General features: G+C 31.4%; 2 protein-coding genes across 2 annotated transcripts; both read left to right on the forward strand.

Annotated features, from left to right (window-relative positions):
• The first annotated feature begins 11,920 nt into the window (after positions 1-11,920).
• LOC139851719 (phosphoglycerate mutase-like protein 1) lies at positions 11,921-14,423 on the forward strand. Its single transcript, XM_071840869.1, has 10 exons — positions 11,921-12,070; positions 12,303-12,370; positions 12,491-12,598; positions 12,684-12,763; positions 12,874-13,036; positions 13,119-13,193; positions 13,281-13,369; positions 13,569-13,688; positions 13,836-13,880; positions 13,975-14,423. Exons 2-10 carry the CDS (start codon positions 12,311-12,313, stop codon positions 14,096-14,098), a joined length of 864 nt encoding a protein of 287 aa, XP_071696970.1. The 5' UTR covers positions 11,921-12,070; positions 12,303-12,310; the 3' UTR covers positions 14,099-14,423.
• A 1,430-nt stretch (positions 14,424-15,853) lies between these two features.
• LOC139855895 (squalene monooxygenase SE1-like) lies at positions 15,854-25,767 on the forward strand. Its single transcript, XM_071845137.1, has 8 exons — positions 15,854-16,089; positions 22,757-22,868; positions 23,040-23,214; positions 23,317-23,485; positions 23,629-23,847; positions 23,964-24,239; positions 24,368-24,646; positions 24,787-25,767. Exons 1-8 carry the CDS (start codon positions 15,856-15,858, stop codon positions 24,889-24,891), a joined length of 1,569 nt encoding a protein of 522 aa, XP_071701238.1. The 5' UTR covers positions 15,854-15,855; the 3' UTR covers positions 24,892-25,767.
• The last annotated feature ends 46,322 nt before the right edge of the window (positions 25,768-72,089 follow it).

A 72,089-nucleotide genomic window follows, 5' to 3' on the forward strand; every position in this document is an offset into this window, starting at 1 on the left:
ATTATATTGTCTCGGGATTAACCAAGACTAGTATATTATGACAGTATTTAAATGTCGATATTTAAAGTGCGTAAAATAAATAACATTATTTAAATGATGATAAATAAAGTGCGTAAAATAAATAACTGTATTTAAATGACGATATTTAAAGTGCGTAAAATAAATAACAGTATTTAAATGACGATAAATAAAATTGCGAGTATTAAAATTGCGATAATTAAAATGACAATAAATAAAATGTAATAAGAAAATAGTCATAACGGGTATAGGAACAGTTAGCTAGGATTTGGTTAGTATAGATTTAAAATTTTACGTAGTTAATTAATTTGTTACTAACCAATTTTATTTTGTCCATTATTTTCTTCATTATGCCATTTGTCAAATCTTGACTTGGATTATGATTTGCCAAAATCAGAATATGTAATTGAATGAAAATGATTGTTCTTCGGTGAACGGATACACATATTTGCGGATGCAAATAGGATAGTTAATGACTGTTGAATCAGAATTGAAGAATGTACAGTGTAACATATTAATGTGAAATCTAAATTTTTCTCGGGTATTTCCTACCCGTTAAAATATTTTTACCATTAACAGTTTGTACAAAAGAATTTTTAATTACAATATTTATGAAAATATACTTACATATATATTTTCTTCAGATGTAATCATGGATTTAATGAGTCAATATGATATTAATCCCATTTGATTTATCATTAGAACAAGAATATATATAATCTCTAAAACATTAGAGATTACATAATCGCCATGTAGAACGAAGATAAATGATGTAGAACGATATGTAGAACGATGATTATGCTCGAGGTATAGATTGTGATGTTGAGGCGTGTGATGCGGATGTTGTTGTTGGTGGTACAGCTGCTGATGCTAGTGGTATTGTTGATGCTTGTAATGCATGCAAGTTGTGCATCATATTCTCCAAAGCCATTACTCGAGCGCGAAGCTCGTTGACTTTTTCTATTACACCAGGATGATTGGCGGTCGGGACGAGCGGATGAATAAGATTTAGAATAGTAGATATTACGTAATCATTACGAGATATCCGGGAAATAATGTTGAAAATGGTGTTTCGGACTGGTTCGCCGATAAGTGCTTCAGGTTCTTCACCAATAGGGCAAGTTGGTTGGTGGAAGGGATCACATTCTTCTCATCTCCATTGATTTAGTTGACTACAAACCCACTCCCAATTTATCCAGAATAGATGATAACTGATTGGTTGGTTCATTCCGGTTACGCTGCCTTTGGAGCTCGAGGAACTCGAGGAATCAAGTGAGAAATCCATATCAGAATAGATGTCAGAATTCGAGGAACTCGAACTGGTTGCAGGATCCATCTTGTACGGTCGGATAAAAGATTTTTGATATGAAATGATTTTCGGATATCGGATGATATTATAATTATATAGAATACCTATATATAATACAGAAGATCCCGTAGATTATGGAGGAACTTTCGGAAGATGTCAGGTAAAGTTTACAGTAACAGATATGATAAGATATGAATTTATCTATACACTATCTATGCTATAAGTGCAGGAAGGCGTGTCTAGACTTAAGAATGATAAGCAGGTAACTTCCAACAAGAAATGATAAGCAAAACTTGTTAACATGCAGACAGAGTCGAAGTCCAGACTCACTAATGCATCCTAATAGTATCCGGTTAGACACACTAATGCAAGACCTGGTTCACTAAGACCACCACTCTGATACCACATGTAATGACCCGTCCAAATCCATATAGACGAATACATCAACATTTGGTCCCATTGTGAGATACTGACCTCTATATGATACGTTATTGCATTCTTTTAAAAGACACATTGTCTATAAATCCAAGGCTTTTGACAACGGATGACTTCTACGTATGGACAGTCATCATAAATAACATTTTACAACCTATTAACTGTAATGATTTCCAAATATGATACTCGATGATTTAGAATGCAACGTCTTTTGAAATATGTCATGAACGAATCCAAGTAATATCTTTAAAATGAGCAAATGCACAGCGGAAGATTTCTTTAATACCTGAGAATAAACATGCTTAAAAGTGTCAACCAAAAGGTTGGTGAGTTCATAGGTATATCATAAACAATAAAAATTCAGTAATTTTGATAGACCACAAGATTTAAATATGCTTGGCACAAATGGGTCCATATCCTATACCCACCTGTAATGTCCATGCGATTTCTTATAAATACAGTACACTTATCTCGTGTACAAAACCATTTTTCAAAATTCTTAATAACCGTACACATATCTCGTGTACAAAAACATATGCAGGAACACTCATCTGCAAAATCATTCTCTCTATATATAACCTTGCTTGGTAACCGACCTTAACATATAATGCGCATAAAGAATATCCCCAAAACATACAGGCATAAAGCAATCAGTATGATAAATACAGAATCATTCCGTCTGTTTAATATATAAACCTCTTAGTACTAAAACATCCGTAACCCGGATGGGGGGTGTCAGTGCCCGTATATCTACCTTTAGGATTCGCGTCAATTAGGGGATATTTCCCTAATTCTTAGGTTACAAAGCTATGATAATCAGGGGAAATATTCAGTATAATAACCTACAGAACTTCTCGTCTGTATAATAATTCATTTGAGAAATGTTTGCTTGTGTCTATGTCGTCAAATATTTATAAAAGCATTTCATGTATTCTCAGTCCCAAAAATATATATTGCAAAAGCATTTAATAAAAATGGATCAAATGAACTCACGATACGTAGTAAAATATGCATACGACTGAACTGAACAATGCAGGGTTGGCCTTGGATTCATGAACCTATATCATATATATATATATATATATATATATATATATATATATATATATATATATATATATATATATATATATATATATATATATATATATATATATATATATATATATATATATATATATATTAACACATAATATTAATCAACTAAGTTTATGAATTTTATAATGTATTATGATTAATATCCTTATATATAATTATATTAATACTTATAATAGGTTATATTATATTATATATATGATATATAATTTAATTAATGTTATAATAATAATATATTAGTTAATATATTAAAACATGGTAATTTGTAATATTAGTTATATTTATGTTACATGTAATAATTATATTTTATATAAAGAATATTTGTTGTAATAATAATAATAATAATAATAATAATAATAATAATAATAATAATAATAATAATAATAATAATAATAATAATAATAATACTAGTAGTAATATTAGTAACACAAATAACGATAATAATAATAATAATGTTAAAAATAATAATTTTAATGTTAAAAATAATAATGAAGATTATAATAATAATAATGATATTCATAAAATTAATAATAATAGTAATTTTCATAAAAATAATAATGATAATAATAATAATAATAATAATAATAATAATAATAATAATAATAATAATAATAATAATAATAATGACAATTCTAATAATAATATTGATAATTTTAATGATAATAAAATGATAGTTTTAATAATACTAATAATAATAATAGTAATATCAATTTTTAATAAAAATGATAATTTTAATAATAATGATAAAAATAGTTATTAGTAATGATAATATTAATAATGATAGTTTTTAATAATAATAATAATAATACTTACACTAATGACTATAATGATAATAATAATAATAATAATAATAATAATAATAATAATAATAATAATAATAATAATAATAATAATAAAAATGATAAAATTAATAATAATAATAATAATAATAATAATAATAATAATAATATAATAATAATAATAATAATAATAATAATAATAATAATAATAATAATAATAATAATAATAATAATAATAATAATAATAATAATAATAACATTACTAATATTACTACCTGAAGAAACAAGCTTTCCAAAAATAAACTGCCACTGCCCGGGCTCGAACCCGCGACCTCTTGCTAACCCGAAAACACTCAACACCACTCCACTAAATTCTGCTTATCTGTTTTATTTCTTTCTTTAAACCTTATATCTCGTATTATTCTATTTCCATTTTCCTCATAATCAAACATCTCGGTCCAGCAATATTTACCATCCCGGCCCAACAAGTAAACATGTAAACGGCCAAATCTAAAAATAGTCGTTTGATCCAAATCCATTTACAATTCTGCACAGGTTCGGTTGGTATTGCTTTCATCTAATAGCAACAGTAAACGATAGCAACATGTTCATAAGTGGCTTCGGTTTGTTGGTTGCCAAACAAAAGAAAAGAAAGAAAAAAAATATAGAAACAGTAGGTTACGATGGGTTTCTGTTGGGGATTCACAACGACAATAGTAGCAATCGAAATAGGTTTCGAAGGTGGGTTTTGGGTCACGAAGGAAAACAGAAGAAAGAAAAAGAGAAGAGGGAGAGGAAAAGAGAGGTGGAAGTGGGTGTTAGTGAAGATGGTGTTATGGTGGTTATGGACGGTGGATAGTGGTGATAGGTGTTTTACGGCAACAACAGTAGCATCCCTAATATACTCGAATGAAACAGAACCATAACATCATCATCTTCATTGTATTCATCTGTCACCATCACATACCGTCCCTCATCTTCATAATTATCTTTCGAATCATCTTATATTATCATCTTATCACTGTGAAACCATCACCTTGTTCGTTGGGTTTGGGTTTAGCCAGAAACAAACTGCATCGAGTATAGCAGCACGAGATGATGTAATAGTGGTAATTGCAGGTTTATGATAATCAAGGTGGGTGATGGTTTAGTTGGGGTTTGGATCGAACTATATACAAGAACAATAGCAGGTGCAGTGATGGTTCGTTGGAGGTCTTAATCGAGCCAAAACAGATAATAGAATAAATTGAAAGAAAGATGGAAAGGAGGTGGTTGAGTGGCGGTTATGGAGTTCACTAGGGTGTAGTGGTGGTGGTCTTCGAATGGTGACAACATCGAACAAGTGGGTTATGGTTTTGTTGTAAGTCGAACAAGAAAGAGTAGTAGAAGTTGCAGTCGACGGTTGTTCATAAATGGGTTTCGATGGTGGTGGATGTCGATGGCGGTTTGTGATTGTGGTTGCACGAAGGTGGTTTCTCATGATGGTGGTAAGGTGGTGGTGTAAGGTGGTGCCGGTGATGCTCAAATGAATTGAGGGTGGTGTATGGTGGTTTAGTAAGAAAGATAAAGGTGTGGTGTTTTTACTCATGAGTTTGTATATGTATATGTATATATATATATATATATATATATATATATATATATATATATATATATATATATATATATATATATATATATATGAGAGTGGTTTTGAATATAGAATTAAAACAGTAATCAATTTCATGTATATACATATATTACTCCGTAATCATTTGCGATGGTGGGGAGACAAAAGACAAAACCCAACAGTAATTTAATTTAATCATTCAATCATAACATTAATCATAAATAGTGAAGCCATCGAACATTTAGATTCTAATTACCGACAGTTTTAATTACGAATATTATATCGTTGACCGTTGTTAATCAGTGGCGGATAAAAATATTCAAAAAAATACCAAATTTTTAAATTAAGTATATATAATTATTTCGGTCTTTTAGGGTGTAAAATTAGTCATAAAAAGTTAATTAATTATTAGCGCTCAATCCCAAGTAAAATACACGGAGTATTAACAAATAGATCCTAAATATATTTTTAATAAGTCTATAACTTATATAACTCATTTTCAGATCACCGTTTATTTTAAAATCACCTAAGTTTGAACTTAACTTGTTTAAATAACCATCGAATGATAAACGAGTGCTTCTATCGTTTACCAAATCAATTCGAAACTATATTATATATATATATATATATATATATATATATATATATATATATATATATATATATATATATATATATATATATATGTTTTAAATAATAATTATTATATATTTTTTTATTTTACATAGTTAATTCTAATATAATATATTTCAAATTATTATTTATATATATCTAAATATATACGTATCTATTTACAAGTAATTGTTCGTGAATCGTCGGGAATGGTCGAAGGTCAATTGAATATATGAAACAGTTCAAAATTTTTGAGACTCAACCTAACAGACTTTTCTTATCGTGTTAAAAATATTAAATCGTATAGAGAATTTGAGTTAAAATTAGTCAAAATTTTTCGGGTCGTCACAATAAGTGATGACCGACATCTTAACATAAAATACGCAAGGTCACTAATCCATACTTTATCTTGCAAATGACCAAGTCAAACATAGCTTAAGAATAGAATTAAAAGTTCAGCAACATACACGGTCAAAGGCACGGTCGACCGTATATCCAGCCGTGAAACCCCAAACTGAATTGCAACGCAGTTTTATGAAAACAAGTTGTACGGTCGCCACCACGGTCAACCGCAGTGCGACTGCAATTTTCTCTATTACCAATTTTGACCAAATAAAGTTTGACTAGTTCCCGACATCTATAATTCATGAAACCTTTCTCAACATGCTTAGAATAGATGTCATCTCCATACTCAATATAGTTTTGGTCATAAAAACACTAATTGTGGTTAATTACGCCTAATGACACCTTAATGACAAATTAACCAAGATTAGGCTTAACACATAAGTGTTAAATAATAACTTGTGATCTTAAATCTTACCTAGACATCCTTAGTATGATCATCAAGTACCAACACACTTAAGCCAATATCACTTGAACAATAATTGTTATCAAAAATGACTTAGTGATTAATTAAGGCTAAATGAGGAACAATGCTCTCAAGCGTAACTAATAAAGACTTGTAATCCTAAAATACACTTAGATACATTTAGGATGGTCACCAAGTCCCAAATAGAGATTGCACTTACCTTGTGCATGTGTTGGACATTAGTGTGTGTTTACACATTAATCAAGCAATAGTTATATTGCAATGAAACTTGTTAAAAGCTTGAATTATAAGTTGTGCAAATATCTATATGATTGAATAACTATCTCTTGCTATGTGTTAGTATTACTTGCTACTTGCCAATATGCTTGATACTCATAAATTTGTCAACTTGATTAATATGTTTGCTATAAGCTTACTAGTTAGGATTCAAGTAACTAACATACTCTAATAGATTAAGTGTAAAATGGTTCACAATGAAATTATAGTCAATTGTCTATTTGGTCTAGTCTAAGTAACTAAGTGTGATTGCTTATTTAAGTATGACTTAACTTTGATGTCGCTACATACTTAATGATTATCTTAGAAAGACATCATTCAGTTAATCACTACCTAAACTCAAATGGAACATGACTCGTGATTAATTGAAACTAGGAAGTTAATGACACAGTGACTAGTCTTTAGAATTGAACCAAAGGCATTAATGTGACTAACTAAGTCTTGACCAAAATGAGATTTCCCAAAATATCAATCAAGACACTTCTCCAAGAATGTTAGGTTTACCACTTGTGGAATGTTAAGTCACTTTCACACAATAAGACCAAATCTCACACACTTAATGCATATAGTACTTGCATAGGATGTTTGGTTTCTTTTGCAGGTGCTAGAAGGAGTAAAGGTGCCAAAATGTGGTATTCAAATTTGAGTCAAACGGCTATACAACAGATACTAAATTTGGACTGGAGCACGCACGGTGCTGGCAACCATGTGTCAACGGCTACTTTTTGAATCCCACTATAAAAGGCAAACTTTAATGCGCATTTGAAGCTGACCCTCTTGCATATTTCAAAGGCTTATTTCCAGAGATCACAAGGGCTCTAATTACTACTCAAATGTGATCAAGCAAGAGAAGATTCTATAATCTTATAGATATAGAATTTGGTTGTAAACTTACTAATCAAAATCATTAATCTTGTGAGTTTACTTAGTGTAATGTATGTCATAGTATTGTCTTAGGATCATCATTACAAAGTGTATAAGTCTTGTAACTTCAATTAGTAGAAGCATAGGCTAGATTAGTGATCTACTTCCTTAAAGGGACTTAGGAAGTTGATTAATCTTATTTGAAGATTAATACTTGTCCAAGGTGAAGACAAGTTGATCTAGGTTGGAGTTGATCTTTCAAAGGGATAGAAAGATTAGGTTTGTTTTCTGCCAAAGAAGTTGAAGACTTGTAAATTGGATCTCCACCGGGTTTGGAGAAAAGTGCTTAGTGAAGCAACAAATCCCGATTAGTGTAATCGGGGAGTGGATTAAGGTGGATTAGTTAACATTCATCCGAACTACTATAAATCCTTGTGTCTATGTTCTTTACATTACTTCATTTATCATTTTGAACAAATACACCACACATATCAAGTTTGAGTCGAATTGGTTGATCAAAGTTAATCGAATTTGGTGATCAATCGAAAAAGTGTTAAAAACGTATTAAGTAACTATTCACCCCCCTCTAGTTATTTACACAACATATATGGTATACCTAAAGTGTACAACAAAATTTCTATTACAATAACCTACAAACAATAGCATTAGTATGAAACTTTTATACTGTGCATTATAATTGATACAAATATAACTACAATATAATTTCATGTATATTCAAATAACCTCAAATTTAAACTATACCCACATCAACTGAAGGCTTCCAGAGTATAGCATACTTTTCGATTAATTGGAGAGACACTAAAGGATGCACAAATAGAACTTATTGAATGAAGATCAAGCTGTTAAAGATGAACACGTTTGAAGATTAAAAGGCAACTTCCACCTGCGGTAAAAACCTGAAGTAACGCGGACATGAAATGAAAAAAAAAAAAAAACTCTAAACGTAAAACTACAATCCATCACACCAAAATCGAAATAAAAATGAAAGTTTCGTGTACCTACCTTGGTTAATTGAAGTTTCAGGAAATGGCGGCGCAACGAAAAATTTCAGGCTGGTTGCCACGATGGAGCTGCCGATAACAGTCGGCGACCACATCACTACCTTTGAGCCTATTTCCACAACCGGTAACAACTAAAAACCACATACACCGGAGATTAAATTTTAAATAGAAATAACGATCCAATATTGTAGCAGATTCAAGCTACAAACCCCGCTCATCAATGCGTCAACCGTAAAAGATCAATTTTATACGTATTTAGGGCAGGGATGAGCAAAATTACCGAAAAACCGAAACCGTACCGGTACTGGTACCGAAATACCGTACCGATGGTATTCGGTATCGGTTTTTGGTTTTGTGGAATTCGGTTTCGGTGTATTCGGTATCGGTACCGGTTCAGTACTGGAAAACCGATTTTAAAATTCTGAACTATGAAATTAAACATATTCAAATTCTTATCTTCTTCTTTCTTATCAAAATACTACTCGTATAATCACATAATTAAACTAAAACTTCAATAGCTAAAACATGCATCATAAGAACATACGAATAGATTAATTAAACAAAGTTGGAACTTGGTTTTAATAAAATATAAACTACTACTGTATTATATTTATATGTAATGTAATGTATTTATATCCTACAGTAATTTATTAACCTCTATATATAAAAATATATGAATACAACTATCGTTATCTCTATCGTTTTCTAAAAATACATCTACATAGCTACTGAACTATTATTACGTAATAAACATTTCAGACTCCATGAACATTGTTTTTTTTTTTTTTAACGGCATCTCCATGAGACCATGAACATTGTACCTTGCTATTAAATATTATGAACCATTAACCATTAATTTTTAACATAGTTCAACACTACAACCTCTCACACTGTATGTGCAGTTTAACAAAAGCAATCCATTATGAATGTATGATCTAGCAACTCTAATATTATGTAAATTCGGTACCATTCGGTAGTATACCGAAAATACCAGTACCGAGTGTCCTTTATGAGATCAGGCACATATCAGTGTGAGAACAATTACGTATTTCAATGACAACATGTTGGTCAGTTTCTGATTCGAATTCAAGTGGAGGGGACTAATAAGAAACACACGATTGTAAAACGTTAAATCTGCAATCATAAATAAGTTTCTTGAAAAATTTCAAATAACAAATTTCATGAATAAGTTTCTTTAACAATTTTATCAATCAACACATTAAAACTTCGATTAATTAGGTAGAGACGACACGCCACAAATCCTTCAAAAATCGAGCGTTCTCTAATTTGCTATTCTTCCAAAATGATACAGTCATTATAAAATTAACCTGCAACAAAACAGAGAGACGAAAACAGTGAAAAATGAAATCAACAATAAAACAAACCTGGGATTATAATTTCAGTGTTCTTCTAGGGAAGGAAGAAAAGAACACAGGTTTACATGCGATAAATTAAATTAGATGAATCAACCGACAAAACCAACATATCACAGTAAAAAATCAAACAAAGATGAAGTTACCTGATGGCGACGGTTGGAGGTTTAGGGCTCAAACCCTAATCTTTACCCCAAATCAACAATCTATTTATAAAACGTAATCCTTCATCAGGATTAAAACCCTAATAATGAGTTTTGATAACAATTTGGTTTTGGAGTAACATCGATCAATAATTAGATTTAGGGTTTTTTTTATGACTTGCTATTGAGTCGACTAACAATATAAAGATGTTATTCTAACCTGATTTACGCGATTTGGGATATAAATTTATTTAGGGTTTCTCTGATTGATGATGAGAGGATTTTGGCAGGTTGAAGAATTGTGCGTGTACTGAATTGAGATGAATACAACCTCTAATTTCTTCTTTCCTACCCGTGTGATTTTGATTAAGGAGGGATAATTTAGTCATCAAATAATTAATCAAGGTGATTATGAGGTCATAATCTTGATTTGAAAATTTGGATGGTCTAGATTATGAATGTTAGTGATAATGAAAGGCTAGGATTATTGATTTGAATTTTAGATGATTTATTTTTAGCATTATTATTATAATATAAAGAGATATTTAATAATGTTAATATTAATTATTTTATATGTTTATTTAAACAAACTCATAATTTTATATTTTACGGGTCATTCAAATTCAAGTAAGTATATATATTTTATATACTCACTAACTTTTTTAGAAATGTTTATAAGACTATTCATAACTGACGGGTATGTCAGAGTCAAATTGTGCATTTTTTTTTATGAAAAAATAGGTTTTTGACTGTGACTGTATTTAACCTCCGAGAACTCAAAATATCAAATTTTTGTGTCAAATATTAGTCGGTTGTTGTGTTAAAATCTTATTGAAAATTGAGTGAAAAAAGTAAATTAAATAATAAATATAAATTGTGAAAACATGTTATTGGTTGGTATATATAATCTCACGTTCAAACCTGGTAAATACGGCTCTATTAAGCGAGTCAACAGTAAGCGTCGATTTATTGGCGACTTGACTGTCTTTTATTGCCTAAATTGAACTCCATGCATGCTTTCAAACCCATAAAAATTTGATACTACCATTTTAATGGAGTCTCTTTTGATTTAATTGCTTATTTTTCTTTTACTCACTTTTTTAGTTTTTTTTTTGTTTTTGTTTTTTTTTTATCTTTTTTTTCTTTCTATTTTTCCTTGTTTTATTTTTTCTTCTTTTGGCCGGAGGTCCCCTTGGAAGCAATCTCTTTATCCGTCGAATAGAGAGAGGGGGGACTTTCTCGATTCTTGGAGTGTTTCATTCGGGGTGGAGAAATGACCTCTTTTTATCCAAAGATAGAGGTAGGATTGTCTACGTCTCACCTCCCCCATATCACACGCATGTGGGATTGGGTATGTTGTTGTTGTTGTTCAAACCTGGTAATGTCAAACTTCAACTAACGCTTGTTGGGTCAAAAATTAACGTGGATTAACGGCGTCAAGTTCCGTCAAATTTCGTGACATGTGATGACTAACGCCGAAGACTTTACTGGGTAGCAAATTTGGTCAATTAAAAGTGAAAGGAGAGAGAAAGAAGGTAGTAAACGTATCGACCACAAATCAGCACGTTGATGACCTTCCATCACCATCAGTTGTTGTTCTTACTATAGTATTTGATTTGATACCAATCAGGCTATATTTATTTCAAAAAAATTCTTATCAATTCATATTCTTCTTGAACCGAATCGATCATCCACTTTCACCTTTGGTAATTTCATTTTTACTTTCAGGATTTGGGTTTCTTTCAAGTTTCCCTCTATTACTCCACCAATCTGTGACTTTATATGTCTCTCGAAAATATTAAATTCAATTAAGAATTGCCTTGCCTCTGCTGGGATTTATATATTTGATTTGTTTTAATCCTGCATATCGACATATTATTTTTCCAATTTCATCAGATAAAATATAGTCATTTGGTTAAAGAACATTATTTGGTGCAGATGCAATAATGGATATCGGTTCGACTTCAAGTTTGTATCCGTTGCATCGATCCAAAACGATACACTTGGTTGGTACTCTGACTATAATTAAATTAATTTTATCTTTCAGCCTTTTAGATCATGTATGCATATTATTTACTACAGTACTATAATTTATCACGATGATGATGATGATGATGATTCTTCAGGTGAGGCATGCTCAAGGAATTCATAATGTAATAGGAGACAAGGATTATAAAGCTTACATGTCCCCTGAGTATTTTGATGCCGAGCTTACTCGTTTAGGCTGGCAGCAGGTGAAATCAGTCTCGCTAATTATGATGCTTATATATTTATTCAATTAAATTAATTAATTCTAACCTATTTAAGTTATTGCATCAGGTTGACAATTTGCATAATCATGTCTATGCATGTGGCCTCACCAAAAAGATTGATCTAGTTATTACATCTCCGTTGTTAAGGTAATGCTTTCAAACTGATTATTAATTAATGCATATTTCTAGAATAAGTGACTACTGTAATTAAATGTCAACAATTTATTTATACTTGATATTGATGATCTACTTTTCAGGACTATGCAAACAGCAGTTGGAGTATTTGGTGGGGAAGGCTATACAGATACAGTAGATTCACTACCGCTGATGTTAGCAAATGTTGGAAATAGCCGTCGATCTGCAATTTCTAGCCTGAATTGCCCTCCTATTGTTGCAGTAGAACTGTGTCGGGAACATTTGGTAGTCATTTAGCTACTTGATAATTTGAATAAACATACTTTTTGAATGTGATTTTTAACTAACATTATTGTTTGAGTTACAGGGTGTTCATCCTTGTGATCGCAGGAGAAGTGTCAGTGAATACCAATGCATGTTTCCTGCAATTGATTTTTCATTGGCAAGTGTTGTAACTTTCTTAAAACAGGAATAATTTGCAACCGTCTTATTTAGTTTAGAATAGCGTATCTTTTTATTATTATTATAGATAGAAAGCAATGAGGATGTTTTGTGGAAGGCGAATGTGAGGGAGACAAAAGAAGAGCTTGCATCTAGGGGAAAAAAGTTTCTAGATTGGTGAGTTCTTTTTTTTTTCGCTTTTATATACTACAACATTTACCTGGAGTGGCAGTTTTAACCCATTTACTTATGAATGGGTCGCTTTTATATACTACAACATCTTCTGTCCCAACCAAAATACAAAAACTTCCATTCTTGATTTTAATTCAGATCGCGTGTATCCAAGTCACATATATACTATGGTTTATTTATACAGGCTATGGACACGTGAAGAAAAGGAGATAGCGATTGTAACTCACAGTGGATTCTTGTTTCATACCCTGGCCACATTTGGCAATGACTGCCACCCGTTGGTGAAAAAAGAAATTACCAAACAGTAAGTCATAATGATCACTGCTTTGTAAAGTTTAAGCAAAAAAAAAAAAAAAAAAAAAAAAAAAAACACTAATTTTTATGTAATAGGATGTAATTTAAGCAGAGTCGCTATCTAATATAATTTGAAATTGGTGATATTTATGTGCAGTTTCGCTAACTGTGAGCTTCGATCCATGATTATTGTTGACAAACGGTGATTTTCCTTTTTCATTTTTCGTTGCAATTGTTTTTTTTTTTTTTTTTCTATATTTAGAAGTTGATAATTGCATGTTTTTGCATTCTCCCAGCATGTTAGGATCAGATTCTTCAACAACTGATTATCCAGGAAAGATTCCTCCTGGACCAGATATTCCAAGTGATTTTGTTGATGAAAAGCTTGCAAACAATGAGCCGGTTTCTGAGTCCACCTAATCAGTGATATTCTACTAGTATATGAGTGGTTATTAAGTGGTGTTTCACATACTCTGTATATTATGATATGGATGAGGAGCTAATCAGGTTAATGCTACAGTTGACGATGCTTTGTTGCTACACTATGATGTTTTGATTTAGACAGTTATGCTATTATCTAGTCTGTTTGATTCCACCCCTTGAAAGTTGCAATCGGGTTGACTTATGTTTTCGAGAACTCCCAAAAGAGGGGAACATTGTGGGTGTTTGATTGTTCAACTTTTCCAATGGGAGTTGTGGAAAACAAACTTTTAATATTTATATTCAAATTTTCCTATGCTGATAATGGTCAATTTTCTTATTAGTAGCTGACTACCAACTAAATACAGGACAAACATTAGCACATAAAGTGTAGCATGACTCAGATAGCAAGTTTGGGATGTCTAGATACAAAGAGTAGTATATGACAGGCTATGTATAAAATGTTGAAATATGATACAGGCTTCTTAGTCTCATTAAGTAGTTCCTGAAAGTACATTCACATAATAGAATAAGTACTATGGTTAGATATGCTTTGGTCGTACGGGTTGGGTTAAGGGTCAAAACAGGTTATAGTCAAAATGGGTCAATCTTGTACAGGCTGATCCAGGCTGGGTTGACCCGACTTTTGTTTCTAGTTAATGGTCTATAATTTAAATTCGTCTAAATCTTAAATGTTTTTTCAACTGTTGTTGATAAAATAATTTAGCAGGTTAATGCAATCAAAATTCGCTTGTGACTCATTGGCTTCTTAAGTTTATTTGGACTTTTTATAGTGTAGCTAGAAGTGGCTCATCTAATTGTAGCCGGGTAAAATATACGTAGGCAACGGCTAGTTGGGAATAAGGAGTAAATATGAGAATGATAGATGTATTTGATTTATACATATAGACCCCATTGTGTTCAACTTTATGTGTTGTTTCGGTCTTAAATTCCCAACAAATGTTATTAGAGCTTCAAACATTGAAAACCTGGATCAGTGGCGAAAGAAAGTAAGTTTAGAAGTTAGCGATTTCACACTAAGGACTTCAACTTTTGGGAGATGTAAATAACGGACTATTTTTAACATAAAAAGTTTCATCACTCTTGTTAGAGACGAGACCTTGGAGCGTGAATAATTTTATGACAATTAAACATAAGTTTTAGTGACAAATACATATCAGAATACTCATAGGTTATAATATGCTGGAAAGTCACATTTGATACAAATGTCACCAAAGGGTCTTTGGCATAGTGTTATTGAGATAACTCATTAACCTTGAGGTTGTGAATTCGAGTCCTGAGACTATTTGTTGTATTAATTGAGTGTGTTTGTTTGCCGTTCTAAAAGATAAAATAAAAAATAGTAACAAATGTCACATAATGTATTAAGGTATATCACATAAACTAGCAACCCAATGTCAATTGACATGTTCAACACTTGTAGCACACTTAAAAGTTATAACCATGTTATTCCTGATTTTTATCATAGTGTATATCATATCTGACAACAAATCTTCAACTTAAAATAGTGGGCTAAATCCTATTATTTGTTTCAAGTAATGAAGACAGTTGGTTCTTGATATTGTCAATGTAGTTTAACATTTAGAATAATGAAGTTCTTGATCTTGAAAATACTTTTTGTCATTATGTGCTACGGATCTTGCTGGTCTGTATATAATAAGTTAAAATTCATTCTGATTCACAATATCAGTTTCAAAAAAAAAAAAATATATATATATATATATATATATATATATATGGAGTTGAAAATATTAGAACAGTACATATTAGGAGGAATTGTTGCAACCTGGCTAGGTTTTGCTTTGATCTATTTCTTAGGTTTGAGGAGGAGTGAAACGGATGATGTTGTAGAATTGAATAAACAATCGAATGAGTTGGTGCGGTCTAGGCCACAAATTGATGGAACCACTGATGTTATTATCGTAGGTGCTGGGGTTGCAGGTGCCGCTCTTGCCTATAGCCTTGGCAAAGTATGATATTTGATTCTTATCTTTATCTCAAGGATTAATCTATTTATCTATATATTTGTTTTAATTATTATTAATTATACTTGTGTTTTCAAATTTTAAATAAAAAGAAAAGATGGAACCAGAATAGTACGTTACGTACTTAGATTAACAATTATTATTAATTATACTTGAGGAAACAAAGGTAATATTGTTATAATTCAGTAGGCTTATAACTATCTTTAATGGTTATAAGAACAAAGAGAGAAAAAGAGAGAAGAAGGAGAGAAGAAATATTGATATTGATATTTCAAGAGAAATGGTGCACCTTAAATGGTTACCATACATGTCTATTTATAGTATAAAATATTACTATGCAAGAAATATAATAATAATAAAATTAACATCCAATCTAGATATTTTATAACACAATCTAGATATTTTATAACACTCCCCCTTGGGTGACAATTTTATTAGAGAATAACTAGTACTGCCTCGTTAAAAACCTTGCTAAAGAAAACTCATTGGGATAAAACTTTAGCTAAGGGAAAAAGAGTGCAGCATAAAGTTGACTCCCCCTCAAGTAGGCAACGCCTGAGTTGTTACATCTTCTGAACATGCCTCATGCCAATATTATGAACGTGTGTTCTGAAAATAGCAGTTAGCAGTGCTTTGGTATAAAGATCAGCAGAGTTGTTGATTGAACGTATCTCATTTTAATCTGGTTGTCTTTTACGATATCTTGAGTATATGAGAAAAATCTGAGGTTTTCATCTGAAACTGTATCATCTAAATCTTTTATGTACAAGTTTGGCCCTCGTGATTTGTCTACAGTCTCATTCATGGTTTGTTCAAACCGTTGTTTCAGTTCCTATTCCCTTTCAGTCTTTTTCTGAGCCTTACCAATATACCATTCTTTTCCATCAAACTTATGACCGTTAAGACCGTTTATAGCTTTAGCGCCTCGTCAGCATTTATGTTTTGTTCTGTCATTTTTGATACTCTTCTTTCATTTGTATTATGTAAGCTGTATTATCTTCATAGATAGTTGTTACGCTTTTATAGCGTTCTAGTCCACAAGAATCAATAATGATTTGTATCATTGATCTTAACTAAAATCATTCCCGAGTAGCTTCATGTAATGCAATCACTTCGGCATGATTTGATGATGTTGCAACAAGTGTTTGTTTTGAGAACGTCATGATATTGCGGTGCCTCCATTTAGGAATACATATCCAGTTTGAGATTTAGCTTTATGTAGATCGGATAAATAATCTGCATCTGTATAACCAAACAAATCTTGTTTCGAGTTGTTAGAATAAAATAATTATAAATCAGTAGTTCCCCGAAGGTATCAAACTATTTGTTTGATCCCATTCCAATGTCTTTTGGTAGGGGCTGAGCTGAACCTTGTCAACAAATTAACTGCAAAAGAAATGTCAGATCTTGTATAATCTATAAGATACATAAGAACCTCAATTGCACTAAAATATAGAACTTCCGATCTGTTAAAATTTTCATGATCTTCGCAGGGATGAAATAGATCAGTGTCAATATTGAGTGATCTAACAACAATGAGTTTGTCTTTAAAAAAAATGTTTTAAAATCTTTTCGGTATAAGTTGTTTGATGTACAAGTAAACCATTAGACATATGCTCAATTTGCAATCCAAGGTAATACTTGGTTTTTTCAAGATCTTTCATTTCAAAATAATTCTTTAGAAGTTGAATGATTTCATAGATCTCTTTATTTGTTCATATGATGTTAAGAACATTGACATAAACAACTACGATCTCATATCCGAACATTGTTTTTATAAAACATACGTGCAAAATAAGTTTATATTTATACCCTTTTTTTTTTATCAAGTAGTCATTTAATCGGTTATACCACATACGTCCCGTTTGTATAAACCCACTTAGAAATCTTTGTGATTTAATGGAATATATTCCCTTGGGTTTTACATTAGATGCTTATGATACCTTAACCCTTTAGGTATATTCATATATATCACTATTAAGTGATCCATACAGATAAGTAGTAACAACATTCATGAGATGCATTTAAATAACTACCAGGTTGATTAAGTATCTAATAAGTAATTGTATCCATTACAGGAGGATAATTTTTCCTCCTAATTCATTTCTGGTCTTTGTGGGAAATATTGAGTTACAAGTCTAGTTTTGCCTTGTAACTTCATTTGCACATTTCTTTTCGGATAAAAATTCATTTGTATCCCATACGTTTCACATCTTTAAAAGTGATAACGATTGATCCGAAAACTTTTCTTTTATCGAGCGATTCTAATTCAGCTCTTATTGCTCCTTTCCATTGAGCTCAATCATGTCCATTTTGTATATTCAATGACAGATTTTAGTTCCAGATCATCATCTTTATTCATGATGTCATTGTAACATTATATGAAAATATCTCATAGAGATTTTAGTTTCATTTCGGTTCCATAATATTGCATAATTTATCGCAATTTTAGTATTTACATTTATCAATATCCTCTGCAGAAGGAATATTGATTTGTGGTTCTTCTTGAACACTTTCTCTTACCTCATTATCAGCTGATTTTCTTTTTCGAGGATTTTTATCTTCGGAACCAATTGATCTTCCACGTTTGATGCGTGGCAAAGACTCAACAGTTACATTATTGCCAGCTTTTGGAATTTCAGTTCGAGCTGGAGCATTTATCGCTGGTATATATGATTTAGTCACTTTTTTATATCTGTAAATGCATAAAGTAATTAATTTGCAAGTTCTTGCATATGCATTATTTTTGAACTTTCGTTTCACATTCTTTTGTGCGAGTTCAATATACCTTAATTGATGTTCACATCATGAAGCATCATTTTATTTTTTATTTTTATTTCTCCCCCTAATCTAGGGAACAATGTTTTATTAAAATGACAATCAGCAAAACGTGCTGTAAAAACATCACCCATCATGGGTTCAATATATCTTATGATTGAAGATGTTTTATATTCAAAATATATTATCATCTTTCTTTGAAGAACCATTTTATTGTGTTGTGGTGATACAATTGGAACATACACTGCACAACCAATGTTTTAAGGTAGAAAATATTTGGCTCTTGGCCAAAATCAAGTATTAAGTGAAAATATTTACGACTTCCACATGGTATAATGCGAATTAATGTCGCAGCATGTAAATTTACATGTCCACATATAAATATTGAGAGATTTGTACTCATTATCAATTGTCTAGTTATTAGCTGTAAGCGTTTATCTATTGATTCAGCTAAACCAATTTTGTGTATGCACATGAGCAACTGGATGTTCAACAACAATCCCTGTAGATATATAATGATCATTAAATGCTTGAGATGTTAACTCACCAGCATTATCAAGTCTCATCCTTTTAATGGTGTAATCAGAATAATGTGTTCTCAATTTAATAATTTGTGCAAGAAACTTTGCAAATGCCATATTACGGCTTGATAACATACAAATATGAGACCATCCGCTAGATGCGTCTATTAGAACCATGAAATATCAAAATGGTTCACATGATGGATGAATTGGTTCATATATCTTACCTTGAATTCTTTCAAGAAACATTTGTGATTCTTTTTCACAATATACTTTTCATTAATCACTATATGTGCTTTCCATTAATCACCATATGTGTTTTTTTTTTTTTTTTTTATAAATCACCGTATGTGTTTTTTTTTTAATCATATATCCTTTTCACCATATACGCTTTTAATCATATGCGCTGTGTTTTTCACCATATGCGCTTTTAATCATATGCGATTTTCATCATATGCGTTGTGCTTTTCATCATATTCGCTTTTTATCATATGCGCTTATCATATGCGATGCGCTTTTTATCATATGCGCTTTTTTATGTGAATAGTAAATTAATTAATTTCGTTTTACTATTCATATGAATTAATTTAAATTTACTATTTTGTTAATTGAGTAATATATATATACATCATATACTTGTGACTCCGAAGGCTCAAATGAATTTGACCATATAGTTATACGTTGTACCTTGCACATTAATTTTCAGTAGAAGCTTTAGATGCATATTATTTTCAGTAGAAGCTTTAGATGCACTTTTTTTTAATCACCAAATACCACAAACACTTTGTTTGCGTTTGTTCATAGTCATCAATGAAAATCATTTTCTTTAATTTTATTTTATACAATAAAATTAACGCATCATTATTCTTTTCAAAAACAATAATCTATTGTTATTGTTCACTTGTGCCATGTTTAACAACAAAAGTCAACAACCTCTGTCTTGTTTGTTGTGGCAACCAAAAACAACATTTGCTTTTGTTGCCGAGAATCCAAGACCAAAAAAACAATTAATTTTTAGTTAATCTTTTATCAAAACCATAAATGATTTTATTGATCTACGTTGATATGGCCATAAAGAATTGACGGCTGACCTACTTTTGTAAGTGTATTTCGGCTATCATCCCGAAAACGCACAACGACCTTTTTTTTTTATGAACTATTTGTTTCATATCTAGCTTAGGCAATTATTGTGAACATTTGGTCCCTATAAGAGCATTTATTTTTTAGACTTTTAGTTGATTTGTACTTGTCACAATTAGGGATAGCACCCGCGGGTCGTGGATGCGGATCCATTGGATCCATCACCCGTACCCGCGGATTTTTTTTAAGAGACATCCAATTGAACCCTTGTTCGTTGAAACAATTTGACTATATTTTTACTCCCCATTATTAAACGGGCCATTTTGATGCACACTCTTAAAAAAATAATTTGTTTTTTAAGTTTTATTATTCAACCTCCTTTTTTCAACGGTCACGTTTTTAACAAAACATTTGACAAGTTTGAAAAAAAGTTTTTTATTGATTATCATCAAAAGTTTTCTATTGTCACTCTACTGGATGGAATTATGGCATACAACCAAAATTGCAACCCAACACTACATAAGAACAAAAAGGTTGTTTTTAATTAACATATGTATATGTGTTAAACTCGGAATAATAATAACTTATTTTAGAAAATTAACATAAGACATGTTGAAACATTTTTGTCACATTTAGCTCATCAAGTCTAATACTTATCATTGATAGATTTTATCACGTCTAGGAGATGTTTACTTTTTTCTTGTATTAAGTCCTACTTTCATTTACCTTTGTTTGGAAAAAAGTTTTTTTTTTTACTTTGCTTTCCCCCTTTCTGTAAAACTCATTTAAACACTTTCTTTGTTTTTTTTTTAAAAAAAAAACTTCCTTTTTTTTACGTTACCCGTAAATTATAAATATATATAAAAAAAACTTTTTGTTTAAATTTTTTTTTCTAGTTTTTAAAAGGCCACTTGACCAATTTTTTAATTCTTTCACAACACCTGATATCGTGATCGTGACCTTTCACCAAAGCAAGAGATATTCTTGATAAACTAAACACGGACTCGTGTTTGAAATTGTCGGCCACAAAAAAATTCATTTGATAAAAGTATATATTTTTTTTTAGTTATAGAAGGAGACCACTTCATTTTCAATACTTAATTTTTGGCAAAAAACTATTCCATTTTACCATCCCCTTTTTTTTTCTTACTTTAACTTTTAAGATATACTTTTAATAAAAATACAAACTACTTTTTCTTATTTTAACTTTTAAGATTTACTTTTAATAAAAATACAAACTACTTTTTGTATTTTAACTTTTAAGATTTACTTTTAATACAAGTACAAACTACTTTTTCTTATTTTAACTTTTAAGATTTACTTTTAATAAAAATACAAACTATTTTTTTATTTTAACTTTTAAAATTATAAATTTAAGAATAAACATTAGTATGCATGAAATAAATAATGATTAATTGCATAAATAATCATAAATGTTAGATAACATATAAAGACCCCGTCGTATTCGTATTGATCGGAATTAATCTCGACCCATGGTACCGTGTTGTCAAATGACGTGTTGCGTACATAAAGTACCGTGTTGTCAAATGACGTGTTGCGTACAATCATGAGGTCTTATTAACATAAATATAAATGTTAGTGAAGTTAATAAGAGTTAGATTACAGAAAATATAATTCAGGTGGTATAACCGACCATATATAACTTAAATAACATAAATATAAATGTTAGCGAAGTTAGTAAAAGTTAGATTACAGAAATATAATTCAGGTGGTATAACCGACCATATATAACTTAAATAACATAAATATAAATGTTAGTAGTCCAAAATTTGATATATTCGAGTCTGAAAATTATTAATAATTTCATACCTTGATTAGTGATTCGTGATCGTTTGAGATATCTTTTAATTACACTAAGCTTTTCGTGCTGATAACGTGTTATAATTCAGTAGGCTTATAACTACCTTTAATGGTTATAAGAACAAAGAGAGAAAAAGAAAGAAGAAGGAGAGAAGAAATATTGATATTGATATTTCAAGAGAAATGGTGCACCTTAAATGGTTACCATACATGTCTATTTATAGTATAAAATATTACTATGCAAGAAATATAATAATAATAAAATTAACATCCAATCTAGATATTTTATAACACAATCTAGATATTTTATAACAAATATAAACTTGACTAATAATATATATTTGGTTCCATGTGATATATATATATATATATATATATATATATATATATATATATATATATATATATATATATATATATATATATATATATATATATATATATATATATAGGATGGCCGGCGAATTCTTGCGATAGAAAGAGATCTGGGATTACAAGATAGGATTGTTGGTGAGTTGCTTCAACCTGGTGGGTACATGAAGTTAATTGACTTGGGCTTAGAAGGTATGAGTGCTAGTATTAGTTAAAAACAATACTAGTACTATTAGTTAAAAACAATATTAGTGTTAGTTAAAAACAATAATTATTAAATTAAAAATGCCAACAAGCTAGATGGATACGGTGGTGATAAGTCGGAAGTTGTTTTTTTTTTTTTTTTTTTTTTTTTTTTTGTAGACTCTGTAGAAAACATCGATGCTCAAAAGGTGTTGGGATATGCTTTATTCAAGGAGGGTAAGAGCGCTAAATTGGGTTACCCATTGGAGAAGTTCAAAAGAGATGTTTCAGGCAGGAGTTTTCACAATGGACGATTTGTTCAACGTATGCGTGAGAAAGCTGCAACAGTCTCAAAGTAAAATCATTAATCACCTTTTGATATGATATGCAAATTATTATTATTATTATTATCAATCATGCATCATGTTGATTGTTTGAATTGAATTCTTAATTTCAGTGTGAGACTAGAACAAGGAACAGTGACCTCTCTTATTGAAGAGAAAGGGATAGTGAAAGGTGTGCGTTACAAGACGAAAGTGGGTCAAGATATCACGGCACATGCACCCCTAACTATTGTCTGTGATGGCTGCTTTTCAAATCTAAGACGCGGTCTCTGCAAGTCTGAGGTGAGCGTACGTACGTATATAGACATATATAGTTTAGTTGTTCTTCACCATTATATTGAATTACAAGAAAGTAACTGCATTAATTACCAGAAACACTAGCTAGTGTTCATGTACGTTCAAACGGATGCTATGCTGCACTGCAGGTCGATATCCCATCTACTTTTGCAGCTTTACTTTTGAACAACTGTGAGGCTCCATACCCAAATCACGGACATGTTATTTTAGCAGACCCTTCACCAATTTTATGCTATCGTATCAGCAGCACTGAGATTAGATGTTTGGTTGATATTCCTGGTAAGAAGATCCCTTCTGTTGGCAATGGTGATATGGCACTTTATCTCAACACTAGAGTCGCTCCTCAGGTACGTCCGTTCGTAGTAGTCACTCATTTTTTTTTTTTGTTTTTTTTTTTGCTCTAATTAATTGATATTTTTATTTTGTGGCGACTGAATTCCAATAAATAATGTATATGTTTTAGATCCCCAAGGAGCTGCGATGTAGCTTCACTGCCGCAGTGAATGAGGGAAGCATAAAAACGATGGCTAATAGAAGCATGCCGGCTGCACCACAACCGACACCAGGTGCAATCTTACTTGGGGATGCATTCAATATGCGGCATCCTTTAACAGGAGGAGGAATGACTGTCGCTTTATCTGATGTTGTCATTCTCCGTGATCTTCTTCGACCTCTTGACAATCTTAAAGACTCACATGTCCTCTGCAACTATCTCGACTCTTTTTACACCTTGCGCAAGGTCACACACACACACATATACATATCTTTCTTCAAGCGTAGTAATTTAATTATATTATTATTACGCAGTAGTTAGTAACGACATTGATGTAGCTAGCTTGTTATATTTTTATTTTCATCTTCATGCAGCCGGTGGCATCCACAATAAACACTTTAGCTGGAGCCTTGTACAAGGTGTTTTCAGCATCACCTGATCAAGCAAGGACCGAACTGCGGAAAGCATGTTTCGACTACTTGAGCCTTGGTGGGATGTTCTCAGATGGTCCGATTGCCCTATTATCTGGTTTGAACCCCAAGCCAACCAGCTTGGTACTTCATTTCTTTTCGGTTGCCATCTTTGGTGTTGGTCGCTTGTTACTTCCATTTCCATCACCACAACGCACTTTGCTAGGTGCTAGATTGATTGCGGTACGTACACATGCATATTACATCCATGATCTTGCTACAGTGCTAAAGAAAATGAAAGTAACCTAGCTAGCTAGTGAATAGTCTATCAATATCAATTAATTTATTATGTTTTAAATTTATATATATATGGCTGGGCGCAGGATGCTTCAGGCATCATTTTCCCCATTCTTAAAGCCGAAGGAGCTGCACAAATGTTCTTACCGTCAGCAAATCCAGCATATTATAAATCGCCTTTTCTGCATTGAGTCGAATGTAATAAGTTGTTACTTAAGATATTTGATAAGTAGTTATAATTAATACCGTAGTGCTATTTTATTGTATATGCCTGTCAGATTGAGATGAATTGAATTTGAATGTTACAATGAATGAATCTCTATCCATCCACCAGCGAGAATCTACGATGAAAAGTCAATCGTAGTCCTAATTTTATTGTATATTTCTGATGCGGGTGAGGTGGACAATGTAACCAGTAACACGACCAGCAACGCAACCAGTAGGAGCTCAACATCTGTTACACCCGAATCTGGTCAAACAATGTTCGTGTTTCCATCTCTTTCTTATCATCTAAGTATTTTTGGAGCTGGTTCAAGAGGCTCAGGGGTTACCCTACTTCAGTCCTTAAACTGAAGTAGTAAAGTTCATGAATAAAGTTTTTGATAGTTGAAGGCAAGCCAACAAAGAAGAAGAACCAGCAAATGCACTTTAGTTCAACTAGCAAAATGACTTTAATTCAACCAGCAAAGTTATACTCGGCCTATAAAAATAGTTCAACCAGCAAGACTAACTTCAATACAACTAGCAAGATGAACTTTAGTACAACCAGCAAATGACGTTGTTTTCTTTCTAAAAGGCCAGCTTGCTAATACGATTCAAAGTTTAACTTATGCATTCAATAAACCGGTCAAGTCATGTGCTTAACACGTGTGTGACTGTTCTAGAATGTTAGCTGTCCAAGGAAGATTCTCATCTATCATTGGGAGGAGCACTACCAAATGACAGACTTTTGCAGATTATGTCATTTACTCTTATTGGCTAATTTGTATTTATTTGTCCTTTTTGTCTCATTTTCCTTTTTATGTTTTTGTCTTGTCTAGATAATAGATGATATGCTTATCTTATAAATAGAGAGCTCTTATAATTGTAAAAACTTGGTTGATGATGAATGAAAAAGTTTGATATAACTTATCTATTTACTAAAATATATGCGTCTTTACGAATCTTTGATTCCGGTAACTACGAGTGGTTTCTTTATCAGTGTTTGTGATGTTTCTTTATCAAACATTGTGGGGAAATCCCAAATCTTCATTTCTGAGTTTATAGTTGTGGTGGAATCTTTATCAGCTATGATCGAGGGTGTGGAGTGTTTCTAGATTGCTATGTGGTGGTATCTTTATCAATTAGGAGTTTAAATTCTTAAATCTTTGTTTCATTCTCTGTAATTGTGGTGCTTTGATTTATCAGTTGTGGAGGTGATTTGGAGTGTTTTCTTGATTCTAGTTGTGGTGGCTTAGCCTTTATCAGTTAGGGTTGAGATTCTCTATTTTGGTTACTTGTTCTTGAGTGTTTACACTCTATTTTGCTAGGTTTGCTATTCGATTTGTTCTGATCTATTGGAGAAGAAAGCTTTAAGGGAAAATGCGTTTTTAAAAGTCGAAATCACGCATCAAAGTGGTATCCGAGCTTAGGTTGCTAATCTGAAGCTTTCTTATCATTTTTATTGTTATTTCAGTTCATACTCTGTTTTTGAGCTGAAAAGTTTATTTTCAGATTTGACCTTGAAATAGCTCAGATTCCTATAAATATGAATCTTGAAGAAGCTCATAATCTTCGACGAGACTCATAATTTTTAAAGAGATAGGGCTATTGAAGATCTGCAACATCAGATGAAAAGAATGGTTAATTTATTAGAAGATGGTGTACCAAGAAGAAATAGAGCTAGATCTGAAAATGGAGATACAACCATTGTGTCTTCTAGTACTGAATCTAAAGATGGTAGCATGGATCTACTGATGGATCTCATGCTTCGTCACAAAGAAGAAGAAAGCATAGGAAACGAGTTGATGATTCGAAAGATATCAAGATAGATCCACCAGATTTTGAAGGGTCCTAAAATCCTGAAGATTACTATGAATGGGTTCAGGCCATTGATCGAATTATGGAGGTTAAGGACTAATGATAAAAGGGCATGAAAGTTGTGATAATTAGGCTAAAGAAGTATGCTTCAATGTGGTATGACAATCTGTAAAAGGAAAGGCAGTATGAAGGAAAGAAGACAATCAAAACCTGGTCCAAACTAAAAGAATGTATGCAGAAAATGTTTGTTCCTCAAGCTTACAAACAAGATCTATATATATACGGATGAACACACTAAAGCAAGGTAGCATGAACGTTATTGATTACATTAGAGAGTTTGAGCAGCTCAAAATTCATACCAATGTCAAAGAAGCTGAAGAACACACTATAGCAAGATTCATTGGAGGCTTAAATGCTTCTATTGCTGACCAAGTTGAGATGCAGCATCTATGGACTTTTGAGAGTGCTTGCAAGCTGGTTATTAAAATAGAGAGACATGCAAAAAATATATATAATTTCATGTCTTACTCCAAACCAGCAGTGCTGCCTATGAAGGGTCAATCCTCAATGTTGCCTAAGCATAACGAGGCAGCATCACAAGCTTTTAAAGGCAAAGAACAAGTTGTAGTTAGCTAGTAGTCCCAAAGATGATAGAAGGAAATGCTTCAAGTGTCATGGATTTGGACATTTTCAAGCTCAATGCCACAACCAGCGTGCTCTTACACTGAAGGAGGTTGAAGATTTACAAGGGGTCTTTGAAACTGAAGAAGGACCAGTATATGATGAGTCTGATAATAAAGAGTTTGTTGTTGCTGATATTGGAGAGTTTTTGATGATTTGAAGAGTAATGCACTCAGTAAAAACTGTTGAAGACAAGAGCTATCGTGAAAACATCTTTCATTCAAGGTGCACTATCAAAGGTAAAGTATGCAACCTGATTGTTGATGGAGGCAGTTGTGCAAACGCGACATCTACTCACGTGGTGGAAAAACTTGAGCTGGTTACAAAGAAGCATCCTAGTCCCTACAAACTTCAATGGCTTAACCAAGACAATGAGGTAAAAGTCACTCACCAAGTTACTGTTTCATCTTCTATTGGTAGTGTTTATCAAGATGAGATTACTTGTGATGTTATTCCAATGGATGCTTTTCACTTGCTATTTGGTAGACCTTGGTTATTTGATAAGTATGTCTATCATAATGGACACCAAAATACCTACTCACTGTATGTGAATGGTAAGAAGATCGCCCTCACTTCTTTAAAGCCTAGTGAAATACCTAGAGCTGACCCTACTGCTAAGAATGATAAAACTTTATCTATGACTCAAGCTGAAGTTGATACTGAGTTAAAGGGTGGTACTGGTGCTTACTTGTTGTTGCTGGTTGAAAGTGATGAGTTAAGCCAGCATGATGAATTACCAGATCGGGTAAAACCATTGTTATCCGAGTTTGCTGATGTGTTACCAACTGTGTTACTTTTATGACCCGTCCTAATCCATCAGGACAAATACATTACATTTGGTTACATCGCAAGGTACTTGACCTCCATATGATACATTTTACAAACATTGCATTCGTTTTTAAAAGACAAACTTTCATTTCATCGAAAGTTGATGGCATGCATACCATTCCATAATATATCCAACTATAATTGACTTAATAACAATCTTGATGAACTCAACCACTCGAATGCAACGTCTTTTGAAATATGTCATGAATGACTCCAAGTAATATCTCTAAAATGAGCAAATGCACAGTGGAAGATTTCTTTCATACCTGAGAATAAACATGCTTTCAAGTGTCAACCAAAAGGTTGGTGAGTTCATTAGTTTATCATAAACATTCATTTTCATCATTTTAATAGACCACAAGATTTCATATATTTAATTATACACGTAACCCGAGTACAAAATAACACGCGTAACCCGCGAATTAAAAATCATTCATATGGTGAACGCTTGATAACCGACTTAACTTTAATGCATAGAATATCCCTAAACAGAACCTCTCGTCTGTATAATAATAATAATTCGAAGTACTAAAGTATCCGTACCCAGGATGGGACTTGTCGAGGTCCATAGATCTATCTTTAGGATTCGCGTCAATTAGGGGCCATACCCGTTTCCTAATTATTAGGTTACCAAGCTAAAAAGGGGTGATATTCAATATTCATAATCCAGCCATAGAATGTAATTTTTGATCACTTGTGTCTATTTCGTAAAACATTAATAAAATCGGCGCATGTATTCTCATTCCCAAAAATATATATAAAAAGGGAGTAATGAAACTCACCATACTGTATTTTGTAGTAAAAATACATATGACGGCATTGAACAACTGAACAATGCAGGGTTGGCCTCGGATTCACGAACCTATATCAATTGTATTTTTATTAAAACATGTAATGGAAATCTCATAATTTCATTTATTGCTTATATAATATTTATGTGTTTATAGTTATATAAATTTTATACTAAATTTTTATTTAATACATATACTTTATTTATATGTATTATATCTTAAATTTTTTTTTATATATCTATTTTGTATATATACATTTAAAATAAATTTTTATTCATTTTGTTATATTAATATACCTATAAATATATGTTTAGTATTATATTTAAAAATCGATAGTTTATTATATGTAAGTATTTTTAATAATATTGTTCATGATAATATTACTAACCTAAATGAAATTTTAATAAATATAATAACTTTATTAAAAATGTTAATTTTTAATAAGGAAATAGTTTTAATAAAAATAGTAGTAATAATCATATTAATAAATATAATAATAATATTGATAATAATACTTATGTTAATAATAATAATAATAATAATAGTAATAATAATAACTCGATACAATACTAATATTAATGATAATAATAATAGTTTGTGTTCTTTTCGTAATAACAATAATAATAATAATAATCATATTCATAATAATAATAATAGTAATCATACTTATATCAATGATAATAATATAATAATAATAATAATAATACTAGTAATACTTAGTGATATTTTATAATAATAACTAAAATGATAAATATAACAATCATAATATTAATATTAACATACAATAACAATAATTAATAATACTCATAATATCAATAATATTACTAATAATGGTTATGATACTTATAATTAAGATGATAATAATAATAATTATAATACTAGTAATAATAATAATAACTAATGATGATGATAATAATAATAATAATAATAATAATAATAATAATAATAATAATAATAATAATAATAATAATAATAATAATAATAATAATAATAATAATAATAATAATAATAAGATGTGGTGACGACTTGGCAGGCGGTGATGATATGGGTTTGGTTTGTAATGGTACTCACGATGGTTAGCAAATCAAGATGGTGATGTCGTGATGTTGTTCAACGAGTAAGAAACAAAAAAAACCGAAGTAGATAGTATGGTGGTTGGTGGTGATGATCTCGGTTGAACTTGAAACGAAAATAGAAACACGTTGGTGGTGGGTTTAGTTTTGGTTGAATATGGAGATGATGGCGGTTGTGGTTGGTTGGTAGTGGCGGTCTCAAGTGGTGGTGGCCGTTATAAAGTGGTGATAGAGTGATCGTGAGGTGGTGATAGAGGTAGATGGTTATTATGATTAAGTTTATAATCAAAACTGCAATTGGTGATTTATATGATGTGATTATATGAATATGTGTACGTAATATGCATATGAATATTATATATATACATAAGTTCAATTAGTGGAAGTAAAGAGAAAAGCAAGCACAGTAATATCATGTGATAATTCAATTGAAAACAGTAAGCAGCCGAGTACTTGTTTCTTTGTGCCGACGATTTATCACGGTCTGTTTATCGTACGAAACCAGTGGCGGATAAAAGTGTTCAGAAAAATTCCATATTTTTAAATTAACTATATTTATTTATTTTGGTCATTATGATATAAAATTCGATCATTAATTTATTAAATAAAAATTACATCAACTGTCCCTCTCAATTATGGGTAAAATATGAAAAGTGTTAAAACTTAGCAAATAGTTCCTAAATACATTTTTAATAAGCCTAAAATTTATAGAACTCATTTTCGTATCACCGTTTATTTTAAAATTACATAAGTTTGAATTTAACTTGCTTAATATCAATCGGAACATCAAACGAGTATTACAATCATTTAATATTTATTTTTAATATACTTTATTTATATATATAGATATATTTTAAATAATAATTATTATAATATCCTATTTTTATTTTATTAATTTTTAATAACAACATATAATACTTCAAATTATGTTTCGAATTATTATTTATATATACATATACATATATCTATTTACAATTAATTGTTCGTGAATCGTCGAGAGCAGTCAAAGGTCAATGCATTCATGTAAACTGTTTCAAAATTTTTGAGTCTCAACATTACAGAATTTGCTTATCGTGTCGACATCATAATAAGATAAGGTTTAAATTTGTTCGAAAATTTTCGGGTCGTCACAGTACCTACCCGTTAAAGAAATTTCATTCCGAAATTTGAGTGGGATCATCATGGCTGACAATAAGTATGTTTTCATAACTCATATGACCTGATAAATAGAGTTTTATTACCATTGAGTAATAAGGATAAAATAATTCGATTTTTCGAAGAGTACGAATGAAGCTATCACTTAAATAGTGAAATGAGAAAAGTAAAGATTTGACTTAACTTTTGACATAGTCACGTTTGATTTCCGGAATTCAAGGGATTTAGAGGAAATCTTCATAACAAGATTTGATTCTTAAGGAAATTAGAATCCTATTTGGTTAAATTCGATGATCTATTTCGATTGCTCTATCGGATATTTTACTATAAATTCACCCCCTTCGTTTCCTTACAACTCACACCTTCTATTCTTTCTCCCTTAGCTCATATTTTAAAGTATTCGTCAATATGCTTCATCCAGTTCTACTTCTTGATATATTTCTCACTTTCATATCTATCATTCTTCTTTTTCATCTACCACCGGAAGAATCTATTTACTTTTACTATACTCTTGGGTTTATAGTGTTTCTAGTTCTCCCGTGTCTTTATATTGCCATATGCATCGATATATATGGTTTGTAATTTCTAGGTTGTTGTTGGGCTTTATATCTTCTCTTATATTTCAAAATATCATACTTTTGTGTTCTCTTTCTGACTTTAAGTCAAGCGAATAATGGTCCAGAATTCGTAGGTATGAAGTTTCAAATGAATATGACTAATGTTCTAAGAGAGAGATTGTAATAGCATGATCTTGATTGGTTAAATTACCAAAATTCAAGAGAAAAGATAGAACTTATTAGAAAGATATGTTCTTGATATATTTGGAGATTAGGTAGAATGTAAGGGTCGTGTAACATGGCACCTGATTCTAACGACCCGTCCTAATCCATCCGGACGAATACATTACAATTGATTACATCGCGAGGTACTTGACCTCTATATGATACATTTTACAAACATTGCATTCGTTTTTGAAAAGACAATCTTTCATTACATCAAAAGTTGATGGCATGCATACCATTTCATAATATATCCAACTATAATTGACTTAATAATAATCTTGATGAACTCAACGACTCGAATGCAACGTATTTTGAAATATGTCATGAATGACTCCAAGTAATATCTCTAAAATGAGCAAATGCATAGCGGAAGATTTCTTTCATACCTGAGAATAAACATGCTTTCAAATGTCAACCAAAAGGTTGGTGAGTTCATAGGTTTAACATAACACAATAAAATTCATCATTTTGATAGACCACAAGATTTAAATCCTGCATGGTACAAATGGGCCCGAATCCTACACCCACCTGTAATGTACATGCGATATCTTTTAAATACATTACACCTTTCTCGTGTACGCAATCCATTTTTCATAAATCTTAGTAACCGTACACATATCTCGTGCACAAAAACTAATACACATAACCTGTGTATAAAAATCATTCTCTCGATACATAACATTCACATCAATTGGTGACAATTATCATGTCCACATAATTCAATGGTGGCAATTATCATGTCCACATAATTCAATGGTGGCAATTATCATGTCCACATAATTCAATGGTGACAATTATCATGTCCACATAATTCAATAATAATCCGCAGAACTTCTGTCTGCATAATACTTCATTCGAGGAATGTTTTGCTTATGTCTATCTCATCAAACATTTATAAAAATATTCCATGTATTCGCAGTTCAAAATATATTTCAAAAGCATTTAATAAAGCAGTTGTAAAAACAGCGCATGTATTCTCAGTCCCAAAAATGTAAAGAGTAAAAGGGAGCAAATGAAACTCACCTATTGTATTTTGTAGTAAAAATACATATAACGACATTGAACAAATGTAGGGTTGGCCTTGAATTCACGAACCTATATCATTTTTATATTTATTAATATACATAATTGTAATCGAACAAAATATATATTATTACTATTAGTGATGTAATTTATATATTTAATAATTTATAAGTTTCATTATTTATATATTTTCATTTTATATATGTACTTGTTACTATAGTTAAGTTATGTGTAAAAATATATATATTTTTTATATATATAGTCTTCATTTTTATATTTACAATCATAACAATGTTATTAAAACTTTTTATTTTAGTAATCATAATTATTTTAATAATAATAAAATAGATAATACTACTAATAACAATAATGGTTGTTTTAATGATAGTAAAATAATAATTTTAATAAAAATGTTAATAATGTTAACAATTTTTAATAATAACGATACTATTAATGTTAATCGTAATAATAATAATAACGATAATACTTATAAGAATACTTTGGATAAAAATTCCTAGTACCTAATAACAATAACCATCTTATTACTAATTATAATTTTAATAATAATAATAATACTACTCAATAATAATACCGCTAATGGTAATAATATTAGTAATAACAATATTACTAATAATAACCATAATTGTAATTATAGTTATGTTACTTGTAATAAATGGTAACTAATATTAATATTAATAATAGTAATAATAATAATAATAATTTAGTAGTCAATAATTGATATTAATAATAACTTGTATTACTAACATTAATTGATAATAATAATAACAACAACATTCATAATAATAATAATAATAATAATAATAATAATAATAATAATAATAATAATAATAATAATAATAATAATAATAATAATAATAATAATAATAACAACAACAATAAATGTATTTGAAAGACTACCTTAAAGAATAAGCCTCACAAAAAAAATAAACACCCCTGCCGGGTCTTGAACCCGTGACCTCTCGATCCTACACCAATATCCTTAACCGTTGGGCTGATGCCCTATTTCTATTTTATATCTCAATCTTTATATTATATAGCCCGTATAACAGGATCCCTAACTTCCTTTTCTTCCTCAATTTCCATTTTCAATCGATTAATCCTAAACTTCTAATATCATTATTATTTGATATAACACAAAATATATATATATATATATATATATATATATATATATATATATATATATATATATATATATATATATATATATATATATATATATATATATATAATCATAAAAATAAAAAAAATAAAAAAAAAATTGAAAAGTATAGCAGATCACCGTCGCTGTTATGAACTTGGGAAGAAAAAAAAATTGATCTTGTAAAAGGTTACGATTTATATGAAGGTTATAACACAATTAGTTAGTAAATTGTTTATAGAAACTAATGGAATCATAAATTGAACTAGAAACACAAACACAAACTTTAATTTGATTGAAGAACAAATGGTTGACTTTTTGATTTCGAAAATTTGACTTGAAAATTCATACTCGATATTACAAATTAGGTTTTGAAACCTTGTAGATAGTTTATATAGAAGATTCCTAACAATTCTGCATTTAAGGATTTTTAAATAAGACTCAAATTCGAATTTTGGCTATAAAAATGAAGAACAGAGGTTTAAAGCTTCTGTTTCTTATCTGTTTTCTGTTTTTTTTTCTTTTCAATTCTGATTTGCATAGAACGTATGTACACACTAGATATAGGATTAAGAATTGACTGATTTTGTTTGTATTAAAACCTGATTAAGACGCGTAACAATATTTAGACATGAATTTAAATTAGGGAATAAAAAAAAATATAATACAGATCATAAAGAATATTTGAGTTGTACGATTTCAATAAATTTTGGATGTGCCTGCTAAGTGGATTTGACTAGAAAACAAAACCTAAAAAGCTAAGGTTGAAAGAAAACAGATCCTTGTATCTGTATATAATTTTATGTATATTTTATATTATTGAATTAATGAATAATAATAATATTGATAAATTAATACTAGTAATAATCTTAATAATAATAAAAAATTAAAAAAATCATGTTAATGGTAACTTTGAATAAAGATAATAATTTTTAGTAAATACTAATTATTAATAATTATATTAACAATAGTAATCATAGTATTATTTATAAGACACTACTAATAATACATAATGATAATAATAATAACATGATGATATTACTAATAACAATTATAATTTCAATAAATTTTTATAATAATCAATATTAATAAAACTGCTAATATTAATATTATTAATAATACTAATAATAATACTAATTGTAATTATCAATAAAAATGTTATAACAATTCTTACATATCAACTTTCATATCTTTATACTATATATAATAATATTATTAATACAGATATTACTATTAATATTGAAAGTAATATAGCAATTATATTTTTATTTGCAAGTAAGTTTATTATATTGATATTATATCTTATTAGCTATGTAATATTTTATTATATATCCCATGATAACATTTATTGAATCATAAATATACATATAGGTAATAATATCATATATATATATACATATATATATATATATATATATATATATATATATATATATATATATATATATATATATATATATATATATATATATATATATATATATATATTTATATATAATCATTTTTAATAATACTTGATTATTCTGTTTATTACTTTTATATTTTTAATTCTAATTGATTAAAGTTTATTTTATTATTTCATATTATTATTTTACATTTTTAATTCCAATTGATTAAGTGTACTTTATTGATTTAAATTATTATATATACACTTATTTTTATATTTATATATACGTACTCATTTGTTCGTGAATTGTTGGGAGTAGTCAATGGTCAATTGAATATATGAACATCGTTCCAAAATTCTCTAGACTCAACATTACAGACTTTGCTTATCGTGTCGATTTCATATTAAAATTAAGTTTAAATTTGATTGGAAATTTCCGGGTCGTCACAGTACCTACCCGTTAAAGAAATTTCGTCCCGAAATTTGAGTGAGGTGGTCATGGCTAACGATAAAAATATTTTCATGATGAATATGAGTTGATAAATAGAGTTTTATTATAATTGAGTAATATGGATAAAACAATTCGATTATTCGAAGAGCACGAATGAAACTATCATAAAAGAGTGAAGTGAATAAGTAAAGTTTCGTCTTAATTCTTGACGTTGTCTTGGTCGGATTCTGTAATTCAAGGGATTTAAAAAAAAATCTTTGAAATCTAAAAGATTTCATTCTTCGGCGAGTAAGGAAATTAAGATCTCTATAATTAAATACTGTGATCTGCCTCGATTACTCTGTCTGATATTTCTATTATAACTTAAACTCTTCCGTTCCATTTTTCTCATCATTCCTATACTTTCTTTCTTAGTTCATACATCCAAAAGATTGGGAAAATGCTTAATCCCATTCTAATCCTTGCCCTCATCCTTACTATCGCAACAATCATTCTCCTTTTCCAACTTTCACTGGAGGAATCTGCTTTCTTCTACTTCGCTCTTGGGGCTATAGTATTTTTAATTCCCCCGTGTCTTTACGTTGCGATAAACATTGATATACACGGTTTGTAATTTATGTGTTGTTATCGGGCTTTATATTCTCCCTTATATTTCGAAGCTCTATGCTTTTGTTTTCTCTTTCCAACTTTAAATCAAGCGAGTAATGATCCAGAATTTGTAGGTATGGAGTTTCGTATGAACATACTAATGTTTTAAGAAATTTCAATAACATGATCTTGACTAGTTAAATTACCAGAATTCAAGAGAAAAAGATGAAACTATCATGAAAATATGTTCTTGATATATTCAGGGATTAGGTAGAATGTAAGAGTCGTGTAACATGGAGCATGATGACGTTATGGTCTGTGAATCATCACGTGTCATTAGAAACTCAGCATGACTTACTGTAATATAATCACATTGATCAAGTGTCATTATATTATACTAACTCATGCATCAATTTCCAACACTACTTCAAAATCATTCATAATTCAAACTCGAATTTTTAAGAAATTTAGAAACTAAAGTAGTTTCCTTTATGATGTAATATAGATAGCACGAAGAGATAAATAATTTCGAACGAGAATGTTTATGAAAATATCCTCAGAAATATCGAAGATATTTATGATGATATTTTGGAATTTCTAAGTTCGATGAATATAGGGTATGGTTCTTGTATTTGTCCTTGGTCTCCTTCGTGGTTAGCTCAATCCGTTTTCCAGTTCCAACTTTTCTGAGCTTTTTCAACATACTATTCTTTATCATCAAACTTCCGAAGATTAATGTCGTTTACGGTTGCCTACAGTTTCTGCTGCTTCATTCAGCTTTTTCAAAGTTCAATGTATTGATTTGTAGACTAAGTGCTTTTAAAAATTTCAGAACGGAAGATCATAATTCTATAAAAATAAATGTTATATATATATATATATATATATATATATATATATATACATATACACATATAACTGTTGATGCAGAAACGTTGCGAGGTTCAAAATACTGATTGCTGGTTCCTAGTAATTGGTATGGCAATTCTCGTTACAAAATGTGAATGAGTATATGATAGGGTTTCAATGAATATAAATTTTTTTCGGAAATCAAAGATCAAATTGTTGGTGCATCTGCTGGTAATGTGGTGGTATATAAAAGATTCTCCGGTACCGATGGCGAAATGACAACGTATATATCGAGGTTATAATAAGGTTAGTCTGACTGAAAAGTCGATGTTTTCCTGGTAGAGCTATGACAAAATTTGCTACTTTGAAAGGGATTACCAAGTTATTTTGGGTAATAATAACGCTACAGAAAATAGCACAGCTATGTGTTAAACGTTTACTCAGGTTTTGAGTGTTTTCAGATGCATAACTATATGCATAAATCTTTTCTTCCGTAGATGAAGTGCGGTTGGTTCATCCCATCGATTGAGGTGTTTTCAAGGATCACGAAAAGTTTGAACGCAGATTGTAATTATCAAGATACAAATGAGGTTTAGGATGAAATCAAGTGTCAAACTTGAAGAATTGTTTAGTTTCATATATTATAATCAATATTTTAATTCATTTTAATTGTCCAATGTTATTAGTCCACAGTTGATAGTCCACAGTTGACAGTCTAATAATTCATATATAGTTTAATATATAATATTCGAATTAATGAATACGTATCGTGACCCGTGTACATGTCTCAGACTCGATCACAACTCAAAGTATATATATTATTGTAGAATCAACCTCAACCCTGTATATAGAACTCGATCATTACTATATATAGAGTGTCTATGGTTATTCCAAATAATATATATATATATGCGTCGATATGATATGTCAAAACCTTGTATACGTGTCCCGATATTTAAAGTGCGTAAAATAAATAACAGAAATTAAATGACTATAAATAAAGTGCGTAAAGTAAATAACAGAAATTAAATGACGATAAATAAAATTGCGAGAATTAAATTGCGATAAAATAAATTGCGATATTTAAATTGCGATAAATAAAATGTAATACGGATTTAACAGTTAGCTAGGAACAGTTAGCTAGGATTCTTAACAAAATTTCTCATAGTTAATTGGTTTGTTTCTAACAAATTTTATTTTGTCAAATGTTTTCTTCATTATGCCACTTGTTGGATTCCGATAGATCAAAATCCAAATATGAAATTGAATGAAATTGGTTATTCTGCGGTGAACGGATACGTATATCTATGGATGTAAGTAGGATAGTAAATGACTATTGAATCAGATTCGAAGAATGTACAGTGTAACTTATTAATGTGAAATCTAAATATTTCTAGGGTATTACCTCCCCGTTAAAATATTTTCACCATTAACAGTTTGTACAAAAGAATTTTTAATTACAATCTTTATAAAAACATATATACATATATATTTTCTTCAGATGTAATCATGGATTTAATGAGCTAATATAATATTAATCTCATTTGATTTACCGTTAGAACTAGAATACATAATATCTAAAATATTAGAGATTACATAATTGCCATGAAGAACGAAGATAATTGATGTAGAACGATACGTAGAACGATGATTATACTCGAGGTACAGAATGAGATGTTGAGGCGTGTGCTGTTGAAACTTGGGTTGTTGGGGGTACTGGTGTTGCCGGTGCTGTTGTTAAAGCTGGTAGGTTTTGCACCACATTTTTCCAAATTGATTACTCGAGCGCGAAGTTCGTTGACTTCTTCTATTATTCTGGAATGATTGTCGGTCGGAACGAGCGGATGAATAAGGTTTAGAATTTTAGATAGAATATAATCGTGGTGAGATACTCTGAAAATGAGTGTGAAAATGGTGTTGCGGATAGGTTCGCCGGTAAGTGCTTCAGGTTCTTCACCAAGAGGTGAATTCGGTTAACAGAAAGGATCACCTTCTTCCTGTCTCCAATGATTAAATAGACTATGAACCCATCAAATGAATTGGTTGATTCATTCTGGTGACTCAGCTTTCGGAGCTTAGTTGAAACTCCATATCGGAATAGCTGTTGGAATCCAAGGAATTCGAATTGGTTGAGGGATTCATCTCGTACGATCAGATGAAGGATTTTCGATAAGAAATAGATTATAGGATGTAGATTAGTTCCCTGCAATACATAATTTACATATGCATATATAATACTAAAATCCCATAAGTTACGAAGGAATCTATGGAAGCTGTCAAGTAAGGTCTACAGTAACAGATACGCTAAGATATGAATTTATCTATACACTGTCTATGCAATAGAGGCAGTAAGACGTGTCTAGACTAAGAGTGATAAGCAAGTGATTCCCTAAGAATGATAAGCAGGAAATTTTTGACATGAAATGATAAGCAAAACTTTTGACATGCAGACACGGTCGAAGTCCAGACTAACTAATGCATCTAAGCAACTATCTGTTAGACACACTAATGCATGACCTGGTTCGCTAAGACCACCGATCTGATACCAACTCTAACGACCCATCCTAATCCATTCGGACAAATACATTACAATTGATTACATCGCGAGGTACTTGACCTCTATATGATACATTTTACAAACATTGCATTCGTTTTTGAAAAGATAATCTTTCATTACATTAAAAGTTGACGGCATGCATACCATTTTATAATATATCCAACTATAATTGACTTAATAATAATCTTGATGAACTCAACGACTCGAATGCAACGTCTTTTGAAATATGTCATGAATGACTCCAAGTAATATCTCTAAAATGAGCAAATGCACAGCGGAAGATTTCTTTCATACCTGAGAATAAACATGCTTTCAAATGTCAACCAAAAGGTTAGTGAGTTCATAGGTTTAACATAAAGCAATAAAATTCATCATTTTGATAGACCACAAGATTTAAATCCTGCATAGTACAAATGGGCCCGAATCCTACACCCACCTGTAATGTACATGCGATATCTTTTAAATACAGTACACCTTTCTCGTGTACGCAATCTATTTTTCATAAATCTTAGTAACCGTACACATATCTCGTGCACAAAAACTAATATACATAACCTGTGTATAAAAATTATTCTCTCGATACATAACATTCACATCAATTGGTGGCAATTATCATGTCCACATAATTCAATGGTGGCAATTATCATGTCCACATAATTCAATGGTGGCAATTATCATGTCCACATAATTCAATAATAATCCGCAGAACTTCTGTCTGCATAATACTTCATTCCAGGAATGTTTTCCTTATGTCTATCTCGTCAAACATTTATAAAAGCATTTAATGTATTCGCAGTTCAAAATATATTTCAAAAGCATTTAATAAAGCAGTTGTAAAAACAGCGCATGTATTCTCAGTCCCAAAAATGTAAAGAGTAAAAGGGAGCAAATGAAACTCACCTATTGTATTTTGTAGTAAAAATACATATAACGACATTGAACAAATGTAGGGTTGGCCTTGGATTCACGAACCTATATCATTTTTATATTTATTAATATACATAATTGTAATCGAACAAAATATATATTATTACTATTAGTGATGTAATTTATATATTTAATAATTTATAGGTTTCATTATTTATATATTTTCATTTTATATATGTACTTGTTACTATAGTTAAGTTATGTGTAAAAATATATATATATTTTATATATATACATAGTCTTCATTTTTATATTTATAATCTTAACAATATTATTAAAACTTTTTATTTTAGTAATCATAATTATTTTAATAATAATAAAATAGATAATACTACTAATAACAATAATGGTTGTTTTAATGATAGTAAAATAATAATTTTAATAAAAATGTTAATAATGTTAACAATTTTTAATAATAACGATACTATTAATGTTAATCGTAATAATAATAATAACGATAATACTTATAATAATACTTTGGATAAAAATTCCTAGTACCTAATAACAAAAACCATCTTATTACTAATTATAATTTTAATAATAATAATAATACTACTCAATAATAATACCGCTAATGGTAATAACATTAGTAATAACAATATTACTAATAATAACCATAATTGTAATTATAGTTATGTTACTTGTAATAAAGGGTAACTAATATTAATATTAATAATAGTAATAATAATAATAATAATAATTTAGTAGTCATTAATTGATATTAATAATAACTTGTATTACTAACATTAATTGATAATAATAATAACAACAACATTCATAATAATAATAATAATAATAATAATAATAATAATAATAATAATAATAATAATAATAATAATAATAATAATAATAATAATAACAACAATAAATATATTTAAAAGACTACCTTGAAGAATATGCCTCACAAAAAAAATAAACACCCCTGCCGGGTCTTGAACCCGTGACCTCTCGATCCTACACCAACATCCTTAACCGTTGGTTTGATGCCCTGTTTCTTTTTTATATCTCAATCTGTATATTATATAGCCCGTAACAGGATCCCTAACTTCCTCTTCTTCCTCAATTTCCATTTTCAACCGATTAATCCTAAACTTCTAATAACATTATTATTCGATATAATATATATATATATATATATATATATATATATATATATATATATATATATATATATATATATATATATATATATATATATATATATTTATAATCGCTATGTCATCTAATCAGAAAAATAAAAAAAAAAATTAAAAAAAAAATTGAAAAGTATAGCAGCTCACCGTCGCTGTTATGAACTTGGGAAGAAAAAAAAATTGATCTTGTAAAAGGTTACGATTTATATGAAGGTTATAACACAAATTAGTTTGTAAATTGTTTATAGAAACTAATGGAATCATAAATTGAACTAGAAACACAAACACAAACTTTAATTTGATTGAAGAACAAATGGTTGACTTTTTGATTTCGAAAATTTGACTTGAAAATTCATACTCGATATTACAAATTGGGTTTTGAAACCTTGCAGATAGTTTATATAGAAGATTCATAACAATTCTGCATTTAAGGATTTTTAAATAAGACTCAAATTCGAATTTTGGCTATAAAAATGAAGAACAGAGGTTTAAAGCTTCTGTTTCTTATCTGTTTTCTGTTTTTTTTCTCTTTTCAATTTTGATTTGCATAGAACGTATGTACACACTAGATATAGGATTAAGAATTGACTGATTTTGTTTGTATTAAAACCTGATTAAGACGCGTAACAATATTTAGACATGAATTTAAATTAGGGAATAAAAAAAATATAATACAGATCATAAAGAATATTTGAGTTGTACGATTTCAATAAATTTTAGATGTGCCTGCTAAGTGGATTTGACTAGAAAACAAAACCTAAAAAGCTAAGGTTGAAAGAAAACGGATCCTTATATCTGTATATAATTTTATGTATATTTTATATTATTGAATTAATGAATAATAATAATATTGATAAATTAATTCTAGTAATAATCTTAATAATAATAAAAAATAAAAAAATCATGTTAATGGTAACTTTGAATAAAGATAATAATTTTTAGTAAATACTAATTATTAATAATTATATTAATAATAGTAATCATAGTATTATTTATAAGACACTACTAATAATACATAATGATAATAATAATAACATGATGATATTGCTAATAACAATTATAATTTCAATAAATTTTTATAATAATCAATATTAATAAAACTGCTAATATTAATATTATTAATAATACTAAAAATAATACTAATTGTAATTATCAATAAAAATGTTATAACAATTCTTACATATCAACTTTCATATCTTTATGCTATATATAATAATATTATTAATACAGATATTACTATTAATATTTAAAGTAATATAGCAATTATATTTTTATTTGCAAGTAAGTTTATTATATTGATATTATATCTTATTAGCTATGTAATATTTTATTATATATATCGTATGATAACATTTATTGAATCATAAATATACATATAGGTAATAATATCATATATATATATATTTATATATAATCATTTTTAATAATACTTGATTATTCTGTTTATTACTTTTATATTTTTAATTCTAACTGATTAAAGTTTATTTTATTATTTCAGATTATTATTTTACATTTTTAATTCTAATTAATTAAGTGTACTTTATTGATTTAAATTATTATATATACTATTTTTATATTTATATATACGTACTCATTTGTTCGTGAATCGTTGGGAGTAGTCAATGGTCATTTGAATATATGAACATCATTCCAAAATTCTCTAGACTCAAAATTACAGACTTTGCTTATCGTGTCGATTTCATATTAAAATTAAGTTTAAATTTGATAGAAAATTTCTGGGTCGTCACACTGATGACGTTATGGTCTGTGAATCATCAAGTTCCATTAGAAACTCAACATGACTTACTGTAATATAATCACATTGATCAAGTGTCATTATATTATACTAACTCATGCATCAGTTTCCAACACTACTTCAAAACATTCATAATTTAAATTCGAATTTTTCCGAATTTTAGAAACTAAAACAGTTTCCTTTCTGATGTAACTCTGATATCGCGAAGAGATAAATGATTTCAGATAAGAATAGTTATGAAAATATCTTCAGAAATATCGAGGATATTTATAATGAAGGATACGATGATATTTTAGAATTTCTAATATCGATAGATGATGAAGAAGATTTGTTCGTAAGGGTTTAGAGTCAGGAGCGAGGTATTCGTTAATGAATTCAGCAGATACTGAATCATTTGGATTCTGTGAAGGTAGGTTTAGTCTTTGTGATTTGTCCACAGCCTTCTTTATAGTTTGCTCAATCCATTTTTTCAGTTCCAACTTTTCTCATCTCTTGAGCTTCTCATCAAACTTTCGACGGTTAAGGTCGTTTACAGTTTTTGCTGCTTCATCAGCATTTTCAAAATTCCGAGTATTGATTAGTAGACTGGGTGCTTTTAAGAATTTCAGAATGGAAGATCATAATTCTAAGAGATAAATGTTATATGTATACATATAACTGTCGATGTAGAAACGCTGCGAGATTCAAAATATTGATTGATGATTTCCTGTAATTGGTATGACATTTCTCGTTACCCGATGTGGATGGGTACATGATAGGGTTTTAATAAATAAATATAATGATTTTTCGGAAAGTCAAAAATCAACGAAGTTGTTGGTAAGCTTACTGCTAATGTGGTGAGATATAAATGGTTCTCCGGTAATGATGATGAAGGGGTAATCTTTACAAAAAGGTTTATTCGAATGAAAACTTGAAGTTGATTTGCTGGAGCTGTGATAAAATTCGCTAATTTGAAAATGAATTGTAATATTATTTTCGGTAATAACAATGCCAAAGGAGCTAGCACAGATACGTTTTAAACGTTTACTCAGGTTCCGAGTGTTTTCAGGTGTATAGCTATATGCATCACTCTTTTCTCTTGTAGATGAAGTGCGGTTGGTTCATCCTTTCGATTGAGGTGTTTTCAAGAATCATGAAAGGTTTGAACGCAGATTGTAATCGTCAAGATACCAATGAGGTTTAAGATGAAATCAAGTGGCAAATTTGAAGAATTGTTTAGTTTCATATGTCATAATCAATATTTTAATTCATTTTAATTGTCAAATGTTGACAGTCCACAGTTAGCAGTCCACAATTAGTAATCCAATAATTCATATATAGTTTAATATATAATATTCTAATTAATTAATACGTATCGTGATCCATTATATACATGTCTCAGACTCGATCACAACTCAAAGTATATATATTATTTTAGAATCATCCTCAACCCTGTATAGCTAACTCAGTCATTACCGCATATAGAGTGTCTATGGTTATTCTAAATAATATTTATAGATGCGTCGATATGATATGTCAAAACATTGTATACGTGTCCCGATATTTAAAATGCGTAAATAATTGTATTTAAATGACGATAAATAAAGTGCGTAAAATAAATAATAGAAATTTAATGACGATAAATAAAATTGCGAGAATTAAAATTGCGATAATTAAATTGTGATAAATAAAATGTAATAAGGAATTAACAGTTAGTTAGGAACAGTTAGCTAGGATTTTGTTAGCGTGGATTCTTAACAAAATTTTCTCATGGTTAATTTGTTTGTTTCTAACAAATTTTATTTTTGTCCAATGTTTTCTTCATTATGCCACTTGTTGGATTCTGATAGATCAAAATCCAAATATGAAATTGAATGAAAAAGGTTATTCTGCGGTAAACGGATACGTATATCGGTGGTTGTAAATAGGATAGTAAATGACTGTTGAATTAGATTTGAAAGAATGTACAGTGTAACTTATTAATGTGAAATCTAAATATTCTTCGGGTATTACCTACCCGTTAAAATATTTTCACCATTAACAGTTTGTACAAAAGGATTTTTTTAATTAAAATCTTTATGAAAAAATATATATACCTATATATTTTCTTCAGATGTAATCATGAATTTAATGAGTCAATATGATATTAAACTCATTTGATTTACCGTTAGAACAAGAATATATAATCTCTAAAACATTAGAGATTACATAATCGCCATGTCGAATGAAGATAAATGATGTAGAACGATTCACAGATTGATGATTATGCTCGAGCTACATAATGAGATGTTGAGTTGTGTGATGTTGAACTTGGGTTGTTGGTGGTATTGGTATCGATGTTGGTGGTACAGTTGGTGTCGGTGATGATGCTGAAGGTGGTAAGTTTTGCACCATATTCTCCAAATTGATTACTCGAGCGCGAAGCTCGTTGACTTCTTTCATTATTCTGAGATGATTGTCGGTCGGAACGAGCGGATGAATAAGGTTTAGAATTGTGGATAGAATATAATCGTGTCGAGATACTCTGGAAATGAGAGAGAAAATGGTATTTTGAACAGGTTCGCCGGTAAGTGCTTCAGGTTTTTCACCAAGAGGTGAAAGTGCGTGATGGAAGGGATCGCCTTCTTCTTATCTCCAATGATTAAGTAGGCTACGAACCCATCAGATGAATTGATGATGGTTAATTAGTAGATCCATTTCAGGTTACACTGCTTTCGGAGCTCGAATGGAAATCCATATCGGAATAGCTGTCGGAATCCGAGGGACTTGAACTAGTTGAAAGTTTCATCTTGCATGGTTAGATGAAGGGTTTTCGATATGATATGATTTTCGGATATCGGATAATATTCTAATTACATAGAATATCTATGTATAGTACAGAAGATCCCGTAAATTACGGAGGAAATCAAGGAATATATCAGGCAAAGTTTACAGTAACAGATACTCTAAGATATGGATTAGTAGATACGTTAAGATATGAATTTTCTATACACTATTCATAGAATCAATGCAGTAAGATGTGTCTAGACTTAAGAATGATAAGCAAGTGATTCCCTAAGAATGATAAGCAGGTAATTTTCGACACAAAATGATAAGTAAAACTTTTGACATGCAGACACGGTCGAAGTCCAGACCCACTAATGCATCTAAACAACTATCAGTGTGTCGGCAAGACCTGGTTCGCTAAGACCACCGCTCTGATACCAAATTTCATGACCCGTCCTAATCCATCAGGACGAATACATTACATTTGGTTACATCGCGAGATACTTGACCTCTATATGATACATTTTACAAACATTGCATTCGTTTTTAAAAGACAAACTTTCATTTCATCGAAAGTTAACGGCATGCATACCGTTCCATAATATATCCAACTATAATTGACTTAATAACAATCTTGATGAACTCAACGACTCGAATGCAACGTCTTTTGAAATATGTCATGAATGACTCCAAGTAATATCTCTAATATGAGCAAATGCACAGCGAAATATTTCTTTCATACCTGAGAATAAACATGCTTTCAAGTGTCAACCAAAAGGTTGGTGAGTTCATTAGTTTATCATAAACATTCATTTTCATCATTTTAAAAGACCACAAGATTTCATATATTTAATTGTACACGTAACCCGAGTACAAAATAACACGCGTAACCCGCAAATTAAAAATCATTCATATGGTGAACGCTTGATAACCGACTTAACTTTAATGCATAGAATATCCCCAAACAGAACCTCTCATCTGTATAATAATAATAATTCGAAGTACTAAAGCATCCGTACCCTGGATGGGACTTGTCGAGGTCCATAGATCTATCTTTAGGATTCGCGTCAATTAGGGGCCATACCCGTTTCCTAATTATTAGGTTACCAAGCTAAAAATGGGTGATATTCAATATTCATAATCCAGCCACAGAATGTAATCTTTGATTACTTATGTCTATTTTGTAAAACATTAATAAAATCGGCGCATGTATTCTCAGTCCCAAAAATATATATAAAAAGGGAGTTATGAAACTCACCATACTGTATTTTGTAGTAAAAATACATATGACGGCATTGAACAACTGAACAATGCAGGGTTGGCCTCGGATTCACGAACCTATATCAATTGTATTTTTATTAAAACATGTAATGGAAATCTCATAATTTCATTTATTACTTATATAATATTTATGTGTTTGTAGTTATATAAATTTTATACTAAATTTTTATTTAATACATATACTTTATTTATATGTATTATATCTTAAATTTTATGTTATAATATATCTATTTTGTAAATATACATTTAAAATAAATTTTTATTCATTTTGTTATATTAATATATCTAAAAATATATGTTTAGTATTATATTTAAAAATTGATAGTTTATTATATGTAAGTATTTTTATAAATATTGTTCATGATAATAGTACTAACCTAAATGAAATTTTAATAAATATAATAACTTTATTAAAAATGTTAATTTTTAATAAGGAAATAGTTTTAATAAAAATAGTAGTAATAATCATATTAATAAATATAATGATAATATTGATAATAATACTTATGTTAATAATAATTATAATAATAATAGTAATAATAATAACTCGATACAATACTAATATTAATGATAATAATAATAGTTTGTGTTCTTTTCGTAATAACAATAATAATAATAATAATCATATTCATAATAATAATAATAATAATCATACTTATATCAATGATGATAATAATAATAATAATAATAATACTAGTAATACTTAGTGATATTTTATAATAATAACTAAAATGATAAATATAACAATCGTAATATTAATATTAACATACAATAACAATAATTAATAATACTCATAATATCAATAATATTACTAATAATGGTTATGATACTTATAATTAAGATGATAATAATAATAATTATAATACTAGTAATAATAATAATAACTAATGATAATAATAATAATAATAATAATAATAATAATAATCATAATAATAATAATAATAATCATAATAATTAATAATAATAATAGAAATAGAAGTAATTATGTATACCCTTAAAGCTTTGTCTAAAAAAAATGCTCCAGACGGGACGCGAACCCACGACCTCTCGCTTACCCGCATCATAACCCAACCATTGAACCCTTGCTTACTTTCTGTTTTAATTTATACATTAATTTCTCTTATCCTATAATTTCGGCCCAACAGAAATTTGAATGACTTCGGCCCATCAATCCAACAAACACGGCCCAACAATCTATGACAGTTTTCGGCCCAACAGGAAAACAGTCCATAAGCCCACTAAGATAACACTATTTTATTTAAGGCCTAGTTGAAATAGGAAGCCCAAAACAATTATGGGATATCGCTGGAAACCAAAAAAAAAAATCGAATATCAGTAAAAGAATCCATATAACATCTTCTTTACAGCTCACTTGTTTTTTTTTATCTTTATCATCATCTTTACATCTAATCATCATCTAGTCGACATCATCATATGATCATAATATCACCATCACTATTTCACTACTATAACATCCCATGATCACGATCATATTCATCTTCACAGTATTATAATCATCTTCTCGTTTTATTGATAATCAACAACTATACAGCTCCTCTTTATCACCTTCCATCGTTCATCATACAATAGCAGTAGACGACAACGATAATGGTTGTTTCATGATGGGTGGTGGGATTTGTATAATTGACATAACAAGAGTGTGTGGGTTCTTGAACAGTTCGGACAGAATCAATCACAAACAGCAGAAATTTTCGAATGATAACAGTAATCACGAAGACAATTGTAGGTTAGTTCTTAGTGGTTGAGTGGTTTTGTACGAACAGTAAAAAGAAATCAAACCGTATTTGTGATATATGGTGATGGGTTTCATAATAAGATGTGGTGACGACTTGGCAGGCGGTGATGATATGGGTTTGGTTTGTAATAGTACTCATGATGGTTAGCAAATCAAGATGGTGATGTCGTGATGTTGTTCAACGAGTAAGAAACAAAAAAACTGAAGTAGATAGTATGGAGGTTGGTGGTGATGATCTCGATTGAACTTGAAACGAAAATAGAAACACGTTGGTGGTGGGTTTAGTTTTGGTTGAATATGGAGATGATGGCGGTTGCGGTTGGTTGGTAGTGGCGGTCTCAAGTGGTGGTGGCCGTTGCAAAGTGGTGATAGAGTGATCGTGAGGTGGTGATAGAGATAGATGGTTATTGTGATTAAGTTTATAATCAAAACTGCAATTGGTGGTTTATATGATGTGATTATATGAATATGTGTACGTAATATGCATATGAATATAATATATATATACATAAGTTCAATTATGGAAGTAAAGAGAAAAGCAAGCACAGTAATATCATGTGATAATTCAATTGAAAACAGTAAGCAGCCGAGTACTTGTTTCTTTGTGCCGACGATTTATCACGGTCTGTGTATCGTACGAAACCAGTAGCGAATAAAAGTGTTCAGAAAAATCTCATATTTTTAAATTAACTATATTTATTTATTTTGGTCATTATGGTATAAAATTCGATCATTAATTTATTAAATAAAAATTACATCAACTGTCCCTCTCAATTATGGGTAAAATATGAAAAGTGTTAAAACTTAACAAATAGTTTCTAAATACATTTTTAATAAGCCTAAAATTTATAGAACTCATTTTCGTATCACCGTTTATTTTAAAATTACATAAGTTTGAATTTAACTTGCTTAATATCAATCGGAACATCAAACGAGTATTACAATCATTTAATATTTATTTTTAATATACTTTATTTATATATATAGATATATTTTAAATAATAATTATTATAATATCCTATTTTTATTTTATTAATTTTTAATAACAACAACATATAATACTTCAAATTATGTTTCGAATTATTATTTATATATACATACACACATATCTATTTACAATTAATTGTTCGTGAATCGTTGAGAGCAGTCAAAGGTCAATGCATTCATGTAAACTGTTTCAAAATTTTTGAGGCTCAACATTACAGACTTTGCTTATCGTGTCGAAATCATAATAAGATAAGGTTTAAATTTGTTCGAAAATTTTCGGGTCGTCACAGTACCTACCCGTTAAAGAAATTTCATCCCGAAATTTATGTGGGATCATCATGGCTGACAATAAGTATGTTTTCATAACTCATATGAGCTAATAAATAGAGTTTTATTACCATTGAGTAATAAGGATAAAATAATTCGATTTTTCGAAGAGTACGAATGAAGCTATCACTTAAATAGTGAAATGAGAAAAGTAAAGATTTGACTTAACTTTTGACATAGTCACGTTTGATTTTCGGAATTCAAGAGATTTAGAGGAAATCTTCCTAACAAGATTTGATTCTTAAGGAAATTAGAATCCTATTTGGTTAAATTCGATGATCTATTTCGATTGCTCTGTCGGATATTTTACTATAAATTCACCCCTTTCGTTTCCTTACAACTCACACCTTCTATTCTTTCTCCCTTAGCTCATATCTTAAAGTATTCGTCAATATGCTTCATCCAGTTCTACTTCTTGATATATTCCCCACTTTCATATCTGTCATTCTTCTTTTTCATCTACCACCGGAAGAATCTATTTACTTCTACTATACTCTTGGGTTTATAGTGTTTCTAGTTCTCCCGTGTCTTTATATTGCCATATGCACCGATATATATGGTTTGTAATTTCTGGGTTGTTGTTGGGCTTTATATCTTCTCTTATATTTCAAAATTTCATACTTTTGTGTTCTCTTTCCGACTTTAAGTCAAGCAAATAATGGTCCAGAATTCATAGGTATGAAGTTTCGAATGAATATGACTAACGTTCTAAGAGAGAGATTGCAATAGCACGATCTTGATTGGTTAAATTACCAAAATTCAAGAGAAAAGATAGAACTTATCAGAAAGATATGTTCTTGATATATTTGGAGATTAGGTAGAATGTAAGAGTCGTGTAACATGGCACCTGATGACGTTATGGTCTGTGAATCATCAAGTTCCATTAGAAACTCAGCATGACTTACTGTAATATAATCATATTGATCAAGTGTCATTATATTATACTAACTCATGCATCACTTTCCAACACTACTTCAAAACATTCATAATTTAAATTCGAATTTTTCAGAATTTTAGAAACTAAAACAGTTTCCTTTCTGATGTAACTCTGATATCGTGAAGAGATAAATGATTTCAGATAATAATAGTTATGAAAATATCTTCAGAAATATCGAGGATATTTATAATGAAAGATACGATGATATTTTAGAATTTCTAATATCGATGGATGATGAAGAAGATTTGTCCGTAAGGGTTTAGAGTCAGGAGCGAGGTATTCGTTAATGACTTCAGCAGATAATGAATCATTTGGATTCTGTAAAGGCAGGTTTAGTCTTTGTGATTTGTCCACAGCCTTCTTTATAGTTTGCTCAATCCATTTTCTAGTTCCAACTTTTCTCATATCTCGAGCTTCTCATCAAACTTTCGACGGTTAAGGTCGTTTACAGTTTTTGCTGCTTCATCAGCATTTTCAAAATTCCGAGTATTGATTCGTAGACTGGGTGCTTTTCAGAATTTCAGAATGGAAGATCATAATTATAAGAGATAAATGTTATATGTATACATATAACTGTCGACGTAGAAACGCTGCGAGATTCAAAATATTGATTGATGATTTCCTGTAATTGGTATGACATTTCTCGTTACCCGATGCGAATGGGTACATGATAGGGTTTTAATAAATAACTATAATGATTTTTCGGAAAGTCAAAGATCAACGAAGTTGTTGGTAAGTTTACTGCTAATGTGGTGAGATATAAACGGTTCTCCGGTAATGATGATGAAGGGGTAATCTTTACAATAAGGTTTATTCGAATGAAAACTTGAAGTTGATTCGCTGGAGCTGTGATAAAATTGGCTAATTTGAAAATGAATTGTAATATTATTTTCGGTAATAACAATGCCAAAGGAGCTAGCACAGATACATTTTAAACGTTTACTCAGGTTCTGAGTGTTTTCAGGTGTATAGCTATATGCATCACTCTTTTCTCCTGTAGATGAAGTGCGGTTCGTTCATCCTTTCGATTGAGGTGTTTTCAAGAATCATGAAAGGTTTGAACGCAGATTGTAATCGTCAAGATACCAATGAGGTTTAAGATGAAATCAAGTGGCAAATTTGAAGAATTGTTTAGTTTCATATGTCATAATCAATATTTTAATTCATTTTAATTGTCCAATGTTGACAGTCCACAGTTAGCAGTCCACAATTAGTAATCCAATAATTCATATATAGTTTAATATATAATATTCGAATTAATTAATACGTGTCGTGACCCATTATATACATGTCTCAGACTCGATCACAACTCAAAGTATATATATTATTTCCTTCACTTACTTCTCTTTTAACTTCTTCTGTTTTCTTATCATGCTTGTGAGTCCCACTATTGCTGGGGCTATGATCAGAGATTAGCTTTTGAATTGACTAGAATCCTATCCAACTTTTTTGAGAGTTCCACGGTTTGTATATTTTTAAAGACTTCGTCCAAAGTATAACGAAACCAACCATGTACTCCCAAATATCATCAACCTCAATTTTATCCACACAATCATTGAACTCTTGAGCAGTCCTTGGTCTAACTTTACATTCATCATGGCTATGCCCACAAACTACATACAACAACATTAACTTGTTTAACTAGTTTTACGACATTCATCGTATCTATATATTGAAAAAACAAGTTAACTTTTGTATTAGCCAATATGGGTCGTTATATTTATATATGAAAAAACAAATTAACGTGATCATAAGCTAAGCTAACTTTTTTTTGGCAGACATCATCATCATTATCGGACTTATCCAATATTGGAGGATATGAGGAAGTGAAACATTTAAAAACGCGACTTGCTGACGCCGAGGCACAATTGGCCGAGGCAACATCAAGAATTATCAAGGCAGAATCGGAAGTTGCTAGAGAAGAAATTCTAAGAAGAGAAATGCATGAAATCATCATGGTTAGAATCATAGAGCATTTACTTGAGATCTTTTATCTTTTTTTTTTTTTTTTACATTTAATTAGTCTTTTATTAAAGTTCAAAACAAAGATATGCACGTAAGGTGTTTAATGAAATGTCTGAATGAAAACATTGATTATGACATCAGGGAGGAGCAAGAGGCACCTTGCGTCCTTGCGTCCCCTGGAAGCAAGGTCGCAAGAGGCACCTTGCGTCCTTGCGTCCCCAGGAAGCAAGGGAGCAAGAGACACCTTGCGTCCTTGCGTCCACCGGGGAGCAAGGTCGCAAAGAGCACCTTGCATCCTTGCGTCTTGCGCGGGCAAATTGTCAAATTATTATTTTTATGGGCTCTGAGTCAAATATGGGAGAAAAAATGGGCATTTTAGTGATAATCCCTTTTTGGAGCTAGTTTAAAAGGCTCATGGGTTACCCTAATTCAGTCCTTAAACTGAAGTAGTAAAGTTTTTGAATAAAGTTTTTGATAGTTGAGGCAAGCCAGCAAAGTAGAACAACCAGCAAACGCACTTTAGTTCAACCAGCAAAGTTATACTCAACCGATAAAGCTAGTTCAACCAGCAAGACAAACTTCAGTACAACCAGCAAGATGAACTTTAGTACAACCAACAAATGATGTTGTTTTCTATTTTTAAAAGGCCAGCTTGCTGATACGATTCAAAGTTTAACTTATGCATTCAATAAACCAGTCAAGTCATGTGCTTAACACGTGTGTGGCTGTTCTAGAATGTTACCTGTCTAAAAAAAGATTCTCATCTACCATTGGCTGCTTTTTATCATGGGAGGAGCATTACCAAATGGCAGGATTTTGCAGATTATGTCCTTTACTCTTATTGGCTGATTTGTATTTAGTTGTCCTTTTTGCTCATTTTCCTTTTTATGTTTTTGTCTTGTCTAGAAAGTAGCTGATATACTTCTTCTATAAATAGAGAGCTCTTGTAATTATAAAACTTGGTTGATGATAAATGAAAAAGTTTGATAGAACTTATCTATTTACTAAAATCTCTGCATCTTTACGAATCTTTGATTCCGGTGACTACGAGTGGTTTCTTTATCAGTGTTTGTGACGTTTCTTTATCAAACATTGTGGTGAAATCCCAAATCTTCATTTATGAGTTTATAGTTGTGGTGGAATCTTTACCAGCTATGATCGAGGGTGTGGAGTGTTTCTAGATTGCTGATTGTGGTGGTATCTTTATCAATTAGGAGTTTAGATTCTTAAATTTTCGTTTCATTCTCTGTAATTGTGGTGCTTTGCTTTATCAATCGTGGAGGTGATTTGAAGTTTTTCCTTGATTTTAGTTGTAGTGGCTTAGCCTTTATTAGTTAGGGTTGGGATTCTCTATCTTGGTTACTTGTTCTTGAGTGTTTACACTCTGTTTTGCTGGGTTTGCTGCTCGATTTGTTCAGATCTATTGGAGAAGAAAGTTTTGAGTGAAAATGCATTTTTAAAAGTCAAAATCACGTATCAAAGTGGTATCAGAGCTTAGGTTGCTAATCTGAAGCTTTCTTATCATTTTTAATGTTATTTCAATTCCAGATCTTATCTTGAAATGGCTGAGATTCCTAGAAATATGACTCTTGAAGAAACTCATAATCTTCAAAGATATAGAGCTATTGAAGCTCAACATCAGATGAAAAGAATGGTTAATTTGTTGGAAGATGACGTACCAAGAAGAAATAGAGCTAAGTTTGAAAATGGATATACAACCATTGTGTCTTCTAGTACCGAATCTGAAGATGGTAGCCATGGATCTACTGATGGATCTCATGCTTCTTCACAACGTAGAAGAAAGCATAGGAAATGAGCTGATGATTTGAAAGATATCAAAATAGATCCACCAGATTTTGAAGGGTCCTCAAATCTCGAAGATTACTATGAATGGGTTCAGACCATGGATCGAATTTCGGAGGTTAAGGGCTATGATGATAAAAGAGGCATGAAAGTTGCTGTATTTAGGCTAAAGAAGTATGCTTCAAAGTGGTATGACAATCTGAAAAAGGAAAGGCAGTAAGAAGGAAAGAAGACAATCAAAACCTGGTCCAAACTAAAAGAATGTATGCGGAAAAGGTTTGTTCCTCAAGATTACAAACAAGATCTGTATATATGGATGAACACACTAAAGCAAGGCAGCATGAACGTTATTGATTACATTAGAGAGTTTGAGCAGCTCAAAATTCGTACCAATATCAAAGAAGCTGAAGAACACACTATAGCAAGATTCACTGAAGGCTTAAATGCTTCTATTACTGACCAAGCTGAGATGTAACCTCTATGGACTGTTGAGAGTGCTTGTAAGCTGGCTATTCAAGTAGAGAGACAGGAGAAAAAGAAAAATATCAAGTCTTATTTCAAACCAGCAGTGCTGCCTATGAAGGGTCAATCCTCAATACTGCCTAAGCATAACGAGGCAGCATCGAAAGCTTTTAAAGGCAAAGAACATGTTGTAGCTAGTAGTCCCAAAGATGATAGAAGGAAATGCTTCAAGTATCATGGATTTGGACATTTTCAAGCTCAATGCCCCAACCAGCGTGCTCTTACACTGAAGGAGGTTGAAGATTTGCAAGGGGGCTTTGAAACTGAAGAAGGACCAGCATATGATGATTCTGATAATGAAGAGTTTGCCGATGTGTTCGAAATTGAGTTACCTGCTGGTTTACCACCAATGAGGGGTATTGAACATCAAATTGATCTTGTACCTGGATCTGTTCTTTCTAACAAAGCAGTTTATCGATGTTCTCCTCATGAAGCAAAAGAATTAGAAAAGTAAGTTAATGAGCTGGTTGCAAAGGGTTTATGTTAGAACCAGTATGAGTCCTTGTTCAGTACCAGCTTTGATGGTTCCAAAGAAAGATTGTTCTATGAGCATGTGTGTAGACAGCTGAGCTATTAACAACATCACCATCAAGTATAGGTGTCCCATACCTAGATTAGATGATATGCTGAATGAGCTGCATGGTTCTTGTGTATTCTCCAAAGTTGATCTTAGAAGTGGGTATCATCAGATTCATATGAAAGAATGAGATGAATGGAAGACATCTTTCAAGATCAAGGGTGGGTTATTCGAGTGGTTGGTTATGCCTTTTGGTTTATCCAATGCACCCATCACATTCATGAGACTTATGAATGAAGTGTTCATGCCACTTATTGGGCAGTTTATGGTTGTTTACTTTGATGACATTCTAGTGTACTCAAAAACTAAAGAAGAACACTTGGATCATTTGAAGAGAGTATTTGAGCTGTTAAGGCAGTATCAATTATATGGGAAGCTGGAGAAGTGTGATTTCTTTATTAGCAAAGTAGTATTTCTTGTATATGTGGTTTCTGAAGAAGGCATTTCAATGGATCCATCTTAGGTGGAAGCAATCAGATCATGGCCCAGTCCTTCTTCCATTACTGAAGTCAGAAGTTTCCATGGTTTAACTTCATTCTATAGAAGATTTATCAAAGACTTCTCCATAATTTTTGCTCCAATTACTTATTGTTTAAAGAAAGGGGTATTTGAATGGTCCAGTTCTGCCCAATCAGCATTTGAATCACTGAAGGAAAAGCTAAGTTCAGCACTTATACTTGCTTTGCCTAATTTTGATATGTTGTTTGAACTTGAATGTGATGCAAGTGGTGTTGACATTGGTTCTGTGCTAGTGCATGGGAAAAAGACCAGTAGCTTATTTCAATGAAAAGCTAAATGGTTCTAAGCTAAATTATAGCACTTGTGATAAGGAGTTTTATGCCATCATTCGACCTGTTGATCACTGGTCTCATTATTTGAAGCCATGGCATTTTGTTCTCTTTTCTGATCACGAAGCATTAAAGTACATTAATGGTCAACATAAATAAATTCAAGGCATGCAAAGTGGGTAGAATTCTTGCAGATGTACTCCTTTGTTTCTAAACATAAGGTTGGTACTTCTAATGTTGTTGATGATGCTTCATCAAGGAGATATTCTTTGTTGTCAATTCTGGAAGCTAGGGTTCTTGGATTCTCATTTGTTAAGGAGTTATATGAAGCTGATTCAGACTTTGCTCTAATTTTGAATTGTTCACCTGCTGAGTTTAAAAGAGATTATATTGAACATGATGGTTTTCTATTCAAGGGCAGCAAATTGTGTATTCCAAAAGATTCAATCATGGAGTTGCTAGTTAGAGAAGCACATGCAGGTGGTTTAGCTTGTCATTTTGGGATTAACAAGCCATTGGAGATCCTGAATGAACACTTCTATTGGCCATGTATGGATAAAGATGTTAAAGCTGTGATTAATCATTGTGCTACATGCTTTCAAGCTAAGTCAGCTTTTCACAAGGGTTTGTATACTCCTCTTCCTATTCCCAACCAACCTTGGGAAGATTTGATCATGGATTTCATTGTGGCTTTACCAAGAACTCAGCAAGACAAAGATTCTATTATGGTTGTTGTTGACAGATCATCAAAGATGGCTAATTTCATAGCCTGCAACAAAACCAATGATGCTACTATTGTTGCAGCCTTATTCTTTAAGGAGATTGTTCGTCTTCATGGAGTTCCAAAAACCATTGTGTCTGATCGAGATATAAAGTTCTTAAGTTATTTTTGGAAGACATTATGGAAGATGCTTAGTACTAAGCTTTTACTCAGAACTTCTCACCATCCCCAAACTGATGGCCAAACTGAAGTCATAAATAGAACTGTGGGAATGCTGTTGAGAACACATGTAAAGAAAAGTTTGAAAGAGTGGGATCTGAAGCTTGCTCATGCTGAATTTGCTTTTAATAGTAACGCCAAAATTATACATATTTGTTGTCGTTATTTCGATCCAATTTTGTATCATTTTGTATGTAATTGTTGCACTTGTGTATTGTAATAAGTTAAAATGTGTGTATAATCCGTTGCGAGTGTTGAAGCAAAGATTTATCGAAAACATTGCTGATTTTAGAAGATTCTGCGCACCTGCACCGTTTTGGCCATAACTCGGTCATATGGACTCGAAAAAAGGTGAATCCAGAGCCCAGACGTCCGTAACTCAGAGCACTACAACTTTCATTTAGACATTTACTCATTTTACTCAAGGGATGTGGCACATTCGAAATGGATGCGGCACATCTGTGCAGTTTTCTTGTTCGAAAGTATTGAATGCGGCGTTTAAGAGGCATACGGTGCATCAGTAAGGTCAGATGCAGCACATCTCTTTTAGATGTGGCGCATCTGGGTATTAAACATCAAAAATGAGCTAGAAATGACCTATACGTGAGCTGGGTGGTAGGTGAGAAGGTGATGCGGCGCATCACAAAGAGATGCGGCGCATCGGAGGCTGAAATACCTACTTTTCTTGCTATTTAAAGGGTCTAAACTCATTCTAAACAGACACCACAATATACATTAGTTCTAGTCCGAAAAGGGGGCTTCCCCCAGCCATTCTAAAGGGTTCTTCACTCTTTTGAGCATCAAGATTGAAGAAGGGATCATATGCTACGATAGGTACTCTCGGTTTCATTTATTTTAGTGATAAGATTATGAATTCCTATTGTTTCGATTGTATTGTTGTAACCTTCATTATTATGATTGGCTAAAGCCTTGTGTACTTACTTTAATGTAAGATTTATGGTTTGGGATTGTTCTATCTTTTAATGTTATTTAAGTTACTATGATGTTTGATTGATTAAATTACCATGTCCAACCAAAAGAACCATAGTTATGCTGGTTTGATACTTTCCTTCAATTACATAGATTGTTAACTACATGTGACACTAGGAACACAATCTATGCTTCAATACTTTTAGTAATCTAGATGAGTAAACATATACTTAATTGACGACTTTGCTATATGTTTAGATCGGTAATTGAATAAGTACTAAAACTACATAGTCATGAATTTACCTCAAGTGATTGTTATAATTTAGGTTTTACGTGAGTTTAACCGAGTTGGTTCTAATTAATCTAATCAATCTAAATCAATTATTGAAATGTCCCGTTCTTATTGATTAAAAACGTTCCATGTTAATTGATTTCGTTGCGAGGTTTTGACCTCTATATGAGACGTTTTTCAAAGACTGCATTCATTTTAAAACAAACCATAACCTTTATTTCATCAATAAAGGTTTAAAAAGCTTTACGTAGATTATCAAATATTGATAATCTAAAATATCCTGTTTACACACGACCATTACATAATGGTTTACAATACAAATATGTTACAACAAAATAAGTTTCTTGAATGCAGTTTTTACACAATATCATACAAGCATGGACTCCAAATCTCTTCCTTATTTAAGTATGCGACAGCGGAAGCTCTTAATAATCACCTGAGAATAAACATGCTTAAAACGTCAACAAAAATGTTGGTGAGTTATAGGTTTAACCTATATATATCAAATCATAATAATAGACCACAAGATTTCATATTTCAATACACATCCCATACATAGAGATAAAAATCATTCATATGGTGAACACCTGGTAACCGACATTAACAAGATGCATATATAAGAATATCCCCATCATTCCGGGACACCCTTCGGATATGATATAAATTTCGAAGTACTAAAGCATCCGGTACTTTGGATGGGGCTTGTTGGGCCCGATAGATCTATCTTTAGGATTCGCGTCAATTAGGGTGTCTGTTCCCTAATTCTTAGATTACCAGACTTAATAAAAAAAGGGCATATTCGATTTCGATAATTCAACCATAGAATGTAGTTTCACGTACTTGTGTCTATTTTGTAAATCATTTATAAAACCTGCATGTATTCTCATCCCAAAAATATTAGATTTTAAAAGTGGGACTATAACTCACTTTCACAGATTTTTACTTCGTCGGGAAGTAAGACTTGGCCACTGGTTGATTCACGAACCTATAACAATATATACATATATATCAAAGTATCTTCAAAATATATTTACAACACTTTTAATATATTTTGATGTTTTAAGTTTATTAAGTCAGCTGTCCTTGTTAGTAACCTACAACTAGTTGTCCACAGTTAGATGTACAGAAATAAATTGATAAATATTATCTTGAATCAATCCACGACCCAGTGTATACGTATATCAGTATTGATCACAACTCAAACTATATATATTTTGGAATCAACCTCAACCTTGTATAGCTAACTCCAACATTCACATATAGAGTGTCTATGGTTGTTCCGAAATATATATAGATGTGTCGACATGATAGGTCGAAACATTGTATACGTGTCTATGGTATCTCAAGATTACATAATATACAATACAAGTTGATTAAGTTATGGTTGGAATAGATTTGTTACCAATTTTCACGTAGCTAAAATGAGAAAAATTATCCAATCTTGTTTTACCCATAACTTCTTCATTTTAAATCCGTTTTGAGTGAATCAAATTGCTATGGTTTCATATTGAACTCTATTTTATGAATCTAAATAGAAAAAGTATAGGTTTATCGTCGGAAAAATAAGTTACAAGTCGTTTTTGTAAAGGTAGTCATTTCAGTCGAAAGAACGACGTCTAGATGACCATTTTAGAAAACATACTTCCACTTTGAGTTTAACCATAATTTTTGGATATAGTTTCATGTTCATAATAAAAATCATTTTCTCAGAATAACAACTTTTAAATCAAAGTTTATCATAGTTTTTAATTAACTAACCCAAAACAGCCCGCGGTGTTACTACGACGGCGTAAATCCGGTTTTACGGTGTTTTTCGTGTTTCCAGGTTTTAAATCATTAAGTTAGCATATCATATAGATATAGAACATGTGTTTAGTTGATTTTAAAAGTCAAGTTAGAAGGATTAACTTTTATTTGCGAACAAGTTTAGAATTAACTAAACTATGTTCTAGTGATTACAAGTTTAAACCTTCGAATAAGATAGCTTTATATGTATGAATCGAATGATGTTTTGAACATCATTAATACCTTAAGTTCCTTGGATAAACCTACTGGAAAAGAGAAAAATGGATCTAGCTTCAATGGATCCTTGGATGGCTCGAAGTTCTTGAAGCAGAATCATGACACGAAAACAAGTTCAAGTAAGATCATCACTTGAAATAAGATTGTTATAGTTATAGAAATTGAACCAAAGTTTGAATATGATTATTACCTTGTATTAGAATGATAACCTACTGTAAGAAACAAAGATTTCTTGAGGTTGGATGATCACCTTACAAGATTGGAAGTGAGCTAGCAAACTTGAAAGTATTCTTGATTTTATGAAACTAGAACTTTTGGAATTTATGAAGAACACTTAGAACTTGAAGATAGAACTTGAGAGAGATCAATTAGATGAAGAAAATTGAATAATGAAAGTGTTTGTAGGTGTTTTTGGTCGTTGGTGTATGGATTAGATATAAAGGATATGTAATTTTGTTTTCATGTAAATAAGTCATGAATGATTACTCATATTTTTGTAATTTTATGAGATATTTCTTGCTAGTTGCCAAATGATGGTTCCCACATGTGTTAGGTGACTCACATGGGCTGCTAAGAGCTGATCATTGGAGTGTATATACCAATAGTACATACATCTAAAAGCTGTGTATTGTACGAGTACGAATACGGGTGCATACGAGTAGAATTGTTGATGAAACTGAACGAGGATGTAATTGTAAGCATTTTTGTTAAGTAGAAGTATTTTGATAAGTGTATTGAAGTCTTTCAAAAGTGTATAAATACATATTAAAACACTACATGTATATACATTTTAACTGAGTCGTTAAGTCATCGTTAGTCGTTACATGTAAGTGTTGTTTTGAAACCTTTAGGTTAACGATCTTGTTAAATGTTGTTAACCCAATGTTTATAATATCAAATGAGATTTTAAATTATTATATTATCATGATATTATCATGTATGAATATCTCTTAATATGATATATATACATTAAATGTCTTTACAACGATAATCGTTACATATATGTCTCGTTTAAAAATCATTAAGTTAGTAGTCTTGTTTTTACATATGTAGTTCATTGTTAATATACTTAATGATATGTTTACTTATCATAGTATCATGTTAACTATATATATCCATATATATGTCATCATATAGTTTTTACAAGTTTTAACGTTCGTGAATCACCGATCAACTTGGGTGGTCAATTGTCTATATGAAACATATTTCAATTAATCAAGTCTTAACAAGTTTGATTGCTTAACATGTTGGAAACATTTAATCATGTAAATATCAATCTCAATTAATATATATAAACATGGAAAAGTTCGGGTCACTACAGTACCTACCCGTTAAATAAATTTCGTCCCGAAATTTTAAGCTGTTGAAGGTGTTGACGAATCTTCTGGAAATAGATGCGGGTATTTCTTCTTCATCTGATCTTCACGCTCCCAGGTGAACTCGGGTCCTCTACGAGCATTCCATCGAACCTTAACAATTGGTATCTTGTTTTGCTTAAGTCTTTTAACCTCATGATCCATTATTTCGACGGGTTCTTCGATGAATTGAAGTTTTTCGTTGATTTGGATTTCATCTAACGGAATAGTGAGATCTTCTTTAGCAAAACATTTCTTCAAATTCGAGACGTGGAAAGTGTTATGTACAGCCGCGAGTTGTTGAGGTAACTCTAGTCGGTAAGCTACTGGTCCGACACGATCAATAATCTTGAATGGTCCAATATACCTTGGATTTAATTTCCCTCGTTTACCAAATCGAACAACGCCTTTCCAAGGTGCAACTTTAAGCATGACCATCTCTCCAATTTCAAATTCTATATCTTTTCTTTTAATGTCAGCGTAGCTCTTTTGTCGACTTTGGGCGGTTTTCAACCGTTGTTGAATTTGGATGATCTTCTCGGTAGTTTCTTGTATAATCTCCGGACCCGTAATCTATCTATCCCCCACTTCACTCCAAAAAATCGGAGACCTGCACTTTCTACCATAAAGTGCTTCAAACGGCGCCATCTCAATGCTTGAATGGTAGCTGTTGTTGTAGGAAAATTCTGCTAACGGTAGATGTCGATCCCAACTGTTTCCGAAATCAATAACACATGCTCGTAGCATGTCTTCAAGCGTTTGTATCGTCCTTTCGCTCTGCCCATCAGTTTGTGGATGATAGGCAGTACTCATGTCTAGACGAGTTCCTAATGCTTGCTGTAATGTCTGCCAGAATCTTGAAATAAATCTGCCATCCCTATCAGAGATAATAGAGATTGGTATTCCATGTCTGGAGACGACTTCCTTCAAATACAGTCGTGCTAACTTCTCCATCTTGTCATCTTCTCTTATTGGTAGGAAGTGTGCTGATTTGGTGAGACGATCAACTATTACCCAAATAGTATCAAAACCACTTGCAGTCCTTGGCAATTTAGTGATGAAATCCATGGTAATGTTTTCCCATTTCCATTCCGGGATTTCGGGTTGTTGAAGTAGACCTGATGGTTTCTGATGCTCAGCTTTGACCTTAGAACACGTCAAACATTCTCCTACGTATTTAGCAACATCGGCTTTCATACCCGGCCACCAAAAATGTTTCTTGAGATCCTTGTACATCTTCCCCGTTCCAGGATGTATTGAGTATCTGGTTTTATGAGCTTCTCTAAGTATCATTTCTCTCATATCTCCAAATTTTGGTACCCAAATCCTTTCAGCCCTATACCGGGTTCCGTCTTCCCGAATATTAAGATGCTTCTCCGATCCTTTGGGTATTTCATCCTTTAAATTTCCCTCTTTTAAAACTCCTTGTTGCGCCTCCTTTATTTGAGTAGTAAGGTTATTATGAATCATTATATTCATAGATTTTACTCGAATGGGTTCTTTGTCCTTCCTGCTCAAGGCATCGGCTACCACATTTGCCTTCCCCGGGTGGTAACGAATCTCAAAGTCGTAATCATTCAACAATTCAATCCACCTACGCTGCCTCATATTCAGTTGTTTCTGGTTAAATATGTGTTGAAGACTTTTGTGGTCGGTATATATAATACTTTTGACCCCATATAAGTAGTGCCTCCAAGTCTTTAATGCAAAAACAACCGCTCCTAATTCCAAATCATGCGTCGTATAATTTTGTTCGTGAATCTTCAATTGTCTAGACGCATAAGCAATCACCTTCGTTCGTTGCATTAATACACAACCGAGACCTTGCTTTGATGCGTCACAATAAATCACAAAATCATCATTCCCTTCAGGCAATGACAATATAGGTGCCGTAGTTAGCTTTTTCTTCAATAACTGAAACGCTTTCTCTTGTTCATCATTCCATTCAAATTTCTTCCCTTTATGCGTTAATGCAGTCAAGGGTTTTGCTATTCTGGAAAAGTCTTGGATGAACCTTCTGTAGTAACCAGCTAGTCCTAAAAACTGGCGTATGTGTTTCGGAGTTTTCGGGGTTTCCCACTTTTCAACAGTTTCTATCTTTGCCGGATCCACCTTAATACCTTCTTTGTTCACTATGTGACCGAGGAATTGAACTTCTTCCAACCAAAATGCACACTTTGAAAACTTAGCGTACAATTCTTCCTTCCTCAATACTTCTAGCACCTTTCTCAAATGTTCACCGTGTTCTTGGTCATTCTTTGAGTAAATAAGTATGTCATCAATGAAAACAATGACAAACTTGTCAAGGTATGGTCCACACACTCGGTTCATAAGGTCCATGAACACAGCTGGTGCATTAGTTAAACCAAACGGCATGACCATAAACTCGTAATGACCGTAACGTGTTCTGAAAGCAGTCTTTGGAATATCATCTTCTTTCACCCGCATTTGATGATACCCGGAACGTAAGTCAATCTTTGAATAAACAGACGAGCCTTGTAGTTGATCAAATAAGTCGTCGATTCTCGGTAGTGGGTAGCGGTTCTTGATGGTAAGTTTGTTCAACTCTCGGTAGTCGATACACAACCTGAATGTACCATCTTTCTTCTTGACAAACAAAACAGGAGCTCCCCACGGTGATGTGCTTGGTCGAATGAAACCACGCTCTAAAAGTTCTTGTAATTGGCTTTGCAGTTCTTTCATCTCACTGGGTGCGAGTCTGTAAGGAGCACGAGCTATTGGTGCAGCTCCTGGTACAAGATCTATTTGAAATTCAACGGATCGATGTGGGGGTAATCCCGGTAATTCTTTCGGAAATACATCGGGAAATTCTTTTGCAATGGGAACATCATTGATGCTCTTTTCTTCAGTTTGTACTTTCTCGACGTGTGCTAGAACAGCATAGCAACCTTTTCTTATTAGTTTTTGTGCCTTCAAATTACTAATAAGATGTAGCTTCGTGTTGCCCTTTTCTCCGTACACCATTAAGGGTTTTCCTTTTTCTCGTATAATGCGAATTGCATTTTTGTAACAAACGATCTCTGCTTTCACTTCTTTCAACCAGTCCATACCGATTATCACATCAAAACTCCCTAACTCTACTGGTATCAAATCAATCTTAAATGTTTCGCTAACCAGTTTAATTTCTCGATTCCGACATATATTATCTGCTGAAATTAATTTACCATTTGCTAATTCGAGTAAAAATTTACTATCCAAAGGCGTCAATGGACAACTTAATTTAGCACAAAAATCTCTACTCATATAGCTTCTATCCGCACCCGAATCAAATAAAACATAAGCAGATTTATTGTCAATAAGAAATGTACCCGTAACAAGCTCCGGGTCTTCCTGTGCCTCTGCCGCATTAATATTGAAAACTCTTCTACGGCCTTGTCCATTCGTGTTCTCCTGGTTCGGGCAATTTCTAATAATGTGGCCCGGTTTTCCACATTTATAACAAACTACATTGGCATAACTTGCTCCGACACTACTTGCTCCGCCATTACTCGTTCCGACACCATTTGTTCCTTTCGTTCTATTAACCCCTGGTCCGTAGACCTCACACTTCGCCGCGCTATGACCATTTCTTTTACACTTGTTGCAAAATTTGGTGCAGAACCCCGAGTGATACTTTTCACACCTTTGGCATAGCTGCTTCTGATTGTTGTTGTTGTTGCGGTTATTATTGTTGTTAGGATGATTGTTGTAGTTGCTGTTGTTGTTGTTGTTGTTGTTGTTGTTGTTGTTGTTGGGCCGTTTGTTGTAGTTGCGATTGTTGGGATAATTGTTGCGATTATTGTTGTAATTACTGTTGTTGTTGTATTGGTGATTCTTATCACCGTTTTCCTCCCACTTTCTTTTGACTTGCTTCACATTGGCCTCTTCAGCAGTCTGTTCTTTAATTCTTTCTTCAATCTGGTTCACTAGTTTGTGAGCCATTCTACATGCCTGTTGTATGGAGGCGGGCTCGTGTGAACTTATATATTCTTGGATTCTTTCCGGTAATCCTTTCACAAATGCGTCGATCTTCTCTTCCTCATCTTCGAATGCTCCCGGACACAATAGGCACAATTCTGTGAATCGTCTTTCGTACGTGGTAATATCAAATCCTTGGGTTCGTAACCCTCTAAGTTCTTTCTTGAGCTTATTGACCTCGGTTCTGGGACGGTACTTCTCGTTCATCAAGTGCTTGAATGCTGACCACGGTAGTGCGTACGCATCGTCTTGTCCCACTTGCTCTAGATAGGTATTCCACCATGTTAACGCAGAACCTGTGAAAGTATGCGTAGCGTACTTCACTTTGTCCTCTTCAGTACACTTACTTATGGCAAATACCGATTCGACCTTCTCGGTCCACCGTTTCAATCCGATCGGTCCTTCGGTTCCATCAAATTCCAAAGGTTTGCAGGCAGTGAATTCTTTGTAGGTGCATCCTACACGATTTCCTGTACTGCTAGATCCAAGGTTATTGTTGGTATGTAGCGCAGACTGTACTGCGGCTATGTTTGAAGCTAGAAAAGTACGGAATTCCTCTTCATTCATATTCACGGTGTGTCGAGTAGTCGGTGCCATTTCCTTCAAAATTATCAAATGGAACAAGTTAATCATACAGAATATTAAGAGTAGTTAATAGTATTTCGTAGCATAATATGAACTCATTTATAAAAGCTTTTTCTTCATATTAGCGTTTTATAAGTTTAAATTCGGGTAGTACCTACCCGTTAAGTTCATACTTAGTAGCTAATATACAATTCAACTACTACAATTCTATATGAAAAACTGATTATAATAATATTTCGCGTTCAAACTTTTATACAATATTTTACAAACTTACAATACCGCTTATTTTACATAAAGCATGAAATATAGCACACAATAACTTTGATACAAGATAGTTGTGAAGATAATTCTAGCTAGTACACAAGTCGTTCAGCAAAGACAATAAAGACACGTAATTCATACGTCCAGAAACAAGTCATGCATTCTGGTTTTACTAGGACTACTTCCCATCCTTGGTCTTGTGGAACATAACCGTTATGGCCGTTGATAAGACAGCGTGTTGTAATGTCGTCAAAGGGACGAGGGTTACATAATGACCAACAGTCTCGTAATAACCTAAAAACCTCATTTCTTATCCCAATTACCGACTCCGTTACTTGTAGGAACATTTTGTTTAATAGTTGTAGCCCGATGTTCTTGTTCTCACTTTGGTGAGAAGCGAACATTACTAACCCGTAAGCATAACATGCTTCTTTATGTTGCATGTTAGCCGCTTTTTCTAAATCACGAAGTCCTATATTCGGATATACTGAGTCAAAATAATTTCTTAACCCGTTGCGTAAAATAGCATTTGGGTTCCCCGCAATATATGCGTCAAAGTAAACACATCGTAACTTATGGATTTCCCAATGTGATATCCCCCATCTTCCGAACGAAAGTCTCTTATAAACCAAGACATTCTTGGAATGTTCTTTGAATGTCTTACAAACTGATCTCGCCTTAAATAGTTGTGCCGAGGAATTCTGGCCGACTCTAGACAAGATTTCATCAATCATGTCTCCGGGTAGGTCTCTTAAAATATTGGGTTGTCTATCCATTTTGTGTATTTATACTGTAAAATAAACAAGAGTTAGATTCATAAAAAAAAATATACTTATTAATACAAGCAATTTTTACATATATCATAAAGCATAAGCACACTATATTACATATATTACACCACACGAATACAACTATCTTATTCCGACTCGCTTGTTTCTTCTTCTTCGGTTTTTGTTCGTTTTGCCAAGTTTCTAGGGATATATGATGTTCTCCTAATACGAGCCGTTATTTTCCACATTGGTTTAGAAAAACCTGGTGGTTTAGAGGTTCCCGGGTCATTGTTACAACTTAAGGACTTCGGGGGTTGACGATACATATAAAGTTCATCGGGGTTGGAATTAGATTTCTCTATTTTTATGCCCTTTCCCTTATTATTTTCTTTTGCCTTTTTAAATTCAGTTGGGGTAATTTCTATAACATCATCGGAATTCTCGTCAGAATCCGATTCATCGGAGAATTGGTAATCCTCCCAATATTTTGCTTCCTTGGCGGAAACACCATTGACCATAATTAACCTTGGTCGGTTGGTTGAGGATTTTCTTTTACTTAACCGTTTTATTATTTCCCCCACCGGTTCTATTTCTTCATCCGGTTCCGATTCTTCTTCCGGTTCCGATTCTTCTTCCGGTTCCGACTCTTCTTCCGGTTCCTCTTCGGGAACTTGTGAATCAGTCCACGAATCATTCCAATTTACATTTGACTCTTCATTATTATTAGGTGAGTCAATGGGACTTGTTCTAGAGGTAGACATCTATCACATAATATCAAACGCGTTAAGAGATTAATATATCACATAATATTCACATGTTAAAAATATATAGTTTCCAACAAAATTTGTTAAGCAATCATTTTTCAAGTAAACACGGTCGAAGTCCAGACTCACTAATGCATCCTAACAAACTCGATAAGACACACTAATGCAAAATTCTGGTTCTCTAAGACCAACGCTCGGATACCAACTGAAATGTCCCGTTCTTATTGATTAAAAACGTTCCATGTTAATTGATTTCGTTGCGAGGTTTTGACCTCTATATGAGACGTTTTTCAAAGACTGCATTCATTTTAAAACAAACCATAACCTTTATTTCATCAATAAAGGTTTAAAAAGCTTTACGTAGATTATCAAATATTGATAATCTAAAATATCCTGTTTACACACGACCATTACATAATGGTTTAAAATACAAATATGTTACAACAAAATAAGTTTCTTGAATGCAGTTTTTACATAATATCATACAAGCATGGACTCCAAATCTCGTCCTTATTTAAGTATGCGACAGCGAAAGCTCTTAATAATCACCTGAGAATAAACATGCTTAAAACGTCAACAAAAATGTTGGTGAGTTATAGGTTTAACCTATATATATCAAATCATAATAATAGACCACAAGATTTCATATTTCAATACACATCCCATACATAGAGATAAAAATCATTCATATGGTGAACACCTGGTAACTGACATTAACAAGATGCATATATAAGAATATCCCCATCATTCCGGGACACCCTTCGGATATGATATAAATTTCGAAGTACTAAAGCATCCGGTACTTTGGATGGGGCTTGTTGGGCCCGATAGATCTATCTTTAGGATTCGCGTCAATTAGGGTGTCTGTTCCCTAATTCTTAGATTACCAGACTTAATAAAAAAAGGGCATATTCGATTTCGATAATTCAACCATAGAATGTAGTTTCACGTACTTGTGTCTATTTTGTAAATCATTTATAAAACCTGCATGTATTCTCATCCCAAAAATATTAGATTTTAAAAGTGGGACTATAACTCACTTTCACAGATTTTTACTTCGTCGGGAAGTAAGACTTGGCCACTGGTTGATTCACGAACCTATAACAATGTATACATATATATCAAAGTATGTTCAAAATATATTTACAACACTTTTAATATATTTTGATGTTTTAAGTTTATTAAGTCAGCTGTCCTTGTTAGTAACCTACAACTAGTTGTCCACAGTTAGATGTACAGAAATAAATTGATAAATATTATCTTGAATCAATCCACGACCCAGTGTATACGTATCTCAGTATTGATCACAACTCAAACTATATATATTTTGGAATCAACCTCAACCCTGTATAGCTAACTCCAACATTCACATATAGAGTGTCTATGGTTGTTCCGAAATATATATAGATGTGTCGACATGATAGGTCGAAACATTGTATACGTGTCTATGGTATCTCAAGATTACATAATATACAATACAAGTTGATTAAGTTATGGTTGGAATAGATTTGTTACCAATTTTCACGTAGCTAAAATGAGAAAAATTATCCAATCTTGTTTTACCCATAACTTCTTCATTTTAAATCCGTTTTGAGTGAATCAAATTGCTATGGTTTCATATTGAACTCTATTTTATGAATCTAAACAGAAAAAGTATAGGTTTATAGTCAGAAAAATAAGTTACAAGTCGTTTTTGTAAAGGTAGTCATTTCAGTCGAAAGAACGACGTCTAGATGACCATTTTAGAAAACATACTTCCACTTTGAGTTTAACCATAATTTTTGGATATAGTTTCATGTTCATAATAAAAATCATTTTCTCAGAATAACAACTTTTAAATCAAAGTTTATCATAGTTTTTAATTAACTAACCCAAAACAGCCCGCGGTGTTACTACGACGGCGTAAATCCGGTTTTACGGTGTTTTTCGTGTTTCCAGGTTTTAAATCATTAAGTTAGCATATCATATAGATATAGAACATGTGTTTAGTTGATTTTAAAAGTCAAGTTAGAAGGATTAACTTTTATTTGTGAACAAGTTTAGAATTAACTAAACTATGTTCTAGTGATTACAAGTTTAAACCTTCGAATAAGATAGCTTTATATGTATGAATCGAATGATGTTATGAACATCATTACTACCTTAAGTTCCTTGGATAAACCTACTGGAAAAGAGAAAAATGGATCTAGCTTCAATGGATCCTTGGATGGCTCGAAGTTCTTGAAGCAGAATCATGACACGAAAACAAGTTCAAGTAAGATCATCACTTGAAATAAGATTGTTATAGTTATAGAAATTGAACCAAAGTTTGAATATGATTATTACCTTGTATTAGAATGATAACCTACTGTAAGAAACAAAGATTTCTTGAGGTTGGATGATCACCTTACAAGATTGGAAGTGAGCTAGCAAACTTGAAAGTATTCTTGATTTTATGAAACTAGAACTTTTGGAATTTATGAAGAACACTTAGAACTTGAAGATAGAACTTGAGAGAGATCAATTAGGTGAAGAAAATTGAAGAATGAAAGTGTTTGTAGGTGTTTTTGGTCGTTGGTGTATGGATTAGATATAAAGGATATGTAATTTTGTTTTCATGTAAATAAGTCATGAATGATTACTCATATTTTTGTAATTTTATG

Source organism: Rutidosis leptorrhynchoides, chromosome 6 (genome assembly GCF_046630445.1).
Source record: "Rutidosis leptorrhynchoides isolate AG116_Rl617_1_P2 chromosome 6, CSIRO_AGI_Rlap_v1, whole genome shotgun sequence".
Taxonomy (NCBI): domain Eukaryota; kingdom Viridiplantae; phylum Streptophyta; class Magnoliopsida; order Asterales; family Asteraceae; genus Rutidosis; species Rutidosis leptorrhynchoides.

Excerpts from the sequence above, each read along its gene's own strand:
- LOC139851719 (XM_071840869.1), top strand. The coding sequence starts at position 12,311 with ATGGATATCGGTTCGACTTCAAGTTTGTATCCGTTGCATCGATCCAAA. Across the intron at positions 13,194-13,280 it reads CTGCAATTGATTTTTCATTG|ATAGAAAGCAATGAGGATGT; the intron begins GCAAGTGTTGTA and ends TTATTATTATAG. Across the intron at positions 13,689-13,835 it reads AAAAAAGAAATTACCAAACA|TTTCGCTAACTGTGAGCTTC; the intron begins GTAAGTCATAAT and ends ATTTATGTGCAG.
- LOC139855895 (XM_071845137.1), top strand. The coding sequence starts at position 15,856 with ATGGAGTTGAAAATATTAGAACAGTACATATTAGGAGGAATTGTTGCA. Across the intron at positions 22,869-23,039 it reads AATTGACTTGGGCTTAGAAG|ACTCTGTAGAAAACATCGAT; the intron begins GTATGAGTGCTA and ends TTTTTTTTGTAG. Across the intron at positions 23,215-23,316 it reads AAAGCTGCAACAGTCTCAAA|TGTGAGACTAGAACAAGGAA; the intron begins GTAAAATCATTA and ends TCTTAATTTCAG.